We start from the raw sequence: 68,386 nt of genomic DNA on the forward strand, positions 1-68,386 counted from the left end.
TTTTCATACGGTTTGAAGTGTTCGTAAAAATGAAGTTTCGAATTATTAAAATTGTTATTTTAATAGGGACTCGTTTCCGAGTCCCTATTAAAATAACGAATTTTAAAAATTCGAAACTTCATTTTTACGAAGTTTCATTTTTTCAACCATATCATTTTTTCGGCTTATGCAAATCTCTTATAATTTTCAAATTTTAAAAAAAATTCAAGCATTTTATTTATCTTAAAAATATATTTTACAGCTAAGTTTTCTTCTTATATTGATGAACTAAGCTAATTTATTTGTTTTTAATGTAAATAAACAGTTTTATTGTAGAAAACATTGAAAACGTGTATGTATAAATGCATAGTAAATTCAACGTTTTTTTAAAGTTTGAAAATTATAAGAGATTTGCATGAAGAATTTTTCGAAAAAATGATACGGTTGAAAAAATGAAGTGTTCGTAAAAATGAAGTTTCGAATTATTAAAATTCGTTATTTTAATAGGGACTCGTTTCCACCACGACATTTATAGCAAGCAAAGTCTAAGGTTTTTAATCCCGGGATTATGCATACATCACTTGCGTAACTTGATTCCGACTTTATTGCCGTTTTAGCATCATGGCGACATTTGGCTGTTTGCCGATCAGATACGTTTGAATCTTCACTTTTGTTCGTGGCTAAGCTTATCCTTGTGTCCAATAAATTACGAAACATTTTTGCTTTCTAATACACAAGGATGGCTTTTTGGATTCTGATGGCTGATTGGAAATCATCCTACAAAAAATCGAAACTGACCTGCCCAAAGCTAAGCATTGTCAATACCATCAAAAATGTCTTGTTAATTCCAATTTGTTGGACATCGCTTAAAATAAATTTATTTGCCTTTTCTATTGGTATTTCCTACATATTCTCAATGCAGTCATATTTTATTACGTTTTTACTGCTTACTATCTCTTAAAACAGGTTTTATTGCCCGTACAAAATTTCTCTGAAATGTTCATAATGTTAAGTCCAATTAAGTGCCATCGAATATCAACTTTTAGTAGACATTTCATGAACATATGTAGCCGTGATGAGTCAGATATTACTAGTTTTAGCTGGTTTTTGGTTTTATTTCAACTTCTCGGAATCCCCCCGGCTTATGAACACAAAGTCATGTGATTTCGATCAATACAATTATTATGCCTGAGTAAAAATTTCATCGTGCGTTGATGAGGTCAATGAATATTTAGCGGATCATTTACATACATCTTTACAAGTACATAATAAGTAGTTACTGTCTATTTTGTAAAGCGCATTTGTCTTGATTGGTGTTCTGTGAATCGCAAGAAAGTGATGAATTCCACGCCTTAATACCGTCAACTCTAGATCTAGAAGGTGTTCCAAGAATGATTCCCGATTAAACAGCACAACGCAATTGCTCCATAACCGTTTTTAGGCTGTAGTGTGATGGTGCAGACGCTCCAAAGCCTCTTTGATGGCAAAGCGTGCTCATCGCACAGTGAGGACTATTTTGAACAGGTCGGCATCTTTTCGTCGTACTTTGAGATTCAACGTTAAGCGACTTGTTTGTGATGAACAGTGATGGACAACCTTTGTGTTGCGGCAAACTAGTGTGCCGTCAAGAATGTCAGGAAATAATTTGAACTGTATGCGATGTGCGGTTTCAGTCAAGGCTTACTGGTTTTCTACCTTGAAGTGCCGCTGAAAACAAAAGGTTGCCCACCACTGATGTAGAATGATAGATTATGAGGATGCATTTTGGGATTTTTCCTTCAAAGCACCATAACAAGTTGAAGAATTTTTTCCGAACACAGATGTATAGATCAATTAAATGGCATCCACAGCTAGATCAATCGACAGCTTTCGAATTTATCACGTGCAATATTCATTATCTCTATCATCAGTTAAAGAAAATCCCCGATAACTAAAAAGTCAGACTTGAAACTTTTACTTAATGAAGATCTGGTTTCTAGCTGCTTAATGATGCAGCTTTACTTAGAAACCCAAAACAAGTAGACTTTCAGTCTGATGATTCCTTCATTAAAATTTAGTACTATATAAATTCAATAGAAGTAATTAAGGGTTCTAACTTTTTTCCACGACTTTAATGACCTCTTATTATTTATGTCCCCTAAAAAATTGCCTAATAAGTATTAGATTTCGAGGAATATTTTTTTCACATGCCTTAATGATAAAAGGCTGTTCATTTTAAGTCACTTACAAATTACCGATTATTAACTAATTTATGTTTGCATAATACTATAATCAACGCTCAGAGATGCTTAACCCGATCAGAACATACTGAAATGTTATTACTAAGTTGATGCACCTCATCAGGATGCAGGATGCTTAGATCCAGAGCGACTGAGATCGATTCTAATTTCAAATGGAGTCGAGTTGAATTTTCCATACAAAATCCGAGTCGACTTCAGTGTGTGCTTAGACCTAAATGGCAGCCATTTGATGGCCACAACCAATATTTTGCTGACATTTCGTCACTTTAGAGCTGTTGTGGGTAATCTGTGTGCCGCGATACACCAGTGCCGCCAAAAATTATTGGTAATGCCATAGACCGTTTGCCGTGTGTGGTTTAGATCAAGACTTATTACCAAGGTGTGCAGCGAAAAATGATTTGAAGCAGAGTTGGCAGGACTTTGAAGTCCGGACTCCGAAAGTCCAAAAATTCTAGACTCCAAAAATCCAAAAATTCCGGACTCGATGGAGTCGATCTCCACTTTTTAAAGAGGCGCCTCCATTGGACTTCGGACTACAGTCGAAGCGCCTCCACATTGGGTTCCTACCAACTCTGCTTTAGAGTGTGCCCCTCGGAACGTAGCTTCATCGTTAAATTACTAGGAAAGAGATTTTTGCACGTGATTTGAGTTTTATAAGCAACGAACATCTTCGATTATTATAATTAAAGGTTAACCTGTTACTTCATAGAAATGTCATTGACTTAAGACAGTGGTGTGCAACCTGTTTGTTGCGGCACACTAGAGAATGCTTTATGCTGTGTATTGCGACACATTAGAGTATGTCGTATGTCATGTGCGGTCTCAGTCGAGGCTTCCCACCAAGATGTGTCGCGTAAAACAAAAGGTTGTCCACCCCTGACTTAACAAGTAAAGAAATGGACTGAATCTCGTCTGAACTGGCTAGAATGTTTTTGTTTTGTTATTCTGAACTTCAAAGGCACATCCATGAAGTATTGATATAAAAGATATCGATTACATGCTGTACATGTGTCCCCATGCGTCATTATCTAATAATTTGGTGATGACACATAAAAATACGGAAGTAAACATGACATTGATATTGAAATGCTTTTTCATTTCTATTTTGTCATGAATTCATTAAAGCATAACTTTTTCGTATTCATTGACGACTGTGCGGCGATGTTTTGAGTCACAGAGTCCACTGATATCGAAAATTTTCCACATCGGTTATCAAAAATATTTATTTTTTTTGAGTTTTTTTTGTTGTGCCTGCCTTAAAATAGAATTAAAAAAGGTTTATAGGATTGTTCTGCTATCAAGTTGATAGCGTGGTTCAGAATTAAAGGAAATTCCTGAACACCTCAATCGATAGAATTAAAAAGCCATTTACTGTATCGCTGTAAACATTTTTTTCAATTAAATTAATTCCGATAGTAAAGATTTAGTATAAATCATATGAATGAACAAAAAAGAAATACAATTTTTTGGGGATTTTGATTCAGTCACCTGGCAATCTCATGACACTGTTTTTAAGAATCAGTTAGAAGTGTTTTTAAAATTGGAAGAATTTGAGGAACTTAGACACATTATTTGAAGGAGAGGCTAGGATTCTTTCCAAAAAGGGGTTAGCGGGGTCAATCCAGGTCGTATTCAGCCAACCATCCAACTCATTATCCTTATAAATACGCCACAAGCTGGTTGGCTGAATGAGATGCAAGATCTTAACAACCAGACATCGTAGAGAACTCGAATTGCAATCATTAGTTCAGTACTATTGATTTACTGTCTAATCGATTGGGTGGATAGCTAAAAAGAATGGCTAAATGCCTTAATTAATGATTTCTGTGCTGTATCTACAAAATTTCTCAGAAATTTCCCCTTCGGTTTAAAGTTTGAAATTTTTTTGACCGTTAATTTTTAAATAAAATTTGACAGTTAATTTAAATTATTATTTTCAGTATTGTTAGATTTAAGGAATGTAAAATTATAGGAACAGGTATGTAAATAAGTCAAGGAATTCTCCGAAGTGCTCACCGATTGCAAAATTTCCATGATTTTTCCATACTGCAACCTAATAAGTATTTAACTATTAAGGATGCACTAAATCATTATTAATCAGTTCCGTAAACTTATTAGCATCTTAATGTCCATCAGCAGTTATGGAAAATTTTAAGCTCAATTTGCAAATAAGTCAGCAATCAATCCAGTTCATATTGTGTAATACATCCATCAAAAAAATATTAAAAGCTAATTTTCCCGTTCATATAATTAAATTGTAATTATTATGCTAAATTTTAATAATAATAAATTTAATATAGCTCATAAATATTCAATCGGCAGACTGAATTATTTATTTGTTTGATAGATTTACAATCAATTAATTCATCAGTTTAAGTTAGTTCTCACACGGTTAGCATTTCACGTGCTGGATTTTTATAGATTTTTATTTGGATTATTAGAATGTATTCAAAGGGAAAGTAAATGGAACAATTTGAAATTGAGTGGATTTTGGAAAGATAAAAAGGTTTGAAAATTAACGGTAAATAATTTTTTGAACATTAACGGTCAAAATTATCGGTCAATTAGAATTTGAAAATTAACTGTCATGAAAAATTCAAAATTTAACGGTCAAGAAGAATATGCAAATAACGGTCAAAAAATATTTGAAAATTACGGCCAAAATTTGAAATTTGAAAATTAACGGTCATTAGACTGAATATTGAGATAAATTTGAAATTTACAGTGAATAACGGCCAATAAATATTTGAAAATTAACGGTAATTAAATATTTGAAAATAACCTACAAAATTTATAAAATTGAAAATTAACGGCCATTAGACTGAATATTGATGCATTTTTGAAATTGACAGTGATTTATTAGACCTGATTTATTATACCAGTGACAAATACTCAAATGACCAGTAATTAGTGATGTAAATCTCAACTAATTCATAATTTTTCCAGAATAATCTACATTAAAATTCTCACCTGATTAGTCTGCAGTACATCCAATAAAACTGTAACAATCTCTACTGCAAAAAAATAAAGTTGTAAAATAATAAAAATTAATTTTATTGACAGTATTTTTATTAAGTCATTAAAATAACAGCACAATATATCCTTTGAAAAAAATCATTCAATTTAGTTCATATCTGTGTGTTTTTTAAAATTTTATTAAGCTTATTTTCACATTATAAAATTTCACTTTTTCTTTTTTTAATTTGGTCATTTTAACGCAAATTCATATCCAAAATTATTTCTAAAATTTGCGAGGACAGGGTGACAAAAATTCAATTTTTCATTAAGACAGGGTGACAAAAAATTGTAACTCATTTGCAAAGGACAGGGTGACAAAAAATATACAAATATTAGTTTTAAGAATTTCTAGATTCACGGGCAAGACTGGATGGAAATAAAGGTTACTAGTTTTATGGAAATATTCATTATCAACATTGTAGCATATTTTAGTGTATGTGTGTGTGTGTATCCCCAATCTATGAAGGATATTTAAAAAAACCTCTATTTAATCCTCAAGTGTCACATTTTTGAACAAATGACTCATCGATTCCTTATTGTGGATTCTACGTATGGCTTCCGATAATAAAATTGATATATCAACAGTTTTAATTTTGTGGCACTGCATTTTTTGAATTTCATGTGGAATCGTATTAGTGACGACAACTTCGTCAATTGGCGAGTCTTCAATTAAGCGTGGTGCATCGGAACTCAATAGACCGTGTGTAGCTAAGACGTAAATTTTATAAGCACCTCTTTCCTTTAAAACTTCAGCTGCCGATACGAATGATTGTACTTCATCGATTAAATCGTCTACAATTACAGCAATGCGTCCGCCAACGTCACCGACAACATCTGGATTGAGAGGATTAAGGTTTAAATACATCGTGGGATTTAAAATTAATCCTAGGATTTAAATTTCAATTCTTCAAATTGAAGCAAAATCCAAGGATTCAAAGTTGAATCCAGTAGTTCAACAATCTACATCAACTTACTTATCGGCGGCTTTTCCTTAGCAACCATACTCGGGAATCCAGACGATATATCACTCATTCTATTTTTTGGAACATTCGGCGGAGAATTACGTCCATCAATTTCATCAGTTTCAGCGTCTTTTTGTTCACCATGAATAACAGCAATGCCCAATCTCAAACGTTCAGCATATGATGTTGCCTTTTTAGCCGATCCAGGATTGCGTGCAACAATAACAGCATTTCTATAATCAGGAATTGACTCTTGAATGTATTGTAACAAAAATGGAGATGCACGCAAGTTATCAACGGGACAATCGAAGAAGCCTTGAATTTCCTTTTGATGTAAATCCATTGTAATCACCTGTAAACATGAACAGTCAAATAAGCAATAAGCTATGGATAAACAAAACGGTAATTTATAACGTACATGAGTCAGTCCTGCATTACACATCATTTTAGCAATCAATTTTGTGACAATAGATCCTCGCTTGCGCATCTTGCATTGTTTTGAGTATGGAAGATAAGGTAACACAGCAACAATCGATTTAGCACTGGATGTTTTGCTGAAATGAACATAAAATTGATATTTTAGCGCGAAAATAGAATTGAGCTATTAAGGATCATATTACCAAGCATATGCCATGATCAGCAATTCCATAACATTGTTGTTGCAGTCCCTATAATGACATGTGATGAGAATTAGTCAATATTACCCTATGACTGTAACTTACTTTGTTCCTGTTTGAATGATGTAGCAATCCTTTCCTCTCACCGAATCACCAATATCAACCATTGTCTCACGATTTGATTTATGGAATACCGAACATCCACCACTTTTGATGTTCAATCGACTAAATGGCAACGGATGAATAAATTTCAGGTTATTGATGTTGATTACAATATGTTTTTATGCTTCTTACCTGGCAATCAAATTAGCCAATTCTGGATGTGAGTTCCCATGAAGGAGAACCATATCCGATGTCGATACACAATCCATGTAGTGATTTGATAGCGACTTTACTGGATGAAATCTAAAAAGTCCAATGTTATTTTTTTGTGATTTTTTATCGATCAAACTTTTATGCTTTAAATTATGCTAGATATAGATTAAAATCGGACGAATTCACAAAAGCAATATTTTTTATGTGGGATATCTAGTGATCAAGCAAACAGTTAGTGCATTTAGTGTCTAGAATTGGAAGAAATAAGTTTATAAAGCAGATATAAACAAAAAAAAAATTAATGCAAAAAAACATTCAAAATGATTTTAAACTTTTTTGCCAATTGTCACATTAATTGAGTGCGTAGCTTATATACTTGAACATTATGTGATAGATTATGATGTCGTTGATGAGTTAATGCAACTTATAAACTGGCAAATATGGTAAAACTATTGTAATTTAATTAAATTATGACTTACTTGTTTCTATTTATCATTTCTGCTTTATCGATAGTGATGATTTTAGGATTGATGAAGGTATTGTGGGATGGATTTTTAGATTGTTACTTATTTTTGCTTAGATTGAAGCTTTAAATCGACTAAAATGCAATTTAATTGATAGACTTCTTTTATTTACACAAGTTTACGTAACTGGAATGAAATTACGTAACTGGAAATACGTATGGAAAAGTTTCAATTACGTTACGTAAGTCTTACGTAAAAATATTTTTTTGGATTTATTTTGTCGGTTATGAATTAATTAACTTAACTGTGATTTATGCAGTAAGTTTTGGGTAGCATTTTAATTATATCCTTGAATTTCAGCTGATAGTTTGACTTTATTGAAGATATAGCATAACGGTCCAAATGAATTTGAAATTATTCTGAACTTCAGTAACCGGAGAAAAATTTTTAAAAATAAATTTGAATAAATTTGAACTGTTATGAACAAAGTTTTTCTTTAATGATGATTTCGGTGATGAAGAAAATTTAATTTTGCTTATTTCAGGTCAAATACATGCCTGTTCATCTTAATAATGAAGCTGAAATGCAGGAAATTGTTGAAAAGTTTCAATGAAAACAGTGAGGATTCACCAAAATACTGACTTAGGTATCGAGAAGACTAATTTGTCAATCTTTAAGGAAAGGAACTGCATTCTGATAATGTAAGATCAGATCAGCAACACAAAACTCGATCGCCATAAGCTTTTTGTAGCAGTCAAGTAGCGGTCAATAAGCAACAATAAAGAATTTCCATCGTTCAGACTCAAAACAAATTGAAATGCTGTCTACACAGTAGTCATGCTGTTAACAAGTGGCTGTTCTTGTCAAGCACTCTTGGCTAAGTTCTAATTACACTGTCAATGCTTACCAAAGTCCGTCAAATAAACCACAATCAAGTCATGATCCAGAATGAACCAGAAAAATATTTCCCCATCTCCAAATGTACATCCAGAACAAAAAATCATAAATAAGACATTAAACATACCTCGAGGACAATTTTTTAGATTTTTTTGTTCATTGTTCCTTAATTTTTTATGCAAAGAATTAATTTTAAACATGAAAGTAAATAGCTGCTGGCAGTTCCATAATAAGAATACAGGGACAGAATAAAGACCATGATTGAGGTGTGGAAATTAAATGTCATTTTTTATTTCACGCTTCTTCCTTTATTGCTCTGTTTTTGACATTCCAATCTGTACTTCGCGATGTCCCTCATACTTTTTATTTCTTAAATTATTGCCATCAACATTCCTTTTGATAAAATATAAAAACTTTTATCTCATTATTACCCATTTCATTATGAATCATCTTGGTACTCGACACAGACATGGAATGTACCGGTGTACTTATTTTTCATCATCATTTGCAGAACAAGGAATGAAAATGAATATTTTGTGTGATTGAAGGGAGAGACGGAATTGTGAGGGTTGATGGCGAGAATTTTTACACTTCACAGGACGATAGGAGATGACAAAAAATGTGAGTAAGGAGATCTGAAGGATATAAGAGCATTTTTTTGATGACTTTTAAAATGTTAAAGGAAAGTTGGTTCAAAATAACGGAAAAATTTCAAATTTTTTACTGAAATGACGGAAAAGTTCAAATTTTGAACTCGAAAAAATAGAAAAAAATTCAAATTTTGAAAGAAAATAATGAAACAAAATTCAAATTTTGAACAAAATTAACGGAAAAAATTCAAATTTTGAACCAAAATAGCGGAAATAATTCAAATTTTGAACCAAAATGATGACAAAAAGTTGAAATTTTGAATCCAATTGACTAAGTACACTCAAATTTTGAACTTCAACTGTCAAAATTCAAATTTTAAACCAAAGTAACAGAAAAGCTTCAAATTTTGGGCAAATAAATGCACAAAAGGACAAAATGCAGTCAAAACCACCTCAACATTCAAGAACAATCCACAAAAAAAATTAAATAAGGAACAAAAAGGAGGACTAAAGTGCCATTTGTTTTTTTCTTTATCTCTCTTCTAAGGATTCATTTCTAATTAAACAAATTTTTTATCTAATTAAGATAATGATACAGAAAATGAGAATATGCACGCAAAACGGAAGAGAAGACCTGAAAAAAATTCAATTAGAGTCCCCCCGTTCGTGAAAATTAAGTAGGTGAAAAAAAAAAGTCAGGGTGGCTAATAATACGGGTTTCATCTCATTCTTATTCTCGCCTTTTGTTTTTATTTGCGTCTGCTTTTTTTCGTCACCAAAATGGAAAGAAATTAAGGATGCCCAGAGATTATGCTGATAAGTTTCCTTTTGTGTCTCTCTTTAATTCATTCTGAGTGATTTCCTTTAAATTGAATTTTAAGACATGAATTTAAGTGCTGTTAAAAAACAGGAATTTTGATTGATTTTTGATTAAATCAACAGATGGAAATGTGGACATGTTGGGGAATTGAAGTAGCAATGTAGATTTTTGAAAGCGGATTGTGTTATTGTGTCCATTTCAAGTCTTATTCCAGTTTGTCAGACACTTACAGCGTATTCAGGTCAATTCCAATCTTTTTTAATTACCTTACTTCACTGACCAAACAGATTTGTTGTGATTTATGGCCTCTCTTTGTTGAGAACTAAAACTGGCTCTATTAGTGGCTGTCACCTTTGCAAATTGCCAATACCAAAAGCTTCACTGTCTCGATCATCTGTCTTCTTTTAAGAATTATTTGACCGCACTGGTGCTCTTATTTCACCTACAAGATCAGACTAAATGACTTTATAAGTCGGAGCTTCACTAGGTCCCCGAGCAATGTGAAATTGCTCATCTGATTTATCCCTATCAAATTCCATTAAAAGCTATTTTAAGGTGAAATTAATGTTCTCAGGTTGAGGTTACATCTCACATTACCCAATTCCTAATTTTACATCCTAAGCTGATGTACCTAAGAAGCTGAAGGGTCTAAAATTCTGAAAAATCACAAGGTTGATGGTAAAATTTGAACCAAGGAGTCCAAAATATAATTAACACCATCTTTCATGACCCGAACCTTGTTAACTGAGCTATCAAGGACCTTTAGCTACTTAACTATCAATTCCTTTATTGACATTAAATGATCACACTTCCTTGTCCAAGCATTCCCAGCTCATCTACTTCCAAATTTTCATCACTTCCATCCTCAAAATATTTCGCTCATTTAATTCAATTTAACTTTATAAGAGAACCTGCCATGCACAGCAAACATTATTTGTTCACCTCTCATTTCCTCTTCGCTATTTTTTTCCCATTATCCTCAACACCCTCCTCACAGCCAATTTTCCTATTTACTTTCCATTCCACACACATTGTAAGTAAGATGAAGAAAAAAACAACGACGACGTCGACGATGATGATGATGTAATTAAATTAAATTACACAATGTGTTAACGGCACGAAAAATTAAGAAAATAAAATGTAAATAAATTGTTGTCATGTTCACCTCCATACTGTAAATATAAAGAACGTGAAGTGAATATTAGCGAATGAAAAGCATATGTGGAAGTGAAATTTAATTCCTTACGAATACGCGGTGGCAATGAAAATTCTTATAAGGATGTATAGGAACGAGTACAAAAAGGGTTGTGGAAGTAATTTGTGTGAAAATTAAATTTTAATTAGTTCCTCACATGATGAAGGGAAGGAAAAGAGTCAAATTGTGGCTTTTAAATGAGCCATTAATTAAGGCTGTAAGTGAGTCAATTTATTCAACGTCAACGTGATCACTTAAATTTGTATTATAATCATTTACGTGACAAAGATGCTGAAATAAATTTTTGTTTCTAAATTTCTCACCTTTTTCATCTTCTGGTACGGGATATTAAGGATAAAAGACGGCACACAAATTTCATCATAAAGTCAAATGAATTGTACGTGATATGAAAAAATGGATTTTTGGAAGGGATTTTTTTTTTCTCGTAGCTCATAAATTTCCAATTTCTATTCAAAATGTAATTTGATTGCAGACAATTTTTCTTCTTTTTTTGGAAATGATTTTTTTTATTAAGGAATGCAAGGAAGAGTCGGGTTGATTCTTTGGTATCGTGTTTTGATATAGGAACTGGGAAAGTTTGGGGAAATTATACTCTACTTTAGGGATTAGTGCTGGCGTTTTGTTGCGTTAGATATTGATGATGAATCTATAGGATGTTTGGTGTTGCATATCAAAAACATAAGAATTGTAGGAATTTATAGTGAAATGGTATGACTTAGATTTACCTAGATATGTCTATGCCTGAGTCCGGATCATCCGGCAGAAACCTGGAATCCACAGTATTTGCCAGATGATTCACTCCATTTTTGCCATGCCTTTGCCTGAGTGTGTCTTTTGTCTTTGTCTTAGGCAGCGGTTTACCTAAGCTAGTATTTTTGCCTATATGTAGGCGCGTATGCATGCCTATATGTAGACATTCTCTAAGCTAAGATGAAAGCTCTCATGATGCAGCTACACACCTTCCTAGACATCAATCTGGAATATCTAGAAAAGCATTCACTTCCTCACAACATAGCTCAAATGGGACTCGAACCCACGTCCGTTTAATTATTTGTCAAGTGTTCTTACCAACTGAGCTACAGGGGATGATTAGAGAATGTGACACAATGTTAATTTAAACCAAATCCTCTGTACAATACTCATTTCATAGCTCTTACCGTCATATTGTTCCAAATCACAAAATCCAACATTTAACTGCACTTAGCATCAAAATACGTCCCAAACCTCCATTATACCCTAAACATCTCTCAATCTTCCTCCCTCTTATCTCACGTGAAATTCCCCATCCTATCTCAGGTTATATACATACTTTTTATTTCCCAAAAAGGGTGCGATGATGCGATTCTGATCTGAATATGTAATTGCAACTGACCATCAAAAGTCTGCCTAAAAGATGCACACACGTAAAAATACAACAATTCACGTAACACAGAATGAAAAATGTTTCCAATTTACAAAGTTGAATTTTTATTTCCTCTCCTTTAAAAATGGGAAAATAAAATCACTGCAATATTGACTTCATAAATAATCACGGAGCAGTGAAAGTTTATTATGCATGGCTGCTACCGTCATGAGAAGAAAATAAATGTGAATGTAAATATCTGCTTTCAGCATAAATTAAAATTGTTTTTTTCTTCTTTTTTTGGCCTTAGCATTCCTTGTTTCTCCTGTTCATATTTCGCGTGTACATTATTGTGGAGGGAGGCGAGATACCACTGTGCAAAATGTTAAAGCAACACCTGATCCACCTACCTTTTTAACAACATTTCTTTTTTTTCTCGCATATTTTTATTCTGTTTCATGCATTTATGGTGTGTATTTGATAATAAATTTGAAATTACTTCTGTTTTGCCCTCAGTAAACTTTGTTTTCGATTCTCATTGTTACTTTTTTTACAACGTCATAAACATAAGTTGTGAATAAAAAATTGTATATTTATATTTTATTTACTTTAATATTTATTTTTTTGGGTGAATTACTGAATATTTTAGGATCGTGTAAGGTAAACAAGTCATTGATGCTGTTCTAAATTGGAATTTGATGAAGTTATTGAGTTGCAGGTGTTTTAAACAATATCAAAATCAAATTTAGTAAAAGCATTGTTATAGAATTTACCGGTAAATTGAAATTTGAAAATAATGATGCAAAAATTGATGCAAAGTTTTTCCACGTGTTTTTAAGTAAAATATTCACAATTTAGTGTAAATTTAAGAATTCTTGAAAAGTAAAGACTATTTAAAAGTGAAATTCATCTTAAATTAAAGTTTAGTCATGAAGTTTCATTGAAAACATCAAGTTGAAGCAAACAAAACAGTGTAAATTGTGAAAAACTGTAGAAAAAATTAAATATTTCAAAAAATTGAATATTTAATGTCAACAATAATAAAATAAACAAAATCTGGAAACCCACAAAGTTATCTGATACTCAAAACTCCCCTTAAAACAATCAACTCAAGAACCATCCAGAAAGTAACCCAAAAACACTTGCCAACCAGAAAAAATCCTGTTGAAAATAAAATCATTAAAAATTCATTAAACAAATTAAGTAATAAATTTTCATCGGAGGCTGCTAATATCCACACCGCTTCATGATAATTATGTGAAGTACTTTTCAATTTACCTTAATTGAATAAGGTTCGCATACAAAGTTTCTATTCATAAAACAGGAGCTGATGACCGTCTGTTTTTATGAAAATTACTTCAAATTTGCTCTCCCTCATATTAAAAAAAATGTTAAGGTACAGGGAGAGAATCATTTACAATGAAAACGACTGACTCATTTTCCTTCTATTCATTAAACAGCAACAAAAAAAAAGTGTCAGCGATAAATAAAGCCATAAAAAGTTATGACGCCATGGAAGAAGGGAAAAAAAAACTTGAATAAAAAGAGAGAATCTGACTTGCTACCTTGCTATTCAATTAAGCAGCAGAGAAATATCTCTGGCGTCACTTAAGTGTTTTGATAACAAAAAATTATTGAGGAGAATGAGGGTGAGTGAAGAAAAAAAATATAAATAACTATTCAGAAGGGAATGACTTTTAGAATTTCTGTGCTCATTGCTCACCGTAGATGGTTTGCAAAATTCTGTAAAGTCATTCACCAGAGCAATGTCTTCATTTTTTATTGTTTGAAAAATTGAATGATTTGTTATAATTTTAAAGTCTAAGTGTTTTCCTGTCATAAAAGCCAATTCTATTAAGGAACTCAGATCGTGGTCTGAATGGTCCTTGAGCGTAAGGTGGATTTCTGTTGGTTGAGAAGTGGAAGAATCCTCTCAATTGACTTGCAGAGTTTGTTGGTGAATTGAACCAAAATCCACCTCCACTTGCGCAATTTTCACGTTGAGCTTGTGCTTCAGTTTGACAACGAATTGAATGGAATCCATTTACATCAATTGATTCAACATAAAGTTCAACTGAACGGCTATGATCACATCCAGAGAACAAACATCCAGGTTGACCTGATCCACCATTAGGGAAGAAATCAGCATCGCAAATTGCAGCACCAATACCATCTCCGAGGAGGCCACCTCCTGTATGAAGGCACTCGACGTGTCTAAGAATTTGAAGGGAATTACAGTTAGTTGTTTACTGGATTGTCATGTTGTAGTCTTACCTTGCATCACCAGCATTAAGTCTCTCGTTTGGTCGGCTAAAATAGGAAAATCAGGTAAGTTCAACAATTTATATCATGAGACAATCTAAATTCCATACTTAACACTGAAGGAACGACCTATAAAAGATATAAATCACAATTAAATCGAGATTATTCATCACTAACTATTGCATCTTACCTGATGGGTCAAGTCCAATGATTGAATCGATTAAAGCATCAGTTCTTTTACCAGCAAGACCTACGTGACAGAAGAAACAATCCAATTAAGCCTGTTTAATGCTTACTAAAGCTAAGTTAATTAGTGAATATTTGTTTGTGGTAAGTCCAAAATATCAATCGGATTTTTTAGTAAGTCAATTATCAGAAACTCAATTAAATGATAAGGCACAGACTTAAAGAGGGGAAAGTTCCAAAAAACGACTTACCCGCAATGTGAGCTGTAATAAAAAAGATAAAATGCGGTTAAATAAATTAAGATTATTTGAAGACTTTAAAAATACGTTAGAACTTGTCTTCAAGTGGACATTTACTTGCCATCAACTCGTTTAAACGTATTTTTGTCATGGACCGTTACATACCTCCCATCGAGAAACCAATCATTTGAACTTGATCGAAATTAATGAAACCCATGGATCTCATCCAATTCAACTGTGATGAAACAATAATTGATACTGGTTCAGCGCGAGCTGCTGCAGTTCCGTGAGTCAAGGTGCTTGAGCCTTCAGACCAATCGACAAAGATGCTTTTTGGTGAAAATTAAGATTCGGTTAGTTAAGAAACTAAATGACATGCTAAAGATTAGGTTTAAAGCAGAGTTGGACCCAGTCTGAGGTAGGGATCACCGGTAGGATTGGTAAGGGGCAAGATCGGTGGATAGGTAAAGGGCAAGACTCGGCTTTTAACATAAAACTTACACATTAAAGTCATAATATCTCAAAAGTTCAGCTGCAGTTGCGGTTGAAATATCGGAACCTTCATAATCTCTCCATCCGTGAATCTAAATTATGAAAAAATCATAGTAAATTACTCCGGATATTAAGATTACACTTGTGCTTAACTTACAAGAATCCTTGTTGGCTTGGTTCGATCATATTCACTAGACAAAAGACTACTTTCACTGCGGAACATAATCCTTGTTGGATTGTTAATGTTTCTTCTTGTTTGAAGCATCAAATGGGTATCGCGATAGGCATCGAAAGCCATAGCTACGTGAATTAGGTTAAAGGTGAATATTGAGAGGTAAAAGTCGAATAATCAATAATTACCAGCCCCACAAAAAGCGAGCAAAACTACAATTATGGTCTTCATTCTGAAAAGGTTGAATCAAAACTGAAAAGGTGTAAAAGTAGCAAGTCCATTTTTATAGATCCTCTAAACTTTTGATAATGTATCGAGAATTATTGATAAGATTTGATAACAAATTCTTATTGTTTTGAACGGAAAATAAATAAAGAAGCTTCATTTGTGGCTTATCTTGGAGGTTATCATATCTAAAAAGGGTTTAATTGATGAGCTTCTTAAGTCGTTGTTAATAAAAATTCCTGTAATTACTTTGTAAGATATCAAATAGAAAGAACCGATTGCCCGAATAACACACATCGGTTAATCAATCCATAATCCAAGACCAAAACACAAAATATTATAAATTTGAGTCGATTTGAAACTTTTATTTGGTTCTAAATTCTGATATTAACAATTCATATTTTAAGGTTGGAATGGACCTTGTGCGAATGGTTCATTTCTGTTGGTAGCAAAGTGGAAAATACCACGAAGATTATTTGCAGCATTTGATGTGGATGCAAACCTATTTTAAATAATTATAAAAATCAGCACAAATAATTCAAATCAAATTAAACTTCAAATCTTACCAGAATCCACCACCTGATGCGCAATTTTCACGACTAGCTTGAGTTTCTGTTGTACATCTGATCGAATGGAATCCATTGTTGATGATTGATTCAACATAGTATGATACAGCACGAAGATGTGAGCATGTGTTGGTCAAACATCCTCTTTGTGATGAACCACCGTTGGGGAAGAAATCAGCGTCACAAATAGCAGCACCGATACCTGCACCAATAAGTCCACCATTTGTGTGTAAGCATTCTACGTATCTTGCATCATTTGCATCGATTCTTCCATCTGGGCGTCTGTAAATTAGGATTTTGAGATGAATTCAACTAGTATGATGTAATAGTAGTCTTACCTTTCACTGAACAAAGGACCTGCTGGGTCTAATCCACTGGAAAATTCAAAATTTAGTATATTATTCAATTTAATCAGTTGTGGCAATCTTACATGATTGTGTCCAATTGTCCTCCAGTATTTTTACCAATAAAACCTACACAAGTTGATTAAATTAATCAAATTTAATTAAATGTCAAGATTTTATGTCCAAAAATAATGAATCAAGGATTATTTTCGTTCACATTCCAATAATAAACATTGATTTACTCACCAGCAATGTGTGCACCTGTCAAAATAAAATATTATTATATAGCCAATTAAAAAATTAATTATAAAATGCGATAAGATTAGATAATAAACAGTACTAACCGAGCGAAAATCCTATGACGTGTATGCGATCAAAGTTGATAAGGTTGTTTTCTCTCATCCAGTTCAATTGTGAGGCGACAAAGAAGCCAACTGTCTCAACACGTCCTGCAGCACCTGGATAATTGATTGTTTGACTTCCTGCGGACCAGTCAACGAAAATGCTGGAAGGATTTAAGACTATTTTATAAAGTTCAATGAAATTTTGTCAAAAATACTCGAAAATGAGCTTTAAGGACTTCGAATATTCGAGAAGCTCAGCAAATTCGTAATTTCTTACAAATTTTTGCGATCTTTGTTCACTAAACCTTACTTACATATTGAAATCATAGTAATTCAACAATTCTTCAGAAGTTCCAACTGAAATGTCACTTGTATCATCTTCCCACCATCCGTGAACCTAAATCAATCCTTAATTAATATCCTCGCAATTTCAAACTTAATTTTAGCAAATTCTTACCAAAACTCTTGTTGGTTTTGATGCATCAAATGGACTGTTACGGATGCTATCGAAATTACGGAATGCAATCTGGTATGGATTTCCACGATTTCTTCTGGTACTCAACAATAGACGTACATCACGATAGGCATCAAATGATGGCTCAATTTCAGCAACTTCATTTGCTGGCTTTGCGAGAACTAAATATTTACAGGATAAGGAATATTAGTTCTACAATCAATCACAAATTAATATCTCAAGTACCGCAAGCAACAGCTAAGGCGAGGATGATAAAAATTTTCATTTTTATTTTTTTTTTTTTTCAAAAAATCAAAATCAACTAAGTTTTTGAAATTGAGCATTTCCTCTTTTATACCTTCTTATTATCAGCTTCAACTACAAAGCAATTCACGATAAGGTTCAGTTTGTTGTAATAGTTTACAAATACAATATAATTCAATTAGACATCATTTATGATTGATTTTTGAAGAAAAAAAAGTTTCGTTAAGTTGAGGAAATTACTTTTCTGGGTTGGATGTTAAGTAATGGAGCTAAAATCCTTAATATCCTTAACGGACATAACGTTTCGAATAGGATAGCAGGTATAAGACGTTGTTCAAATTCGGAAGTGGATATGCATTCGTCCCAGTCAAAAAATAAGAACTTGTAAGTTGTTCTTACTATGTATATTGTCTGTATATAATGATTGTTTATAATCATTGAGTTCAAACTTCAATAACCTGACTCAAAAACATCGCCCCACATTTATGCGAACAATCCAAAAAATTCGTAAAACATCAATAAACACACTTGAATTTAATCTTCAATATTCGACTCATAAATTATACGAATGCACAGAATTATGAGCTAATCAATTAATTTTGAAGATCCTACAGTAAGTACAAACTCACAATCTTATCTTCATGTCATTAAACAACAGAAATTTATTTGCATTGAATCGAAAAAATTATCTTACAAAAATTCATTTATGAATTTATGGTCTGAATGGACCTTGTGCGAATGGTGGATTACGGTTAGTTGAGAAATGGAAAATTCCACTAAGTCTATTGGCTGCATTATTTGGATCAGCAAACCATTGTCCGCCACCTGATGCACAATTTTCACGACTAGCTTGAGTTTCTGTTTGACATCTGATTGCGTGGAAGCCATTGTTGATGATTGCTTCAATATAGAATGAGACTGCGCGAAGATGGGCACATGTGTTGGTTAAGCATCCAGTTTGTGATGAGCCACCGTTGGGGAAGAAATCAGCTTGACAGATGTGAGCACCGAATCCAAGACCAAGAAGTCCACCGTTTGTATGTAAGCATTCTACGTATCTGGATGAAAGATTGGGATTGATTTATTTTGAGGATATTAAGGATGTGTAAAATATAAAGTACCTGGCATCACCAGCATCAATTCTTCCACCTGGATTTCTTTCGTTGAACAAAGGACCTGCTGGATCCAATCCACTAAAATTAATATTTTTATGATTATTTAAGGCTCAAAACATATTAATCCTATTCTTACATGACTGTGTCCAATTGGCTATTGGTGTTCTTTCCAATAAATCCTAAATTTCAAATAAACAATCAACTCATCTCCTATAACAACAAAACAAAGTCAACAACAAACTCACCAGCAATGTGTGCACCTATCAAAAAGATAATAAACATTGTAAATTGTTAATTAAAAAATTTCTTTTCAATTGCTTTAAGATTAGATAAGTCTAAAAATACATACCGAGTGAAAATCCAATGACGTGAATACGATCAAAGTTGATAAGATTGTTTTCTCTCATCCAGTTCAATTGAGAAGCGACAAAGAAGCCAACTGTTTCTGTACGGCCAGCAGCTGCAACGTAGTTGATTGTTTGACCACCTTCGGACCAGTCAACGAAGATGCTGGAGGAATAATTAGGAAAATTATATCAAATTATGAATTAAGGAGGGAATAATCTGTTTTAATTCTACTGTACATTCGGTCGTCGTCCCAAAGCGGAACATCGAAGATATTAGAGCACTAATTTGTCGCTTTGGGATGACTAAACGTAGAAATTACTCAAAAATACTCTCAAAGCACTTAAAAAGCTATTTTAGTCCATTTTATCAGCAAAATCACCAATTTTGAAGTAGAATGCCCCACTGAGTATGAATAGCAATTATTCGTGAGTTGAAATATCCATTATCAATTAAAGGATTGAATTCTTTAATTACGAACAAAATCTAGAGTTTCTATAAATCAGTGACAAGATTATCGTAGATCACATAGAACAAAACTCACATTTAAGCACGCACTTAAGGCTATTTCCATATTTTCTACACTATAATCACAATTTAAATCACTTACACATTGAAATCGTAGTAATTCAACAATTCCTCGGATGTTCCAACTGAAATATCACTTGTGTCATCTTCCCACCATCCGTGAACCTAAATTAATCCTTAATTAATTTTCTTACAATTTTAAACTTAATTTAAGCAAATTCTTACCAAAACTCTTGTTGGTTTTGATGCATCAAAAGGACTGTTACGGATGCTGTCGAAATTACGGAATGCAATTTGATATGGATTTCCACGATTTCTTCTGGTACTCAACAATAGACGAACATCACGGTAGGCATCGAATGATGGTTCGATTTCGGCGACTTCGTTGGCGGGTTTTGCGATAACTAAATTAAGATTGAAGATTTTAAATTAAAGTTGAGGAAATTAATTATAATTAATGACAAAATTAATTAAATTTTAAGTACCGCATGCAGCAGCAAGTGCAAGAATGATGAAGAGCTTCATTTTATTGAAAATCAACTAAACGTCCTGACCTCTGTGTTGCTGCTTTTATAGTTAATTGTTATCAATCAATAATCAAGAACTTTTCGGTGCAAATTTACGCATGTATTAATGAAGAGTTTTTCGATTGGTGAAAGATTTTTGGCTATCAGTTAATTATTCTACTTTATTGCTCACATGGATGTTTTACTGCTTAAATAATCTTATCAAGAACTTAAAGGGATCAGCGAATGTGATAAGAAGTCAAGTGTTCCTTCAGTCATAAAAGTCAAAGACAAAGCTCAGGTTAGTTGAACTTAGGATTCCACAGTTGAATATTATTTATACGTCCTTAATGGTTATAATTTGTTGCGCAGTAGTGTGGGAAAATTAAGACTGCTAAACAAGTCTGCGATATTTTACATATCGTGAAATATTTGAGTACGGACTTGATAAAAAACGCAATAAATACTTGTTGGGTACAAAAATATCAAAGTTTATTAAATGTGCTTTAATTAATTCAATTCTATGAACTTAAGTCTAAATATCCATAAAATACATATTCCTCATTCCTTTCCACGCCCAAAAGGCGCTTTACCATTCGTAATAACATGATAAATTCCCGTCAATTTCTTCTCTTGATTCTCTGTACCAACCATAAAAGCACCAGGTTCATCCTCACAATTTCCAAGCATTGCATTATCTTGTGAAAAGCAATGCTTTCCATAAAATGAATTTGGTGTCTTTATTGCTTCCATGAAGACTTGAAGGGCTCGACCATGTGAGCATCCGAAGTCATTTTGAAGCATATCAGAGCAGCCTGGTTGAGACATTCCTTTATTTACAAAAAAGTCTACTTGACAAATTGGTGCTCGAATTCCAAATGGAAATCCGGTGTGAATACATTCGACATATGATGCTGAATCAGGACTGATTCTTTCGTTTGGTATGTTGATGTCAAACATTGGACCTAATGGAATGTATGATGATTAAAGTGGGTGATTATTGCGATAATGGATTGGGTCTTACCTGCTGGATCTAAACCTAATTTTGGAAATTTAAAAAATGTATAAAATTGGACATTTTAATTGAATTTCAAAGGAAGTTTAATCGATGATCAGCATGCTTGTTCATTTGATGAACTGCACACGATTGGCTTAATTCAGAGCTCGAAGTCGACTCGGATTTTGCATGGAAAAGTCGAAAAGTCGTTCAAGCTCTGGCTTAAATTCGAGTCGACTTGAAGCTCTGGTTTAAATTTTATAATATTTCATACCATAAACTTTGTTCAATTTTCCATTTGTCACATAAAGATGAACTAGTCCACATATATGAGCACCTAAGCTGAATCCAATACAACAAGAATTCGATGGAGTTAATCCGTATTTTGTATTTATGAAATTAATAAATTCCCCAATTGTTTTAGATACATCATTAACTCTTGAACGTGCCACACGGTAGTCAACTGTCTTTGCTCCTTTGCCCCAATCCACAAAGAAGAGATTAATGTCCTTTTTCTCAAGGATTGCTCTATTTGAATGGGAAATTTTTAAAGATTCAATTCCAATCATTATTTGAACTTCCAGAAACTCTTACTTATCCAACATCAGATGAGTTGGTTTTCTACGATCCTCAGTAAATCCATGAACATGAAATATGATGGGCTTTGATGGATCAAATGCAGTTTTTTCTAAACCTTCCTTTTTCGCTAAAGTAACAGCTTCTTCATTACTGAACTCACGATTTTGGATTCTCAACAAAAAGTGAACGTCATTCTCAGACTCAAATTTTCTAGATAAAATTCCATTTGTGAAAAAAATTAAAATTAAAAAATTTTGAAATATTTTCATCATTTTTCTTTGACAGAAACTGATGAAATAGAACAAAATTGAAGCTTGCTGACCTATTTAGATCATTTTAAATGAGTGAAAATCATGATAAGTTGATGATTTAATCTGTGAACTTGTTACATTTGTCGAGTTAGACTAATTGCAATTTGTGTTCGTTTATTAACATTAAGTGTTATATAATTAAAATTTTATGGATGCAGATGTGTGCAAAAAGGTGTTTTTTAGTGAAATTTTAGAATTTTAGACATTTTATCATGTTTACATCGAGTCAAAAAGTAAGTAATTATCATAATATGGTAAATTGATCGCAATTGCAGTATAATTTCGTATAAAAACACACAAAACCAAGTAACAGTCTGCAAGAACCCTCAAAATGCATCTGAAACTAGTATTTAATAAAAGATATGGATTTAAATGCTTAATTTCTTTATTACACAACAAAATTCACAACTCTTGTTCCAACTCTAGTTCGTACTTCCCTCAATATTATCAATTATTTCTACATCCTTATTCAATGCCTCAGCATTAACCGTATTTATCTGATAAATTCCACTCGGCGATATTTCCTCCAACAAAATCTCAATCGGATCTAAAGAACATCCAGCAGCAAGTTCAGCAATATTATTACATGGTACAATGACGTAATTATTTTGACCAGACAGTAAACGCGTGAATGTTATCACTGATCTATAATGTGAACAATTAGCATCTGTAATTACAGTGCATTCGGGTTGAGTTTTGCCATTATTAAGGTAATAGTCAATGTCACCAATACGGGTAAACATTCCCAATTGACCTCCATTTGAGTGAAAAATTTCAACAAGTTGTGCATCACCTGCACTGATACGACCACCAGACATGTTTTCAATGAATAATGGACGTGATGGATCTAAGCCGATAATTCGATTGACTCTGCCTGAGATTGTACTTTTGCCTGCAAATCCGGCAATGTGTGCACCTGATAAATTGAGGAATAATTAAATGAAGTAAATAATATTTGAAAATTGCCATACCAAGGTCATATCCAACAATATGTAATGTACTATAATTAGGATTGAGGAATGTGATGAATCTTGAGACAGCAATGCCAAGTTTTCCAACTTTATAGCGAGCAAACTGATAATATGGAATTATATAGTTACTCCAATCAACAATGATAACGTTAAAGTCCCCTCGAGTTAGATAAGCATTCTTTAAGTCACGAGCAAACACTGATCTTCCATTTTGGTTTGAGCCGTGGATTACGATTCTGAAAATATTGAAAATGAAGATTTTGTGTCATAAACTCATAAAAACCAGAGTTTTGGAGAATCCCCAACAGTACATTCTGGTAAATCACTTGTTGTGCTAATAGACAACCCTCCAGACAATTATTAGGTACTTAAATGCTCGAACCCTGATGTAAAGCTGTGTTTGACATTAAATAACCTAATTTACAGCTATTACGTCAAAGTACTGCTTGAGATACTCAAAAATCTTTCATATTCATGACTTTTCGTTCCTTAAATCCAATAACTTGACCATCAGCAAGCTCAGCTACTTACCTCGTAGGTTTAGCATTATCGTAATTACTACTAGTAATTGAATACAAATTTCCATAAACCAGCTGCTGCCCCATGACCATATTTTGACGAGTATATACAGTATAAGTAATTCCACCTCCAAATATTCCCCAAAACAACGAATTCACAGAATTTAAATTAAGAAATAACAAAAATAATTCAATTTTCTTCATATTTTCCACAATACAATGTAGACTAAATGGATTTAAAATAAGTTATGATGCATAAAGCATTGCATCGCATTTATTTTATTCACATTGTTTCGTGTTGTTCAGCTATTGATAAACTTGAACTATATATTCTTCATTGGACGATGTTAAACTTATGATAAATAAATTTCATGATGCTTTGTCACATCATATGAGACAAACAGCTATAAAATGTAATTCAATGACATGTGATCGAAGAGATAAATGAATTTGTTTTGGTATTAAAAATATTGTATTTTATTAAAGTTTTTGTAGATTTATGCTATAACTTTACCGTCTGTTAAGACTTGTTGTATTCCAGTGTGTTCATTAAACCATTCTGAAGGAATCCATCCGCAACCCCTGGGAAGTATTGAAGAATTTTAGAAATAATTATGAATGGTGTCAATTTTACAGCAATGCGCTTGGTATTGTTAATTAGCAAGTGTTAGCCAGTGATAATATCAGCACAAGCCGTCATTTAAGGAAGGTCATGGATCAAAACTAATCTGTATGACTAGCGAAGTAAGCAAGTACGTCGGTAATTTGATGAATTTGGAAAATTTGATCAGAAAATGACACAAGTTCCTTCAAAATTGATTTCAAACTGCTCTCAGGAATCGTATTTAATTTCAACTATTCTGAAAACAGCCATCTACTGCCTCTTATATCACTCATCAACATCAAATACACTAAATATGTATTAATCATACTTTACCTTCCATCCAACTCCTCAAGCTTTTCGCAATTGAATGTTCTAAAGTTTCTTCCACGAATTTGGTCAACGTACAGTTTCCATGCTAGTTCATGTGAACATAAATCGGTTGAGCACTGATCATTTTGAGATTTTCCGTCATCTGAATCACAAAAGTTAATAAATAATGCTAAATTGAAAAGGAACTTCTATACTTACTGATATACTTGTCGTTATCCACAAGATGTTCCATCATTCCATACTTTCCGCCATTTGAGTGGTAAACCTAAATACAGGAACTTATTATTAGAATATATGTAAGCAAATAGCTGTTTATCTTACTTCAACATGTCTTGCATCTCCTTTAGCAAGTCGTGTGGTTGGATCATTGGGATCAAAGCCTTGTTTTGTTGGATCAAGTCCAGTAATTTTGTCGAGTTTATCGGTTTGTACGTTCTTTCCGGCAATGCCTGAAAAATTTAAATGCAGAGTTCCATTGATTAGGATTTTGAGTGGAATAGCCATCTTAATTACGTATAAAATTCGAACTCTAGTTCAGGCATAAAGCATTTAAACATTCTGCAAACCTACACTTGAAGTCGAGGAATTTCACAAAGATTCAAGTCGACTAAACATATTATAAATACTCAATTTTTAAACTCAAAAACATGAGTAAACTCCTTACAAACCTGCAATATGAGCGCCCATATCAAATCCAATAACATGAATATATCCTTCATCAAGCTTCAACCAGTCAATAAATTGTGCAATTGATTTTCCAATCGCAGGAGCGTTTTTAGCTGCAGTTTCATAACTTGCACCAGCGGCTGTTGACCAATCAACAACAACGACATTGTAGTCGTCATGAGCTAATAAAGCATTCTTGAGATCTCGATTGAAACTTGAACGACCGTTTTGACCGTAGCCGTGGATTATCATTCTGGAGATGGAAAGAAGATGGAAGAATATTAAAAGGATGTGTTTTGGTGGGCTGTGCTGAATATTTGATGCAATTTGATGAAATTAATAAACGAAATTGGGACGAATTGATGATATTTTCTAGGCTGGAAGCTATATCTTTAGACTCAAAAACCACAAAAGTAGTGGAGTGTCTTGAAATATCCTACAATTTTTGTGAAGCATCTTAATTATTGCAGGATTTAGTCAATTTGCTTAGGGATTTTATAGCATTTATCCTCAATAATGAACCTTAGGCCAGATTTGATGTCATAATCACAACTCTATCTTATTACTTCCAGTAACTTACTTATTCTTCTTAGCAGAGTTTAAATTACTCTTGCTAATTAATCCTTTATTTTTATAAACCAATGGCTGTCCATTAATTTTATTCTGTCTCGTATACAACTGATATGACACCACAGCATTAGCTACATGGCATATAAACAGAAGTAGCAATCCATAGCTCCAAGTCTTCATCCTGACAGCGATGATTTCTTGGACTAACTTTAAAATATTTTCACTAATTTCAATTCAAACTCAAACAAGGAAATGAGCATTTACAGGAAACTTTCTCGCCTAAAATACCTAAAAAATGTCATGATGATAAGAAAGTAAATGAACACAAAAAGGGCAGCAGATTCATGTTGTAAATAAATAATAGCAAAAAAAACCGTTTGTTCATTTTTATTCATTGTAAAACCAGGAAATATAAAAAAAAAAGTTAATAGAAAAAAGTTGTAACACGAATTAGCGAGACATAGCAAAAGTAAAGGCACAAAAATGATGATGATGATGAACATAGTTATGGCGATGAACTTTTATTATTGTCATTATTACTAGTAGTATTGTTGTTGTTGTTTTCATGATGATTAAAGTTATTCGGATAAATTTGACAGTCGGCAGGTATTGGAACTCCATCTTCAGCTGGTAAATAGTCTTTCCAACTTCGAAACAGATATCGAGTGAATTTTTTCAATTGTCTAAATTTACAGTATGTTGCACCCTCAGCCGACTCAAGTTGCTGGGTCTGAATGAGAAATCCTTTCTCCTTAAATGTCTTTTCCAATTTTGCACGTTGTGTTGTGCGATTTGATGACTTTTTCTTCCTACTTAGTCGCTCACTATCAGATTTGTCGATGTCTTGTGGTGGATAAAAGTTCGGATCGAAGATCTTCGGTGACTCGGCAAGTTCTTGATTTAAATTGAGTAGCTTTGCATTCAGGTCACTTGAAATTGGCGGTAAAAGTTCAATCGGAATTTTTTCACTTTCAGCATTAAGAAATGCATTTGTATGTGATGAGGATTGTAGGCTGCTCTGCATTAAATTCTCACGTGGAAAGAATTCATAACCTCGCATATTTTTATCTCCCGTACCTGAATAATATCGAAAATTTCCACCGGAATCAACTGAGAGGATTTTCTTTTCTTGTAGACTAGGCTTGGCACCGCCAGTGAATTTGAACTTACAAATGCTGACCTCATTTGTGGGACTTGTTGGATTTTCAGCTTGTACTGGAGGTATGAAGATTGCTGATCGTTTCCGTTTCTGACTTTGATTGCACGACTGAGCTTCTTTGTTTGAGTCTAGTGTCGTGTTTTTGAGCATCTCAGACAGCACCGGCGGACTATTAAGTCCTTCCTCACTTTTTATCTCGAAATCATGAACTTTCATGTCTATTGAACTCGGTGATAGATTTTGATCCCATAATGTTGATGATTCTTGATTCATCATTGATGATAGTGACGATGATGATGATGATGCTGATGAGTCAGGATTAAGTTTATTGCTATTCATCATTTTTTGATAATAAAATGCCATCGGATGGATAAAAAGTCCAGCATTTGGCCAGTAGACATAACCAGGACTGACAGGCGTTGACGTTGAACTTGATGAGGGTGGTGGCGGGGATTTTGTAGTCGGTAGATCACTTGATAGATCCAGTGGTGATATTAGTGACGGAATTGTCGATGAAAATTCTAAATCGATGCTGTTATTTTCACATGGGTCAATAATTGGCTTGAAGGCACTGGGCTGTGGCATTCGAAATTCATTGCTCTCATTATCGTCACTTATTAATATCGACGAGTCCTCCCTTTTTTCACGAATGCATAAATTAAGCGGTTCATGCTGTAAAGTTTTCTTTTCCTTAACAATTTTAACTACTGTTGACTTTTTTACAGCAACTGATGTGGCTGATTTCTTCTTAGTAGTCGTCGTTTCACTCGATTTCTTATCATTTGCCGATGTCGTAACTGATACAGATGAGTTAGTAGGATTACTTCCAGGAATAACTGTACCATAATTTTTATAAATCAAATGACAAATGTCAGCTTTCTTTGGTTTACGTCCTCGTCTCGGTTTCATATTTTCCAGCGTCATTTCACCCATATAAGGTAAATCTTTAAGACTTTGTGTCCTTGATGGTGTCGATGTCATCTCAATTGGAATTGTTCGTGTCTTTGGCACTGACTTTGTCTCTTTTGTTTGCATTTCTAAAACATTTTGTAACCAATTTATGATACTTTCATTATTTTTCTTTACATCCTCAGTTTTGGCTTTTTCGAATGGCACAGTAACAGGTGGTTTCGGCATTTGCGGCGTCGATATTTTTGTGTGTATCTTCTTCATCACATTTTGCGGTTGTTGTTGTTGTTGTTGTTGTGGATGATTTTGCTGTTGCTTTTGTCGTAAATTTTCATTCAGCTGTTGCTGTTGCTGTTGTGATTCATAATGATTTAAATATTCGGGCGGAAGTGCTTGATGATGAAATCGAAGTTTAAGAGGACCTTTTCGTCGTGTTCGTGTCGTTACTCTTTTCACGTGCGTTGTGATTTCTGTGCTTTCCATTTTTCTACTTTTTGTTGTATTATTCATATTATCGAATAATGTTGACGTTGTCTCGGTGCATGTAGAATCTCTCCGTAATAGCTCATTATCGACTTGATCACATCCGTTATTTACACTGGAGATCAAGGGATCGTCGGAGGTTCTTCTAAAATTTAATGAGATGAAATTTTGGATTAGATGAGATTTGTGATGGATTTAAATGCTTTAAGGCACTTATAGAAATTAAAGAGGTTCCGACAATGGCTCAAATTTTGGGATATTTTTGAAAATATGGTGGTTTTTTGGGATATTATCTTGGAAATACTCTTACTTTGCACGATAGGTTCTTAAGGCATACTAGAAAATGTGGCTAGGATATACCATTAGCTAACTTAAGATTGTGGCTAGATGTATGACTTGAACATACTTCAGAGTATAGTAAGAATGTCAGACTAGACTAAACTGAAGAATATGTTGTGGGTAGAGGTAGACAACCTTTTATTTTTTGCGACACACCTTGGTAAGCATAGCTTGGTAAGCCACGACTGAAATCGCACATTATAGATGATTCATGGCATTTCCATGGCACACAGTTTGCCCACAAGTTGCCCACCACTGATCTAGGACAATCTTAAATGTATAACAAGTCAAAACTAAGGGTATCATCAGAATATACCCAAAAAATCAACCCCAAGACTCTAAAACTCAACAAAAATTGACAAAAAATTTCATTCCTTACAAAAAATTAGTTCCATAGTTAAACGACCACTTGTTGATATCGGGTGAATCTTCTAGTTTTATTTTAGTCGTATTTTTATTGAATATTGATGATGTCGATGACTCTAGGTCAATTGAATCACGTGAATTAGATGCTGCCGTCTTTTCTGCATAACAATTATTAACATTTAAAAAACCAAAGTCTTCCTGCATCGTATTTCCAACTAGAAAAGGAGAAAATAAAAAGAAGATGAAACATGAAGTCGGAGAAGTAAAAAAAAAAAATAATATTTGGATATTTAATTTATAAAAATAGAAAAACCCGCTAAAATGTGTAAAAAAAACACGCAAAGAGAGCGGAATTGATTCTCTCGCGGAAAATTCAAATGATGTAACAAGCCACAACCACTGCACAGTCATTCATTCGAGCGCGACATGAGAAGATGGAGAGTTAAAGTCAAATTGACATTTTACCTGCAAATAGTTCTGGTAACATTATCCGTTCCCTATTTTAGAACGATTATTGTCAGTTCCTCGACCAAAAATTTCGCTATTTCGGGTCTATGTGTGTGGGGAAATTTTTTATAGCTGACACACTTTCTCACTTGTTGCGAATTTCAATCTTATTTATTTCCGCACTTTTTCTTCTCTTTTTTTTACTCTCTATTTTCCTTATTTTCTATTTTTTCATTCCTTTTATGGACATTTTCATTGTTATTGACTTTATTTATTTCCTTTTTATTACAAGCACGATCATTTCCGATCTCATCTCATTTACTATTCATTTAATTAATTAACTACTAATTTACAAATAATAATATTAATAAATATTTTGATAAGACACTTGATCGCTTAAATGCCTCTTTCACGTTCCCCTTCAAATACTAAACTAAGGAAAAATTGTGAAAATCATTTTTTTTTTTTCTTATTTTCATCAAGAAAAAAAAAGTCTGTGAGAGGAAATTTTTTTTTTTTTATTTTTCAGTAACACAGAATGAATTTGAGATGATTTTAGTTGCGATCGTGAGGTAGGCGCAGTTGATATGATTTTGAGGATGTGTCTGATAAGGACTAAGTTACTGATTTTCCTATATTATTTACTGACCGAAGATCAATTGGGATCTCTGTTAATGATTTACATAGGGAGGATTGTTTTGGATTTTAGAAGCCAAATGCTCAGTGTTTTATATAGTATACGCTTCTAGCTGAGCAAATAGTAAGCTCCTAGGAAGGACTATATTATAAAATTATTCTAAGCTAAATAGAATTAGAATCAGAATCAAACTAAGGTCTCGAATAAAATAGAATACAATATGGGGTTGGCTTAGAGCAAAATCGGCGCTACGATCGATGATTTGTAGTACAATTCTAAAGCCTGAACAGAACTCCTTGTGTGACAACTATGCACTAGTGTGTCACGGCATACAGTTTGTCCACTACTGGCCTATGTATTTGATGAAACGAACGAAGTCCTAATAGTGCTGTTTGCGTATGTCCTCAAGAATCACAAAGTTCTTATCAAAATATTTTACTCTAAACTAGGGACTAAGGGTTAAATTAAGGTCTAACAAAAAGTAGACAGCAAAGTAAAAAGCAACAGTGACAAAGTGATTATAATGTCAGCCAACCGACTTTGAAGTGCAAATCCGGGTTCGATTCCAGAGATAGTCTAGTAGGATTCTGGTGCTTTTTGACTAGCCCGATCGGCACAAATTGAAATGTTGCCACCACGGCGACGACTCGGTCGTATACTTAAAGCCAAGTGGCTGCCACTTGGTGAAAACAACCGAATTTGCCAAGTGGCAGCCACTTGGCTTTAAGTATACGACCGAGTCGTCGCCGTGGTGGCAACATTTCAATATGTGCCGATCGGGTAGTCATACCAATTCGATTTTTGTATTCGAGAAACTCAAATTGTGGCTAGGTTCTTAGCAATTAGTATATCCAGAATTAAGAATCAACCACTAGACCTATTTCTAATTCCCTACAAACTTACAAAAACAGACAAAATGTCCCATCCCAACGTATTCTCACAAAAAAAAACATTCCGTCAACGAAAAGAAAGAAACAAAATTTTTCTTAATAAGATTTTACACTCGCATGTATACATGTTTTATTGGCTAAAAATAACTAGGAAAGAAATCTTCATCGCCTTACACACAATTTCGCTTGAGATCTCTGACCATAGTAGCGAGTTTTTTAGCATTTTGTGGGCATGCCGGGGTTAAGTGAGTAAAGGAAAAAAAAAAAATAAGAATAATGAGCGAAGAGAGTTATTCGAAAGTAAAATGCGCGCGACTAATGCTTAATTTGATGAAGAAAAAGTAAATTCCTCGATCATCATCATCACGTTGCTTAATATTCGAAAAGGTTTTTCGGCTAGACGTTTTACGTGAGGTCAAATTTCGGTTGATTTTTTGAAAGGGGGTTGTTATTGTGGTGATTAAATGGGAATTTTTGGGGGAGTTTGGGAATTTTTGGAGTGAATTAAAAGGGGCTATTGAGTCTTGCTTGCATTCTGATACATTCTTTGGACATTTTGGGTTCCGAAATGGTAGGTTGGATAGGAAATGTAAATCTAATCATTATTATCCTGATTGCAGGACTGCAACCCTCTAGGTAGGGTTAGGATTGGCCTTCCTTTTAAATACATATTATAGCACAGGGGAACAAGCTTGTTATACCGCCCTAAGTTGAAATCAATAAGGAAAAAGGCATGCTGGTGTTCCAAAAGCAACATGGCGTAAGACGGTAATGAAGAAATGCCTGTTAGATGTCAAAACTGAGGTTGCGAGTCGGACCATGGCTTCAGTAAGTAAGTAAGCTAATTTTCAAGACAGGTGTCTCTAATGCCTCTACAAATTAGTTCCAAACGCCACAATTTTTATCACAATATTCAATCTAAATTTGCATCTCATTCTTTACTACAAAATTATTCCAAATGAGCTCTAACATTCAATTACTCGTCATACTTTATTGACATAGACATCCCATACATAGCTATCTCATTTTCAATCACGATCTTGTGTTTTTGGATTATCTTTTTAAAATTATTGCATTTTAAGCTGTCAATTTTTGTGCTGAATATGAAATTATCGGATTTAAAAATGCTATAATTTTCAACTTCTATGTTTATTATCTTTCATAGCCTTAGCAAAAATACAATGCAATTATTCCAACTTTGTAGCTACTAATGTAACCTGAAACCGTCCATATTGATCGAAAAAATAATCAACTTTTATGGCACATTTTCCCACACTAAAAAGTGCAAATTACAATAATTATTTAATAATCTCCGATTTCTTCACTATTTTTTTATGGAATCAAAACGTAAGTCAGTAGCATAAAACTGTGAAGGTGGTTGTAATAAATAATAATAAGACTTTCTTTAGGTTGTGAATGAAATAGTAGACATATCGGAATCAAAACAATCTTAATTGAATGATTATTAATGTGGGTTAATGATGGAGAGTTAGGTGAATGAAGAGTTGGGTAAGAGATAGTTATTTGGTGATTGGAAGTGAATTGAATGAGGAAAAAATGCAAGTTTATGAGGAAAATTGGAGATTTAAAGGACATTTTTGAATTTTAAATTCTATTCTAAAGTTGTTGAAGATGGAAAAATTTAGTCCTCAATGTTAATACTTTGCTGTGCATCTGAACTTGATCTGAAATATCTGACAGAAGTAGTTGTCCGAGAAAGAAATCTGTTAAATTGTGTTACTAGGCAGGGGTGTAGTCGGAAGATTTTTGAGGAAGAGCGATAAATAGGTTAGGTTGAAATTTGGTATAGAACTCAAAAATTTTGGAGAGTTTTGGGATTTTGTTTTGTAAAACCCTAACAAATTTAAGAATTTCTCCAGAAATGAATCCCATAGAGCCTAAATATGCCCCTGTTGCTTGCTGTTCTATTCAGTGATTATCTTTATAGGAACAAATCATTATCATTCATAAAACTATAAATACTATACCAAGGAGTCTTGAATTTTGATCTACTCATTGTCAAATATTCCCCTGGATATGCCCATCCCTCCCGACATTGACTCTAGTGAAAGTCTGATCCTTGTATTATGTAGAGATTCATCGTTGTTAAAGCATCGGTGTATTCAACGTTTGGAGGTATTAGGTTCAATGCTACCCAATTTTGGACAAAATTGTCTAATTTTCTATGGCTTTTAAGAACAAATATTCCAAAAAATCTCATGCTCTGCCACTGTGCTGGCTATAATACACAGCCGGAGAAAGTGCAATAACACCATTTTTACATTAGCTTATCTTTAATCAGTAGACTTCCCTTAAGTACAATTTATTTCAAAAATTGCGATCAATTCATGCATCTGCATGAGCATTTCGAGGTACTTGTAAACACATCAAGTGGTCCAATTTTATATTCTCAAATAAAAAACATTTTTCTTTCATGATAGCGCAAAAATGAGATGCTCGACGTTATGCCAATATATGTAGATGATGAGTAAAAGTGGCATCTAAAAATACGAGGAAAAAAAAAAGAAAAAACAAGAAACAAACTCGTAATTTATGAAGAAAATTACTCTAAAGATGAAAATTGTGTGTACATGAATGAAAGAAAAGCAAAAGTAAAGGAATCACATTTCCTTAACTACACAAAAATCATGATGATCGTGTCTCACTCTCGTGAGAAAATTTTCAATAAAATTTTTTCTTTGTTTTTCTCATGGAAAATTGCCAAATATGTTCAACGTCGAGAGCGCCGGAACTATAAATACGTTAAATGAAAATTTTCCACCATAAATGGTAAAAAGTTGCTGCTTGCTCAAATTTTTTTTTCATTCCCAGTTCAAATCGACAGGTCTGAAAGTTCTTTTTATAGACATTATGTGAGTGTGGCATGTTTCACTCTAAATTTAAAAGCATGTTTGAATTATTGCAGCTGCTTAAGTTGTCGTTTTGGTGATATTTCGAGGAGTTTTGAAATATCAGTCATAATTCGTAAAAAAATGTTGATTACTTTGTGGCTTGTGTCTGTTGAATTGTGTGATTTAAAAGCTTTATGACTGGTTTTGAGTTGAAGTGCAATAAAATTGCATTCAATAAATGTTGTTGCTATAAATTATGGATATGGGGGTCGTACTGTGATGATAGAGCAAGCCTAAATGGACGGAGTTTAATTAGACAATTTATGTGTCTAGTCACTAAAGACTCTAGTCCCAGGAACAAAGCGAGATAATACCCTGTCCTTCCTTTTCTTTGTATAATCTGGAAATTGAGGTTAGTAAGAATCGAAATGGAAATAGGCACAAAAAAAGTATAGTTAAAGTATGTGTAAATCTGATTGTGATCCGTGCTTTGTCTGACTTGGTGCGGGATTCAAATCCAATTTCCATTTACCAGTACCAGATTTGGTTTGAGTCTGGCACTGTACCAAAATTAAACAGACCTGATGCCGGATTTCGTATTTATTAGCAGTCATGGGCTATCCGGCCTTGCTAAGCCACTAAGAATGAGATCATCTAAATGATCTAATGTCCGAATCTACTTCTACTGCTGGATTTACACGTCTTGCCTTAAACATTGCATAACAAAACAGTAAAAACGTCCAATTAACTCCCAGAAAACTGATTGACGTAATTTTCAAGCATTCTCCAATCTCCATCCAAGATATTTTAATCTACACAATAAATAATGACCCTCTTGAGTCCCATAGACCACACAATGTGCAAATCTACAGAGAAAGAGCGATTTTTTAGCCTCTTAATAAGGAAGTTTCACATACATTTCCTCATTAGATATCACTCATCACTGTGAGATGATTACATAGATTTTTATTACTTTAAAGTGCACATAAAAATGTTCATTTTTTGCATCTCCGACAGTCAGTCCCACAACAAAGTCCATCTGACTGTATAAGAAACATTTCATCGCATATGGGAATCAAATTACTTCTGTCTTATAAGAAACATGAAAAACACATGTGAATGTTGAAGAATCTGTACGCATACAATTACAGACCATCCACAGACATGCGCAATATAAAGCAGGGCCAGAAAATGAACAGAACTTATTCATTCACAATCGTACACAAATGATTCCAATCTCTGCATTTTATGTTATCAACAAATGGATGGATGTGGATGTATTAGTGACATCTTCTATTCCTACATGAATTTACATCCACAAATAGACTTTTTGTTTATTCTCAATCAATTTTTTTTGTATTCTACAATGTTCCATAGTCACGTATATATTTGATTCAGATTCGGGCTCGATTTTTAATTCCTTTTTGAATAATTTTTAGTCTTGTGTCATCTTTGACAGACTTTAAATAATCTAAGTGAGATAATTAGGCCGTTTACAATCAAGTAAAGTCAATGTTTTAGTTATAAAAGTGAAATTTTTAGTCATGAAATCAATTGTCGGCAATTGTACATTGTGGTACACCTTTCTGTACCTTTTGAATCATTGTGAGAGTATTAGTGGTGATGGTGAGTTAATTAATGCATATTTGTGCAATATTTTGATGCTTTTATAAGTGCTGAAGTGTCTGGAATTGATGAAACAAGATCCGGTCAGCTACGTCAGCATTTATGCATTTCCCTAAATCATTTTAAATTACATCAATTGAATGTATGGAAATTTCGCGAAATTCCAGTCAGATAAGCATGATTCTCGGCTTTTTGTTATCACCAATCGAAAGCCTTACACGCATTGACACTAAAAATTGTTGTTTTTTGAGTCATTTCTTATCAATCTCTCGACAAAATAAGAAGTGCCGCACGATTTAATTTTTTTCTGCTTCCTCAAAGTAATCTTTTAGTTCTGTTTGGAACAATTATGAGTAATGGAATGGATGAGAGAGAGAGAGGAAGTTGAGAGATGCTGATGCTGCTTTAGTCACGCAGTTGAATTTTTATAATTAGACATTTTGATTCCACATGCAGGCATTATGATGCAGTTTATGTATACAGCATAAATGAAGCTCATGAAAGACATTAAATTTTAATTATTTTTTTTTGCAGAAACTCCGCTGATTTTTACAGTCGCATCTGAAGCAAAGGATGGATATCAAAGATTTTTACGATCAGCCGAGCAATATGACTTAGATGTAAGTTCAATAACACTAGTGTGACTTGATAATTGTACTAATTAAGGTTTAATATAGGTCATTACATTAGGAATGGGAAAACCATGGCGTGGCGGTGACATGAATTTTCGTGGCGGTGGATATAAAGTTAATTTGCTGAAGGAAGCACTTTTGCCATATAAGAACGATGAGAATCGTATTATAATGTTTACAGACAGGTAATTGCAAGTTGTTTATTTAACAACTCTATATTAAAAATTAAATTTGAGTTTGTGTGTGCTTTTGTGAGAACTTGGGATGATTTTGTCAGAATTTTTGAGGGCAAATTTGAAGTGTCCTTGAAATTTTAGTTGTAATCAACATCATTATTTCATTCAAAAAGGTGTCAATCAAACGGCAATTTTCGAATTATCAAATTTTATAGTTTTTCAAGCATGAAATTTTTAACTGTTTTGTTGACAATGATATTTGGATCAGTTTTGTCTATATTATATGCAATTACTGATTGCTGTAGATTTTTCTAGACTCAGGGGTCGTATCCAGGGATTGTGGGACAATACTTCTCTTATTGAACAAGATTATTTGGTTTTTTTGAATTTTTCAAGCCAAAAAGTCCTAAAAATCTCTAAATTTTTCAAAATTTCTCATGGACCCTTCCTCAGTAAGTGAACGACTCCTTATTTTCTTTTTTAATGATATGTTCCTCATGATCTGTCCTATTTTAAAGAAATAATAATCAGATAGTCTAGGTAACGTTCATAAATTACGTGACGGTACCTAATTATTGTCCGAATGTACAAAAATAAGTTACAACTAGTTGATGGCATGTTAATGACCAGTTGATGACTTATGTGTCCGCTCTATATGTGTATCTAACGGATTATTGTCCACTTTGGTTGCAATTAGGGTTTTCAATTCCGGGAATGATTTATATGCAACTCGACTGACTCTACTTTCATGGATTCTGAGCTACAACCCTGATACAGTCAGTTCTTTCTTCAAAGAAGTGGCTCTTATCCCACTATGTAGAGAACTGACCCACCCTCGTTGAACAATTGCTAGTCGTGAATGACCTTAGCATAGCTCTCAATCTCAATGATCTGAATTGCTAATGGTTTTTGCTAATGGGAGGCATAAGGAGAGGGAGAGGTTATAATTTGTTATGAATTGCAAGATTTGGTTCAAGTTTTTGCTACAGAAATCCGGTTAGGGAAAGAGAGTCTAAAATCGCTATTTTAAGCGTTACATAATTTCCAAACGTTCCCCAAACCCATTCATAAATTTCATTCAGTCCACAACACTCATGTCATGAAACAACAATTCATTCAAATAATAAAAATTAGCAAATAAGTGATCAACCTCGCATAAATTTGAGTCAATAATTTCTCTGAAATTGAGAGACATTTTTTCTAAGGAATTGGCTCAATCTTCAATATTAAAATTGAATATATAGCAAAAAAAAATTGAACCTCTCAGACATCTCTTATGGAATGTATTTGACAACCACTAATAGTCAATGAGGTAATATTTGATGAAATGGAATTGTGTAAAAATGATGGCACAATTGCGACAATCAGCAATGCAAATTCAGATTTATTGAATTAACATTTCATTTAAATTGACATATAAATGCAATAATAGGAGTCAATACATTATATGGTGCTATAATTCATCAATAATCCCAATAACAATTTTTTTATATTTTTTGATGAATCCAAAAAGAAGAAAAAAAAAATTCATTTTATAGTCAACAATGTGGGCTGCAGTACGACTGTACCGCTTCACAGTTCTCAGTAAAGAGCGAAATAAACTCGCAATGAAGGCGTAGGTGCCTGAAAAAAAAAAGTTTCAATGCGACTTTACTAAACTCTCTCTCAAGCTTAAAAGTCGCTTTAGGTTAGCCGCGTGAAATTAAAGTGCGATATTTGTTATGATCATAATTAAATTATATTAAATTAAACTTGCTTACCATTTAACATGAGTTGGAATGAATATTGTTGAATGCTGAAATCAGATTTGAAGATGATTGTATCGATTGACACATTTATGATCATTTCTTGTAGTTCTATTTTATTATAATATGTATGAGTTTATAGTTATCACTAATTAAGTCTTATTTACACATTAGTTCCGTTTCTCAATTCACAATAATATCAACAACTATCTAGTTCCAATAATGTATGTCACTTATTTGGTACCAAAAAAAAAAATAATAATCATAACCATTTAACAAAATTATAGCAAATTCCACTTTAATGGCTGATCCATATCACAGAAAATTGACAAAAAAAATTATATAAATATATAACAATAATAAAGATGCACCACAGCACAGATCACAAGAAAACGCACCAAATAGCAATCAATTTATGCAAGCGCGCGATAAATTGAAGTATAAGTCTCCGTGCGAGCAAATGAAATTGAATCGCGATGAGGGAAAAAAAAAAGTAAAGTTTAAGCGATGAAAAATGCTGTTTTTCGTCCTACGCTAGTTAGTCTCTTTGCTCTTTGCTTGGTTTTGTCTCATTTCATTCATATATAGTAGAAAAATAAATACTGAACTGTGGGGATCGTTGTATTTAAGTGATGTCGTTGATTTGAAACTTTAAATGACCGATAACCCTTTAACTTGATAGAACGAAGCTAATAAAACAAACCAGAGCTCTCTACAATGTCTAGTTTTTGAGATCTCGCGTTCCAGCCGACCGAACAGACGAACGAACGAACGAACGAACAAAGTGTCTTATTAAGCTACCTTTTTGAAAAAAATTTCAAAAATGCGCTAAAAAAAAAATTATATAAATATATAACAATAATAAAGATGCACCACAGCACAGATCACAAGAAAACGCACCAAATAGCAATCAATTTATGCAAGCGCGCGATAAATTGAAGTATAAGTCTCCGTGCGAGCAAATGAAATTGAATCGCGATGAGGGAAAAAAAAAAGTAAAGTTTAAGCGATGAAAAATGCTGTTTTTCGTCCTACGCTAGTTAGTCTCTTTGCTCTTTGCTTGGTTTTGTCTCATTTCATTCATATATAGTAGAAAAATAAATACTGAACTGTGGGGATCGGTTGTAAGTGATGTCATATTGTTTTGGGAATTTTATGGACTATGGTTGCTTTACACTTAGTATTTTGAAGCTATGCGACAATTCGTAGTCTAAAACTAAAAGTCACTAAATTGTCTGAAGTTGTTTGACATTAAGTTGTCTGAAGTCACGCGATACTAAGTAGTATTGAGTTGTGTGACATTGAGTAGCCTTTAGATGTACAACACTAAGTAGCCTAAAGCTGTGTGAAACAAAATAGTCTAAAGCTATGTGAAACTAAGTAGTCTGAAGCTATCCAACACTTAGTAGCCTGGAGTCATGTGACACTAAGTAGTCTAAGTAATGTGCAGTTGTGTGACACTAAGTAGTCTCAAGTTGTGCGACACTAAGTTGTGTAAAGCTGTGTGAAATTAAGTAGTTTAAAGCCATGCGACTCTAAGTGGCCTAACTAGTAAGTAGTCTGAAGTCATGCAACTCTTAGTAGTCTAAAGCTGTGAGACACTAAGTTGTTTCGAGCTGTGCAACACTTAGTAGTGTATAGCTATGTGAACATTAAGTAATCTGAAGCTGTGCAGTACAAATTAGTCTGAAGCCATGGTACACTTACTAGTCTGAAGCTGTGCGACGATAAGTAATTTAGAGTTAACTACGACACTAATTAGCCTGAAGCCTTGCAACAATTAATTGTATAAAGCTGTGCGACTACTTAGTTGCATGAAGCTATACTACACTAAGTAGTCTGAAACTGGACGGCTTTAATTAGTATGAATATACTCGACACTTAGTAGTTTGAAGCTGTGCTATACTAAGTAGTCTTAAGCTGTGTGACACTAAGTAGTATGAAGCTTGCGACATTTCGTATCTGAAGCTATGCGACGCTTAGTAGTCTGAGGCTGTGCGACACAAAGTACTCTGAATAATCTTATGTTGTGCAACACTTGGTAGTCTGGAGCTCGCGATTCTCAGTTGCATCATGTCTTCCCAGACGTCACTTACGATCAGCCCAACAAAGAGAAAAAATATATAACTTTTTATATTTTTTTTTTATTTTATAAATCCAGCTCATAAAAATTGTTTTGTGTGAATTTATTTTTTGCTTTGCTTTGTCGCATTTTGTCTATATTTGAAACAAAAAAGTATAATATAATCATCTTCTGTATGGCTCGACTCTCTGCTGGGTTTGGTTGATTGTTTTTGATTCTTTTTTCTCTCCCCGGTCTATTCTTCTTATGGACGTTTTTTTTCTTCTCATAGATAATTCATGGCATGACAATTTTTGTGCCTAATAAAAAATTAAACAAATATGTTGATGATTACTTTTTTGGCTATTTCTGGTGTTTCATATTTGGATAAATTGGATTTTAATTTGAATGAGTTGTGAGTTTATTGAGGATGGATGGTGACTTCTTGTTGTAACGGATTTCTTGAACTTGAATTTAGTTTTGGTGATTTTTTGATTTGTTTGTGGCTGATTGGTCGCTGTATGCTTAATTGGTGGCTTATGGGGTACTTATGGGGACGGTCTAAGGTGTGGCTTAGAGCATAATTCTAATTAAAGTCTAGAAGGCAGCATAGAATACAGTACAAGCAGTTTATGACCTAATATACCAATTTTTTGGTCCCTAACTCGAAAGAATCCCAAGAAACTGTTCAAAATATTAAAATTCCATCCAATTTCCAATCCCCAGCTACGATGTCATCTTCCTATCACCATGGGTCGACATCCTCGAAAAGTTCCAAAACTTCAAAGCCAAAGTCGTCTTTGGTGCTGAGAATTTCTGTTGGCCAGATGCTGACCTTAAGACAAAATATCCAGAAGTTGACGGTGATGTTCAAAAGTATCTCAATTCAGGCTTGTTTATGGGATATGCCGCAAATATTTGGAAGATCCTCGACTCAGCTAAGATCAATGACAAAGATGATGATCAACTTTTCTACACGAATGCATTTTTGGACAAGAAATTGAGAGATGAGAATCAAATAAAATTAGACCATAAGTCAGTGCTGTTTCAAAATTTAAATGGCAATGTCGGTAAGTCGTTAACAACCTGACTAATTCCATTTATGAATTTTTCAACCTCTTTTTTATATTTTTCTTCGTCCAATTTCCAGGCGATGTTTCCGTAACGATCAACAAAGAAGGTGAAACAAAATTGCTCAATAAGAAATATGGAACTAATCCGTCAGTTGTTCATGGAAATGGACCGAGTAAATTAATTTTAAATAATTTTGGAAATTATATTGCTGGTGCATACGTTGATGGTGAATGTGTAACATGTCTTGAGAATCACATACCAGAAAATGAAAGGCAGTCATTTGATGTCCTTATTGCCTTATTTGTTGAATTTCCAACACCATTTTTGGAAGAATTTTTCGATAAAATCCTTGAACACAATTATCCAAAAGAGAAGATTCACATTTTCGTCCATAACCGAGTCGAATATCATTCAGAATTAGTTGACAAGTTCCTCGAACATGCCAGCAATGAGAAATATGCATCAGTAAAAGGATTAAACTACAAGGATGGAATTAGTGAAGCAACAGCACGTGAACTTGCTGTAAATCGATGCCTAACAAAGAAATGCGATTATCTATTCGTCGTCGATTCCGATGTTCATCTCGATAATCTCGATACATTGATTGAACTAATCATGTTCAACAGAACAATTTTGGCACCAATTATAACAAGAATTGGTGGCGTTTGGAGTAATTTCTGGGGTGCATTAAGCGAAAAAGGTTTTTATGCACGATCAAGTGATTACATGTCGATAGTCAATAACGAGATTCGTGGCATCTGGAATGTTCCTTTCATCTCGTCATGCTACTTAATTAAGTCGAAAATTTTAAATCAACTTTCATACACAAAGGCTGATGTTGATGCTGATATGGCATTTGCTGAGCATTTAAGAAGCCAAGATATTTTCATGTTTGCATCTAATTTGAACGAATATGGACACTTGATTAATCCAGACACATTTGATATTAAAAAGACACGACCAGAATTTTATGAACTTTTTTCAAATAAATTCGACTGGGAGAAGCGATTCATCCATGATGAATATTGGAATCAATTGCTAGAAGAGACAGTTCCAAAGCAACCATGTCCAGATGTCTTCTGGTTCCCAATTGGTAAGGACATATTTGCCGACAGCATGGTTGACATTATGGAAGCATTTGGTAAATGGAGTGACGGTACAAATTCGGATACAAGATTACAGGGTGGCTACGAAGCCGTTCCAACACGCGATATTCACATGAATCAAGTTGGCTTGGAAGCATTGTGGCTTAAATTCTTACAATTATATATCCGGCCATTACAAGAGAAAGTTTTCCTTGGATACTTCCATGATCCACCACGTTCATTGATGAATTTCGTTGTAAGATATCGACCTGATGAACAACCTTTCTTGCGACCACATCATGACTCGTCGACATATACAATTAATATTGCATTGAATCGCGCTGGAATTGATTATGAAGGCGGTGGAGTCAATTTCTTGAGGTAGGTCATGTGAACTTTTATTTCATGCTGATTTTAACAATTTTTTTTGCATTTCTTCATGACAGATACAATTGTTCAATACTCAATCCTGAAAAGGGATGGCTGTTTATGCATCCTGGACGTTTGACACATTTCCATGAAGGTCTTCGTGTAACCAAAGGTACACGTTATATAATGGTCTCATTTATTGATCCATAAAGATTCAAACTTGCCATATCGTACACAAAATAAAAACTAATAAATTTTAAAGATGATACTTAGACATGATAATAAGATTGATTAGTGATAAATCATGTAAAATGCCAAAGTAAAAAAGTTTTTAATTTTCCTAAACATATCAGTTGATATGAATGAATGAACAGAAGTGCATTTTTCAAGGTTTCGGAATGAATTTTTAACAATTTTTTTGAACTTGTTCAGCAACACGGAATTCCGATTTTTTTTTTGACAAAAATTTAACCAAACCTTGACATTTTACTACAAAATCTCCACTAACATTGATGATCAAATCAAATTCCTATTTTAATTTTTTAATTTTTATTTCAAACTCACATATAGGACAATAGGTTGTGTCGTCATTGTCATTAATTTTAAAACTTTTATTATATTAATTAAAAAGCTAAAGAATATCAATAAAGATTGATTTATTTTCAAGATAAATTTATGCAAAAATAAAAAATTTAATTTGTTTTATTATTTAATGCAGGCTTTTCAGTATTTGCTAGCTGATTTTGCAATTAAAAGATTGATTTGATAGCTAAAGCCCGAGCACCAAACTGCAGTAAATTTAGATGGCTGAGAAAAGGGGTCAAAAACAACGCTTTCTAGGGGTTATCCAATCTCGGAATCAAAATGTACTGAATCCCGAGATTGATCCCAGGTTACGTGATATTCAGTCCTGGAATTGAGAACCTCCGCCTTCACCTGTCAGACATAAAATTCGAATCGACAGAATTTCATACGTAGTTGACCCGGCTAAAGTCGAATTTTTTGTACAATATCTAATTTGAGTCAAGAATAGCTAGTGTCTATTATAATTCGAGTAACACAATTGTAGACGAGCTCGAAGTCGACACACTAGACGTTGACTTGAGTGGACTTCGACTTGACTCGAATTCGTCCTTTCAATGAATTTGTGCCATTCATGATATAATAGTCACAAGCACACTGTTTTCAAATCTTGACGAAGTCTTTTCATTTGTGTCACTCGGGGTTGTTCTCCTCGAGAACAGTAGGGTGCTTTGGTTAGGAATGCTTTAGCGCAAATCAATGATTGTTGCTGTTCATGTGATATTTATATTGACTAAGTCTACTTTTGCAGAGTCGATTCAGAGTTTCAAATGAAGAAATTTAAGTCGAATCAAGTCGATTACAAATATTTGAATCAATTTTAGTTAAATTAATTTAATTTCAAGATGTGATATAAAGGAAGAGATTTATGATAACTGAATTTACAGTATTTATTAGATGCTCCTTTAGTGTATGCCACCCGAATTAAGACTTTCAAATGAAAAAGTATTTAGTCGTTGAAATAAACTATATGTTCACTACCTTTATGACTTTCAGATTTCAATTATATTTAATTATTATTTATATTTCAATCATTATTGCTGTATATTTAAATATAATTATTTTTTTTCACATTATTTCTTTATTATTAAGCTTAATTCAGTAATTAAGTAGTAGTTAGGAAGCTTAATAGTATTTCAGAAGCTTACCTTAATCGACAATTACCATACTCAACTAAATAAGTGTGTTCGGGAGTGCACTCAATCAATATAATTGAGCATGCTCAATTTTGTGAGCATACTCATGAGTCCTTTGGGTTACTACATCAAAAACATCATCCGTGGCATCATCATAACTAGTGAATCACCCACCACACCAATATCTCCCATCAAAAATCCCCTAAAATTAAAGCTACATATCAACCAACTCATTTAATATTTATCACACAATATTTTTCGTCATTTCTGCGAACATTTTTCTTCTCAATGAATGAAACAAAAACGAGCCCAATGACTTTACTCAACGTAAAACAATAAGAAGAAATAGTTTTTCATTATCTTATCTTAATGTCAATTGATACATGCATCAGAAACACAGAAATAATAATAAAAATGCTCCGCAATGGACATCAAACAGTTGAATCAATTTCATAGCGACAAAAGGAAGTAAAAGATGAAATTGGTCGGTTTAATTTTGCTGGTTGTGTCACAAGGTAAGGAAATTGATGACTTGGAAGTTTTTGGTGATTTACAAATTTTGACAAATTTCAGCACTTCTAGCCGAGTCGGTTGAGTATGAAGGGAAATTTTTCTGGAATTTGTTCTCGTTCCGGCCTGAACGAGATGTCAAGTTTTATCTTTTCACGCGTAGAAATGCTTATAGTGGACAGGAAGTGATGTTGGGTGATATGAATTCAGTTGTTCGTAGCAATTTCAATCCTAAGAATCCAACCAAGTAAGTTTTGGAATGTTAGATTGACCTGTCTCTAGTTTGGGGTCAGATTCGGTGTTAACAAGCCTTAGACCAGCCTAGCAAGGCTGGAACTGAATTTTTCATCCTTATGCTTTCGTTGTGTGTCTTTCGGGATAAGAGTCATTCACTAGAGATGCTATTGATGTACTCTACGCCATATCCGGAAGGTACACAATGTGAAAATCGTGAAAATGTGTCCTTTGACTGCCATAACTCTAATATGGCTCTTTAGAGGCTGTTCTCTTATTGCATATTCATTGCTTCTCTTATTTCCTTCAGATTCCTCATCCACGGATGGCAAGGCGACTACGAAACAACTTTTAACGAAAAAGTGTCAACTGAATTTCTCATAAAAGATGACATTAACATATTCCGTGTCGATTGGAGTGTTGCAGCTCAGACAATTAATTATATGCTTGCAGCACGTCGAGTTCCAGGTGTAGGAAAAGTTCTTGGAGAGTTTATTGACTTCCTTAATGCTAATAATGCACTCGATTTGAATACTGTGACAATTATTGGATTTTCATTGGGTGCTCATGTTGCTGGATTTGGTGGGAAGAATGTCCAACGTGGATTGGTTCGTGAAATAATTGGATTAGATCCAGCTGGTCCATTATTCAATTCTAAAGATGCAGACGGTAGATTGGATTATTCTGATGCTTCATATGTTGAAGTTATCCATACCAACATGGGAATGACAGGAATGAGTAAGTTGATCGGTCACACAGACTTTATTGCCAATGGTGGAACACATCAGCCAGGCTGTTTGACCGATTCATGTTCACATCATCGTGCCCCACAATTTTATATCGAATCAATCAATATGAATCCATTCTGGGCAAGACGATGTGATTCACATGCAAATATAAATCGAGGAGGTTGCAAAGGTGAACTCATCCTCATGGGAAACCTTGATAATGCTGGAAAGAATCTAACTGGAATCTTTCATTTTAATACAAATCGCAATTCACCCTTTTCTCAAAGTATACCAGAAATATGAGATCAATCAGAATGAAATTGATATGTTCAGGTTGAATAAAATATATGAAAATAAATGAAGAAAAAGTTTTTAAGTGACCAAAAAAATAAGGAAAGGTTTGATTCCATTTTCTTCTGTGGAAATCATACCGTTGATATTTTATGGAAAGGTTTATTATAGTCAATATAAAGGGTGACTCCTTTGGGACATCATTTTATTATTCTGAATATGATTTCAATATTTTTTTCTTATGGTGAATTTTAAGATTGGATCTGTTAAGGGTTTAGGAGGGAGGAATGGCTTGAAGAAAATTTAATAAGAAATGAGAATTGGTATTAAAGCTTAAAGTCTGTGAGTGAATTTGAATATAAGGTATAGTTAAAGTTTAGAACAGGAGTAAGCAACCTGTGTGCCGAGACATAATAGGATGCAGCCAAAAACTATGGGAATGCTATGAACTGTAAGTCATGTGCGCTTTCGGTCGAGGCTTCTCGTCAATTTGTGTCGCAAAAATAAGAGGTTGCCCATCACTGATTTAGAAGATTAAAATGTCTGAGAATGTGTATGAAAGCTCAAATTTAGGAACGAGGCTGTTGATAAGCTGGTTTTAAGCAATCTCTAGGCTTGAAGGATTGGAAATACTAAAGTTTGATTTCAAAATTGTCCTTTTTCCAGTACACACCTGTGTTGGGCATCCATAGTATCTCCTTATGCTGTTAAATGCATCGCTGGCAATCGGACTATGATACTCATGATGGTAGTCGCATAACCAGGTTAGGTGTGATGAGACTCACCCAAATAGACAACAAGCACGCTCATATGGTTCATTGATGGCATCATGTTTCCATCTGTTAGGGTAATAATCATTTCTGTTATTGTTACAACTGACCACTTGCCAAGCTAGCATGAACAATGACGTTGAGCATCGTTTGATCGATACAAATCAGATCAAAGCATGACACCTGTTTAAAATAATTCCTTCAACGAAAAGTCCAGTAACGTCCTTGATACGTTGTGTTCATCAGTATAAATTACTGGATAATATCCTCTGCCTAAATTATCCTTTGTAATCTTCTATACTGATAATTGAACTGTATTAACAGTTTTAGGGGATTTCATACATTATTAGTATTCATGCTATACTCTCAACCCAGACCATAACATCGACTATGCTTGCTCTTTCCTCTGTAGGACTCAATTTCATAACATTCTATTCAAATTTCAGGTCTTATGACAATATTTTGATTTTATGTTCCTTTAAATTCCATTCAACATGAACTTGAACTTGACAGAACCTCCAAAAAATCTAAATAGCCCAAAAATTAATTCTAACGAAATTTGAGAAGCATTCATCCTCACTTAACGTATCTACGTCAAATCCATCTTCTTTATATGAAAAGAAGACTTTCTGATTTATTCTTTTTCAAGGTTTCATCTCCTGACGCATCAAATTCCAAAAACAATCTATCGAAGCCTTAAAACTCAAGTGCCAAAAGTGATTTACTTCTTCACCTCCCACTGAAATTTATCAACATAAACATACATACTGTGAGATAACAATCAACAATGTTTGGAAGGCTTTACAATGAAAGGCATAGTTGGAGACATTTTGCTATTCTTATCACGAAGTCATCATGTTTAGGACATTCATAAAGTACAAGAGGTAAGGCATCGAGTGTTTACCTTGCAGCATATAACAAAAAATATCACAAATAATCCTCCATGATTCACCTAGATTAAGATTTATGATTTTATGTGTGTGCATTGTGTGGAAAAAAGAAGAATAATAGACATGATAGACCGAAAGGCATTTTTTTTGCTGTACGATTCATGGCGTAAATAAAAACAGACAGAATTTTCATTTCTCAACATGCTATCCTCTTATGCTGTATACAATACACAATATGTGTGATAAATAAAATGGCAAAAAGTGAGAAAAAAATAAGCTAAGGAGGAATAAAAATCCTAACAAGAGAGAAACACCCTTCTGAAAACCGGTGTGTATTCTACGTCCGACTGCCTGGAGCCGAATAATCATTTATATTATTTTCTATTATTACTTCTCTCCTTAGCTTTATATACACACATATTTGCAATTTGATGATACACGTAGGATGAAGCATTTAATGTTATTTTCATAAATGTCGACTCGTTCCTTACCTTTTTTGATGTTTGTTGGTTGTGTTGAATGCTGAATATTGACTTGAAGATGATAATTGAGATGGAAAAAATGTGAATGAATATGATTTTATGAATAAATTTGAAGATGTTTTGAATAAATTTGAGGATTTTTTGATTAGAAATGAGTCATGGGATGTTTGGATTGCTGATGGGATTGATAGAAGGTTTGGAAAATAATTTGGCAATTTAAGTATGTTGTAAATTTCAGATTTAATCAATGGTTTGTTGCAAATTTTGGATTTGTCTTGAATTCTACCTGATTTGCCTAACGATAAGTGAGATTTAGAAGAGCTGGCCAGGAGGACATCAATCGAGAAGTACAATATGGCTGGATAAGTTACACACTTCGAAAACGGATTAGTGTTGTAGCTGGGGATGAGACACAAGCTTAATATACTGCTTTTGGTAGGAATCTACAAGGGAAAAGGCGTCCAGGTGCGACTAAGACCAAGTAAGTGAGACTTAGATAATTTTGGATTCAATTTGAGCTTAAATTCTATCGTGGAGTCAAAATGCTCGGTGTTACGTACAGTAAGCAATGTTAACACTACCCTTGTTGTATATTATTGAAGTTTCGATACAAACTTACACTAAAGTAATCCTCAAGCTTCATATTAGGCTATCACTAAGGCTAAAGCACCCTATAGTAAATCATAATTAGAATGTTTCGAGACAAAACAGTTTATTTGTCACTCCGGAAGCCACACGACGTCGAAATGGTCAAAAATCTAGCTCTAAATCAGTGTGTCTCTTGCCCCTGTCTAAGATTGATGATAATATCAGCTTCAAGACAAAGTTAAGTCAGTCTGGGACTGGATTTTTGGCCATTTCTTCACCATATGCTTTCCGGATACATTATTGACTATGATTTGTCTAAAAATATATCAAGTCGAAGACTAGACTATGAACTATGTAAGAGCCAAGTCCATACTTAGCTACAATCCCTTAATTCATAGAGTTGACAACAAATTTTCCAACTTCCAGTCAATAACATCAAATTCCCTGAACCAAACTAATCAATCAATAGTTTCTTCCAATAGTTCATCAAAAACTTCCACAATAAATCAATGATAAAGCACAAATAATTGCAGTGCTTAGAAATAATTAGCAAAAAAGTCATTCAACGTAATCAAGACAAGATTAATTAAAATTCTGTTTGCTTTCTACTTTTCCATTCCTCTCCCCATCCCTGACTATGTCTTATTTACTTCTGTCTTTCTTATTATAAGGTATGATTGGGGCTTCCTTACTGTCAATTCTTATTCCATCATCTTATCAGTGATCTTGATGCAAATAACAAATAAACAGGCACTCGTGTAACATAATTATCTTGAAAAAAAAGGCACATGGAAGTTTTCATCGTACTTTTTTTTGTGTTTTGTCTCATTTTGCCTGCTTCAATATTTTTGATAAAACCTTTTCGGATTAAGAAGAGCAAAAAAAGTAAACAAATTTGATGATTTTTTTGGAGGGATGTGGAAGGGGATTTAAAGGAGCAGTTTGTCTGTAGTTGATGACTCAATTAGATGATTTGAACAAGATAGGGATGGAAGATGGTGTGAAAATTCTTAAGTAGCGAAGCTAGGATACGGGATGACTAGGTCATGCAAAGAATCAAGTTGCCTAGGTCATACCTATACCGTTTAGGAATCTCAGCCTGTTATAATGATTCAATCTAATCTATACTTAGCTATATGTATACTAAGCTGCTATGTACCCTAACGGGAAAAGAGAACGCTTTTAGATACCACAGTGGTATTTTTGTACCATCAAAGCATGCTCTTTGACTGTTATGTGTAGAACTAGAACCTTAAAGCTTCATTTTACAATAGATTATTGTTGTATAATACTTAACAATCGCGTACAGCATTGAGGCTGCTTATAGAGACAGTACCTAGGCTGGTGTTCATGACTGACATGGATTAGCTGAAGCTAGCAATATAGCTTATCTTCTGAAGATTACAATTGATCTGTAAAGCCATCGAAGTAAGTAAGCTAGTTCTAATTCTGACTATAAAGCTTCAAATGACATCAGTGAGATCTCAACTAGATTCTATCAAATCCAAGATAGTTCTGAATATACAGACTATAAGAATAAGCGTCTAGTTCCACCTCCAGCAAACTTCATATCCTTCCCCAACTTATCTATTTCCTTCCCAGAATTATTTTAGCAAATTAAGATTGCTTGATAACAAAACAAATGAAAGAAAATTAGTTACCTTAAAAAATTGAAAACAAAAACCTAGCATCAAGACTAAGTAGCACAATCCTTCCCTCGTACATAGACACGTAATTCCAACAGACAAAAGACATAAACTTCACCCCCTTTTCTGATAATCCGATTATTTTTTCCCGTGATTTTTCACCAATTTTTCTTTTTTAGTCGTCTGTTTATTGTTTATTCTTTCTTTAATTACTTACGCTTCTGTGCTGAATTTTTTTTTTTTTTGTGCTGACATAAGACGCTTTTATTGCGATCTTCTTTTTGCCTTCATTTAATTGGATTTGTGAGAAATTTTTATGCTGAATTTTTTTGTTTAATTCTATTGCTATTAAGGGAAGGTTGGAAGCAAGTTGCGAGCAGGGTTGGATTATTAGTGATTAGAACTTAGTTAACATTTCAATCTCAATTCTGAATAGCATAAGTCGGTTAATAAACCGGCAATAGACTAGATTGACTCTGGCTTTGTACCGGATTCAGTGTACATTAATCCGGTTCTATGTATGCCAGAGTCATGGCAGCCTGTAGTCAGATTTTTGACTTGTTAACTGATTTGTGCTGTTCGAGAAGTCGAAATAGTGAGTGCAATATGAATATTTCCAGTTTTTAGTCGATCAATTAAAGGTCGACAGGGATAATTTCAATTATTGTAGTTATTTTAGACATAATGATGGTCTTTTTCTGATTATATCTACCTTGATCCCAAATCTGATTTAACAAAGTCAAATTACCATCCAGAAAGACACACGATGTAAAAATGGCTGAAAACCTCATTCCACTCAAGCATAACTCTGTCCGAAGGCCAGATTCGATGAAATCCGGAGTCCAGCCAGAGTCAAGTCAGTCTTACTTTCTTACTTCGCTGGCCGTCAGCAGTGATCCATAAACTAGCATTATCGCTAGATGCTGTTTGCCCTTTGCCACACCTTCGAGAGACCAGTTAAGTCAGCCTGTGATAGGATTTTCAGCCATTTCTCCCGTCTGAATTCCCGACATAAACAACTCCCAAACTCCAACTCTGACTATGAGAAAAATCTCACAATAAAGTAGAATGAGACCAAAAAAAAAGCGAAACTATCACGCGATGAAGAGGAAGTTGATTTTAAGTACCATTGAAAATTGCAAAACTTTTTAACATTAACCGAGAATCAGGATGAAAAAATCTCTGTGCTGTAAAATATTTTTCTGTTTACGAATGCCGAAAATAGTTTTGTTGTTGTTGTCGTTGACTATATATATGTTTTGAATAAAGAGAGATATCGAACGCATAAATATACATTCACAAACCCTCAACCATACTCACCTATCTACTAAGCGCCACAATTGAGTCGTGACATCGTAAACAATCCATAAATAATTTAAGCAATATCAATAAATTTTTAAGCAGTCAATAAATATCTATAGTTGACATGATTTCATATTGGAACTGCTTTTGGAAGAATATAACGAGAGATGGTTTAAACGTAAAACGTATTTAAAGCAATTTTTATTAAAATTTATTGTCAATGTGATTTTTTTTTTTATGGCACACCGTGAACTTCTGCCATTTGTGACTTTAATTTTGGGTGTACAATAGATAAATATTGATGGAAAATGGCATGGAAAACCTCGAAGTGTTTCTTTTTTGTTATGTGGAAGTGGAGGAAAATTGAGGAATTGGATGGCAGTGGTGTATGATAGGTTGAACCTCCTCTCGCTCAATTTGGATGCTCATTAGAGGCAAGACTAGAGCTAGAAGTTGACTTGAGTTGACTTTTCGATACAAAATCCGAGTCTCCTTCAATTTCTTAGTAAGACTTAGATTGACAGAGTAGAGTATAATTTAGGATATCGAGCCTTCGGTAGGCTCATCTGTCAGTGAAAAGACTATTATGGCCGAGTGGCTAAACAACAGACTGGAAATCTGTAGCCTTCTCATTAATGATGACGTAGGCTCGATTCCTACAAAACCCCAAACTCTCAATCATTACATTGTGTTAAGGTATCCAACTACAGGATAAGAATTTAATGCTCTGAATCCCGAGATTGATTCAAGGATTGCATGCAACTTGAAACAACCTTCACCGCTGCTCTGGATCATCTTAATGATTTGAACAGAACATCAAGTGTACCGCAGCACACAAGTTGCCCACCACTGATATAAGGACTATATGATCAAGACTGAACAACAGAGTTTCGTTGAGTTGACTCAGATTTTGTATCATAAAAACAGCTCAAGTCGACTCGATTCCATCTGAAATTCAAAAGGATTTATGGGTTTAAAAAACCTACTTAAAGTGTTGCCGATATTACGAGGAATCACACAATGCTTGAGACGTTAAACATTTGCGTTACACATCCTTAAACTGCCTCATTCTAAGAACAACAGTTTCTAATCCAAACCTACTTGTAATGCTATCTCATTGACCATAAATGACTCATATCCTATTCGACAAGAGTATAAACTTCATTCATGTATAGCCGGGTATAGCCTTGAACCGGTTAACTCAATTATTGATTCTCTGATCTTTATCCACATGTCCAACAACCCAATTTTTCCATAAATTACGTCCAACGCAATTGATTCCTCAATATCTGTAGTTACTAACCACTCAAAGCTCATTCCACACCATTCAAACCCACATTCTCATCAAACAAACTTCATTTCCACATTTAAATACCGGATGGATATTCCTGCATAATTACAAGTACGGTATAGATGGGGAACATGATTAACGGTAATTAAAAAACTTTTTCCTCTGAATTAATTTTTTTTTATCGCATCATTTGAGTTATCTGTATGAGCTGTAACTGTGCTGCATAAATGGTCGAAAAATAAAAAAAAAGGAATTTCCATTTGAAATGAGCTTGTCGTCAGTCGCATACTTTTTTATTTTGCAGGATAATGTTTCTGAAACTCTAAAATCCGGAATGAAAATTATTATTCAGATCTTTTTGACCTGCTCATTGTAATTAACCAACTGTTACTGTAAAGTTCTGTGAAGAACAAATTTCGTTTAATTAAAAATATTTTAATCTGATGATTCACGTCTTCATTTACCTCATTTTTTTTTATAGGAAAGTTAAACATTTGCACAACTTCCGTTTATTTTACATCATTTCCGTTAGATTCTAGGAAGTTAAAACTGAATTAATTAGGAATGTGAAGTTAAAATTTGAGTTTATAATGCAAAAATGTTTGCTTAATTTGGTTTGTTTGAGTTTTGTAGAGAATTTTTGAGATGAAATTGTGTATGTAAAGGTTGAATATGGCTTGAGGATGTGATGATGTTATTTTGATGAATTTTTAGTGATTTTTGTTGGAAATTTTTTGCTATTTTTTTTTGAAATATTTTGTATTCTTATTCATATTAGGAAGGGCAATCTTTAAATACCCGAGCTACACAAATGAAGATGACTCCGCCACGGAGGTTTTAAGGATCTGCAAAGGATTAGAAATGGTAGAAGTAATCTAAAGACAGATCCAGCTTTCGACAAACTGAATGATAAAGATCTGAGGAAGACAATAGAACTTGAATTGGATGCAGCAATTCACAAAAGTTCTCAAAAAATATAGCCGGTTTTATACGTTCTATCCGCACATGAAACCACATACGCCAAGCCAAGGAATTAAGTAAGTAATAAATGAAGTTTCCCGGAAACTTCTTCTTTTCTGTCGATCATGATGTTAAGTGTATTTATTGCAGAATTTTTAAAATTTAATAACATTTATCAAAACAGAATCTCATTTAAAGTTTAGTAAATAAGATTTTAGAATTCCATATAAATTTGCTTCGTATCACTAATCAGTAAGTAATTCACCAACAAAAGTTTCATTAAAAATGACATCAAAAATTACAAATTTCTTCAAAGTCAAACCAAAATCATCAAAAATTGGGGAAGACGAATCAATACCACCAAAAATTCGTGAATGTCAAGTGATTTTGAAGGATATTAAGCATCAACTTGGTAATAATCAGCTAAAATTATTTGAAGATATTTCATTAAACGAAAGGAATAGCTGCAAAATAGAAAAGAGTATTTGCAAGTTTTGTGGAAAATTATCATCTTCGAAAGAAAATTTATTGAGGCATATGAGGACTCTTCATCCAACTGAATTTGATCTCTTTACCTGTGAAATATGCAATCAAAGGTTTGTCAAAAAACAATCTTTGGAAGTTCACATGAAGAAGAAACATCCTGATGGACAAATTGATCAATTTGAGTGTGATTTTGATGGAAAGATTTTTAAAACAAAAAAAGAACTTCGCAGTCACATGGCCTGTCATCTTTCATTGGTTGAATGTCAAATTTGTCATAAAATGCTAAAATTTAGGTACATTGATTCTCATATGACAAATTTCCATGCTACTGGGAATAACTTCAATTGCAAATTTTGTGAAAAACAATTTAAATCCAAATATTATTTAAGTTTACACGAAAAAACTCATAACAAGCAATTTAAATGTGAAATATGCAACAAAATGTTTTCATTCAACTCACATCTTGACGATCATAAGAAAACTGTTCATGAAAATCCAGGAAGTTTCGAATGTGAAATTTGTGGGAAGAAATTCAATGAAAAATCCACTCTAAAAACTCATCAAAAAACACACAATAAAAATCGTCCGAAATCATTTCAGTGTCAAAGATGTAATTATGCAACTGATAATAAAAATCGTTTCAAAGTACATCAAAAGTCTCATGAACGTCAAGACAAAAAGTTTGCAGCGATGAAAAATCCATTAAAATGTAAAAAATGTCCAAAATTTTACAAAAATAATCTTACTTTAAGTAAACACATGTGGAGTGTCCATCAAAAAGAATTATTTCAATGCGATTTATGTGCGAAATTCATTAAAATCAAGGCAAACTTAATTAATCATATTGATAACCACATCCGTAGGATTAACAACATTTCAAAAGTTAATAAGTAAAACTAAAAAGCAAAGAATAATAAAAGTCTTTTGATTTTTTAAAAAATTAAGAAGAAAGTTGAAAAACTGAAAAAAAAGCTTAGAGAATATAACTCTTAATAATGTATAAATAGTAAATGCTTTATTTAATATTTAAAGAAAAACTTTCTGATTTTTTTTTTTTAAATAATTGTCCAAGAACTAAAGGATGATGCAATTGATTTCATATTGCATTAAGATGACTTTTTACTTCGAGATGGCTGTCAAATGGAGCCTATGTATTTTTACTTTGTTTTCTTAGAAAATGCAAAAAAATTTGCTTTCTAATTTAAACAAATTCAATAGCATGACTTATCGCCAACATTAAAATTAGTAATAAAAGAAAGATCTACACAAAGATTAAAAAAGTTTATAAAATATGAAGAAAATCTCATTTAAAGTTTATTAAATCATAAGTATAAAATACCTTTACATTTCTTTTAAACTCCACTCATCTTCAGTAACTCATCAAAAAAAGTTCGTCTAAAAAATGTCATCAAAAATTACAAATTTTTTCAAGGTCAAACCAAAAGTAGACAAAATTGACGAAGAAGTTTCAAAATCACCAAAAATTCGAGAATGTCAAGTTGTTATAAAGGATATTAAGCATCAATTTGGTAACAATGAGCTCAAATTATTTAAAAAAATTTCATTAAATGAAAGGAAGAGCAGTAAAAAAGGAAAGCATATTTGCAAGTTTTGTGGAAAAGAATTTTCTTGTGATCCAGCTTTAAACAGACACATGAAGTATGCACATACCACAGAGTTTGACCTTTTTAACTGTGAAATATGCAATTTAAAGTTTTTCCGGAGTAATATTTTAAAAAAACACATGAAGAAGAAACATCCTGATGGGCAAATTGAACAGTTTGAGTGCGATTATGATGGAAAGATTTTTAAAACAAAAAAAGAACTTTATAATCACATGGGATGTCATCTTTCATTGGTTGAATGTCAAATTTGTCATAAAATGCTAAAATATTTTTGCATGAAAACGCATATGAGAGATTTTCATGCTACTGATAAAAAATTCAATTGCAAAATTTGTAACAAACAATTTAAATCTAAAAATTCTTTAAATATTCATAAAAAAATTCATAACAAGCAATTTAAATGTGAAATATGCAGCAAATTATTTTCATTAATGTGTTATCTTAACAATCATAAGAGAAATTTTCATGAAAGTCCAGGAAGCTTCGAATGTGAAATTTGTGGGAAGAAATTCAATGAAAAATCTATTCTAAATAATCATCAAAAATCCCACAATCGTCTGAAATCACTGCAATGTCAACGATGTGATTTTGCAACTGATAATAAGAATTCTTTAAAAAAACATCAAAATGTTCACGAACGTCAAGATGCAAAATTTGCATTGATAAAAAATCCACTAAAATGTGAAAAATGTCCAAAATTTTGTAAAGATAAAACATCTTTGTCCAAGCATATGAGATTTGTCCATCCTAAAGAATTATTTCAATGCGATTTATGTGCAAAATTCATTAAAAGTAAAAGGGATTTAGTCAAACACATCAATATTCATGTTCGTAAGGCTACAGGTAATCAACAAAAGGCTGCGTAAAATTAATGAAAAAATAAATTTTTCTATCAACGCAAAAATCAACCAGCATAAGAAGAATTATCATGAAAATCCTAGAGGTTACGAATGTAAAATTTTTGAGAAGAAATTAATGAAAAATGGGTTTTAAATAATCATCGTAAAATTCACATCAAAACTCATCAAATAACAATTAACAGCAATAACAATTATTAAGCACTATTTGAATTTTAGTAAAGTAGGAAAATTATGAATAATAAAAAAATTATAAGACTTCAAATCAAACTAAAATTTTTAATTTATACAAAAATTGTTAAATTTCAGCTATTCCTGAATTCACCATACAAAAACCTGAAAATTCTGATTTTTTACAATCATATCAATGAACTGCAACATTTTCACATATTTTGTTGAACATTTAAATTAAGCAGTTTGGTATTAAATCAAATTAAATTCAATTTAACATTTTTTACTATATTTAAAGATTTCTCTGCAGGAAATAGCGTTAAATCTTTGAAAATTAATTCGATCGAGTTTGAATGAATTATTAATCTTTGATTTGAATTTCTAAACTTTCTGACTTAAAAAATTTAAAAGCCAATGTATTTTTAGTACCTAAAAACTTGTACTTGTAAAATCTCATTTAAAGTTTATTAAATTACTAGTATAAAATACCTATACATTCCTTTTTGACGTCACTTATCATCAGTAACTCATCAAACTAAGTTCGTCTAAAAATGACATCAAAAATTACAAATTTCTTCAAAGTCAAACCAAAATCATCAAAAGTTGAAAAAGATGAAACAATATCACCGAAAATCCGAGAATGTCAAGTTATTCTAAAAGATATTAAGCATCAATTTGTTAACAATGAGCTGGAGTTATTTAAAGAAATTTCATCATACGAAAGGAAAAGCTGCAAAAAGGACAATTATATTTGTAAGTTTTGTGGAAAGAAATTGTCTTCGGAAAGAAATTTGAATCAGCACATGAAGAATATTCATCCAGATGGACAAATTGATCAATTTGAGTGCGATTTTGATGGAAAGATTTTCAAAAAAAAAAGTGAACTTTACATTCACATGGGCTGTCATCGTGCATTGGTTGAATGTCAAATTTGCCATAAAATGCTAAAATATCTTGCCATGAATTCTCATTTAAGAAACTTTCATGCAACTGATAAAAAATTCCAATGTAAAATTTGTGATAAACGATTTAAATCCAAAAAATATTTATGGATGCACGAAAAAACTCATAACAAGCAATTTAAATGTGAAATATGCAACAAAATGTTTTCATTCAACTCACATCTTGACGATCATAAGAAGAAATATCATAACAATCCAGGAAGTTTCGAATGTGAAATTTGTGGGAGAAAATTCAATCAAAAGTATCATTTGCAAGGACATCAAAAGATTCACCAAAAAAATCGTCCGAAATCATTTCAATGTCAAAGATGTGATTATGCGACCGATAATATGTTTCGTTTTAAAAACCATCAAAAGTCTCACGAACGTCAAGACAAGAAGTTTGCAGCAATGAAAAATCCACTAAAATGTGAAAAATGTCCAAAATTCTGTAAAGATAAAAATGCTTTAAACATGCATATGAGACATGTCCATCCAAAAGAATTATTTCAATGCGATTTGTGTGCAAAATTTCTTAAGGAAAAATCTACTCTTATACATCATATCAATACTCACATTTCTGGTAGATATGAAGGTGTGAAGAATTAATAATTTAATTTAAGTCATTTGACCTTCTGTCTATCATTCCGCTCTAAGCTCCATCCTTTTTTTCATAAACATCAAATTTCCTTGCAAAACTTTTTATTTTTTATCGAAATTTGTGAAATTTTTGAGATTTATTTGTTATTATATAAATCTAAATAGAAGCCCGACTAATCGTTAAATTAAGATCTTTTCACCATGCTTGGTGGTGGATTATTCTAGTAAGTAAATAATTTAACAAAATTTAATAAAATGCATGAAATAAAATATAAAGTTCTAAAATTCATTCAGATTTACTCGATCTTTCATTAACTATTTCGCCGATATAGTCCTAGATGTCTTCCACGTACCTATTGACTGCCAGTAAAGTGCTCAGATCAGTAAGGCAATCAAAAATAGTGGTTTAATTCCCATTTTGGACGAATTATTGAATCAACTCCTTTTTTCAGCAGTTTTATAAACTTGATTGTTACAATAATCACGACTGTCCCAATTGTGGCCGACAACCCATGGTCGCTGAATAATTAAGCCACCAAGAACAAAATAACTGTACTGCAAATCCACTTTGACTCACTAAATAAGTGTTTAGTCGCAAAACACCAATGAAGGAAGCTGAAATTTCGTGAAAAGAAGCTGTTGACAGAGACAATTTTGCATTTGGCATTGGAAAATTAGCAAGCGAAAGCCAACAAAAGGGCCAGTTTCAAACGACATCTGAGGGAGGTAATGTGGCACAATTGATCTGTACGGCCAGCGAAGTAAAGTAACTCCGAACATTTTGAAAACGAGGTTTACTTGACATTATGTTTTTTTTTTCCAACTCTGCACAGCTATATGGCCCAGTACACCTTTACAATGTTTTTAGCCACAATTTGTTTGTCGCGGATACACATTCCGAGTTGATATGACCTGAAACATCGAAAAAGAACCAAAATTTGACAAGATTTTTCCTAGGATCGAACCCGGGTCGTTAGGGTTGGGAGGTCGACACTCTAGCTACTCCACCACAGTTGCTATTTCGCTGTTCACACGAAGCTTAGCACAAAGGTGTAAAAAAGGTTTGGATAACTCGGAACTATATTTATGAAGTAATATTACTCATAACTTCCAAATCCACTCGTTATAAACATGAATCCCCATATCCACAAGCTCCCACAGCTCCCTCATCTGTTCTCATTGAGAAAAAAAAATTACTAAAAACAATTACAACTTGTTTATTTCCATTTCCCATTAGAGACAGGATGAAGGTGTGAGGACGACAAAAAAAAAGGAGTAACAAGTGCAAACATACCTTTCCGTACGTCGACAGTATTTAAAGCATCCTGAGAGTAAGGTTTATGTTTTATATTAATTAGGATTAATGTAAATATTTGTAGCTGAATTAATTTTTTGTTGTTGTTATTTTTAAAAGCATTTTTTTTTTCGTTCCTTTATCCTTCCTCCCCATTCCGTGCATGTATTATTATTATGTTTACTACTGCTACTCCTGCTGAACTGGCTGACTGAAAAAATAAAGTTGAAGATTTTACGATTTAATTTTTTTTTTTATTCTCATTCCAAAAAAATAAGGAATTGCTGTTGCTGTTGTTGCTACCGGGGTGATGTAAATTTATGACTACCGATAATAATGTTATGTAAAGTAAAGTGAAACATCAAAAAAATTTAAATTTATTAAATGCGCGCGGGGAAAGACTGTGTAAAATGGTGCAAAAGATGATTTAATTTGAATAAATTTTTGATGGTCATGACAGTAACGTAAATCCTCTCCCCCCATTCGGTACCATCATTTTACACGTTTATCGTTGGTCCTCAAGAGGAAAATTTATGGATTTACAGGAAAGAAATTTTTCAACACAAATCACTTTACTAATCTCTTCTTCTTATTTATGTTGTTTATGCGATTTATCATTTCACCTCCGTAGCAGAAGTAGAAGCATAAGCTCATCATAATTAATCTGATTTAAGGCAGTGTTTTGTGGGGAAATTTAATAAAATTTATTTGAATATTGTTTTGGATGTCGATTTTGGGGATTGGTATGGATGATGTGATTCTATTAAGTAATGTTCCGTTATTGGTAGATTTTTAGCGTTTTGGATAGTGCTAACTAGTAAATTAGTATATTACCTTTGACGTCTGAGCTCAAAAAAGGGACAAATCAACGAAGAATTTCAATTTTTTAAGATATTTTCTGACTTCTTACTTACTTACTTACTGGAACCGTGCTCCGACTTGGAGCCTAGGTTGCTACAAAAGGCCTTCCATCTGACTCTGTTGCTGGCTGTATCACAAAGCTTGTACAAATTTTCAGTTTTGACATCTAACTGGCATTCCTTGGCATTTTCTGACTTCGAAGCTTGAGAATAATGCTAGTAAGAAGAACGTGTTTTGTGGTTTTAAACTCAACTTGCAATAGAGTACAGTGACGTAAACATCTCCAAGTCTTATCTAAGAATTATTAAGGTTGAATAATTCACTTTTGCACTGAACGAAGAAGTCAAGAGAGTTCCTTACAGTAATAAGGCAGAAATATCCCGTACTTATACATAACCAGTTTACTGCCACTCCTGTATAATATTAACAGTTTAAAGTGAGATCCCAATCATTTGCATACTCTGCACATTGCAAGGACACTACATCACTTTGTGCTGATTCTAGAGTTTGACAAAGAACTGCGGGCTTGTATTTACTCTATTTTAGATACTCAGGCTTGAAGCTTTTGGTTGGACCTTATAGTTAGTTCAAAACTGAAGGCCTGTATTTCTTGCCTTGGTCGAACTATAGTTGATTCTAGTCAGGAACGGATTGGACAATATTCTTCAATTATCTGAGGGTTACAGAAACTGAAATACTCTTGGAACCTCCAAAATGTTTGAATTGAATTCAACTAAACCTGAAGAAAATGTCAATCATATCTCATTTTGAGCCACTCACGATTCGGTTCATTCAATTAATGAGTTACAGACGTAATGTTCTCTAGTGCCGCTAAACTACTTTAAATTGAAACTGAAATTATTCATTAACATTAGTCAAATATTTACTAATCGTGCTCTAAATTCCAAAACAGCATCATGCTTACATAAGATTCTCTAAATACAAGAATATCACGCATAATCACTAACAGCTCAATAAAGTATATTGCCATTTATTTAATTTATTAGTTCCCTCACACATCCAACAAAATCACGTCATTAATTATTCAATCAAAATATTTTTTTAAGGAAAATTCTTTCACTTAAAATAAGAACAAATTTTATGCTTAGTCATGGAATTAATAAGACATTTTAATCAAGCAAAACTATGTAGGTAGGAATAAAAATGAGGGTAGATGGGAGAGGATTAAAGTTTCGTAAGAAAATTGATTAAGGCACCACGGCGTCAACGTCTTTAATTTCAATTAATCATTCAATAAAAAAATCCTCTGCTGCTTTATATTCCATAAATGATGAGGTGAGGGGATGAAAATTTTTTGAAAAATTTTTCAATATTCTTTCTAGGGAAATCTGTAACTGTAGATGAATGAAGTAGTTAATTAATGATTATTTTTCCACTACCTTACAACCTGATATATAAGATGGCAATATTGTTGTTGTTGGATGATACCTAAATGTTCTTATTGTGACGTGTTTTTTTTTCCTATTTTCTCAGTTCCTTATGTATATGTCGCAAACATTTAGTGACGTTGAAATAGCTGAGAGTGATTAATGATGTTGAGGTTTTGCAATCTAAGATGTTTTGAGGGGGGTAAAAAATCTGGATAGAAGGAATGTATATATCACATAGAAAAATCAATATAATTGCCTAGATTAGACTCATAAGTAAGAAATTCCTTCCATAAATGCAGAGAAGAATAAAAATAAATAAATAAATACCGGAAAGTTGCATACTTCCATAAGTCGTATGTTTTTCACGGACATTTAGCATATTTCACATATAATTTAAATAGTTTGCTGCTTTTTTTTTTGGAAAGCACATTCACATGCCGGAAAAATAGTTGTGTATCAATGCTCTCTACATGAATGGAAAAAAAATACCTCATACAGATATGTAGGAAGAGGAAAATGTGAAATAACTTTTTGGGAATGCAAGTTAGCGCAGTTTTGTTTGTTTGATGCAATTTTGGATTTTTTATGAATTTTTTTAATGAACAATATTTCTGAGTTGGCAAAAATACATTAGAACTAGTCATTAACTGGACATTAAGTGATTCCATTTATAACGTATGTTTGTCCCTTCGGGAATAACCAGCATTTTTTGGATTTTCTCACATTAATCCTCCACGATTATGTTCTATTGATCAATTTGGCAATTGTCCAGTCATTCGGCTTAGACACAGATCAAGTTCGACAGAAGGATTGGTGTTTGACCTAGTAGGTTTCATTTATCACATTTTAAGGAAGATGAAGCAGACATAGTCAGTCAGGAATTGGTTTGAAAATCGAATATAAAAGTCTATTCAACCCCTTAAAGTTCGTTCACTTGTTATGAACTAATCATCATTAATAAGAATAGATAGATCCAGCTTAAGACGCCATCTGGCCATCTGAGGGAGGCTGTGGATCACAATCGATCTGTACAGAAAGTGAAGTAAGTAATCAGCAAAAATTTAGATCGGAACTTGGAAACTTCTCAAATGGACCATAATACCCTTTGAAACAGTAGTTTTGAGACCTATTAGCAGACGACACAGTTAAAAAACTCGAAAATGGCTCACGACTCTTCGCTTAATCAACAATTAATAGCATTTCTGTTTGTATTGCTCAATTCATCTAGGACAGTCAACCAATTCTAACCGTCAATAAGCATATTAATCTAGTTGAGCGTTTTTATGAGTATACTCAGTGGATATAATTGAGTATGCTCAATTTTGTGAGCATATCAACAGAATGTTTTATGTAAAACCGCGCTAAAAACAGCAGCAGTCGCTTTAATAAAAAAAAATGCATTCTCCACAAGCTCTATATGATCGAAGAAAAATATGTTTTGAATAAATTCTATAGTTATTTGACCATTATATTGTATGGTGCACACACAAAATAAAAAAAAATATTTTTTGTGCTTAAAAAAGCAGCAAAATGAAAAAAGAGATGAGCATGAGTAAAAAAAAAAGATGTTTTATGGTCAACAGAAGGAAGGAGATGAAATTTTTATTTTATGAGATCTGCATGAGGAAGCAAATATGCTGCTGCTTCTTATTATTATCCACAAAATTCATATTATGCATTGGCACGGTAGCCATAAGAATCCATTATTTTTTGAATTCCTTGACGATAACTTAAAGTAGATCGAACTCGTTCCTCACATTCTCACCTAAATAGCACATGACATTATGCAAATTAAATCCCCTTTTTTTGCATATATACACAATATAAAGTGAAAGGAATCTCCTCACCCTCATGATACATCCTCATAAAATAACCATTTAAAGACTGAATTGTTTTTGAGTATAACATGCGCAACCGGTTAGTGCTGATGATGCAGAAAGTGAAAATAAAACAATTTCCATATTCAAATTTATGGTTTTTCTTGATTCTTCTTTGTTGAGTTCTGTTTGGTGAGTTCTTTATTCTTCTTCGATGATTCATTTGGCTTTTGAAACTTTATTTTTAGTAAGGATTTACTCTAACAGGCATAAATACTACTTTTAGGTATTCGTCTTCTTGTACCATTAGAGCATACTCTTTGCCAGTTAGAGCCGGTCAAGAAGCGCAGAGCTGCATTTTGAGTGTTTTAGATGCACAGGTTTGAAGATTTCGAATAAAAATTATTATTTGTGCAAATATACAGACCTGAATATTGTCAAAATCTTTAATAAAGTTGAAAAAGTTTCTGAATTTATTGATAAATCTCAGCCGATTATGAGTTTAAAAATATTTGAAGATTTCTATTTTAACAACATTCATCATCAGTAAATCAAAAAAGGAAGTTTGTTAAAAAATGACTCGAAAAATTACAAATTTTTTCAAAATTAAACCAAAAATAGACAAAATTGACGAAGAAGTGTTAAGTGTATCAAAAATCCGAGAATGTCAAGTGATTCTAAAGGATATTAAGCATCAATTTGGTAACAATGAGCTGAGATTATTTGAAGAAATTTCAATAAACGAAAGAAATAGCAGCAAATTAGAAAAGAATAATTGCAAGTTTTGTGGGAAGAAATTCAGCTCAGAAGGAAATTTAAAGCATCACATGAAAAATATTCATCCGACTGAATTTGATCTTTTTAACTGTAAAATATGCAATCGAAGATTTTTCAAAAAACAATCTTTGGAAGTTCACATGAAGAAGAAACATCCAGATGGACAAATTGAAAAGTTTGAATGCGATTTTGATGGAAAGATTTTTAAAACAAAAAGTAAACTTTATATGCACATGGGCTGTCATCTTTCATTGGTTGAATGTCAAATTTGTCATAAAATGCTAAAATATCCTAGCATGAATTCTCATTTAAGAAACTTCCATACATCTGAGAAAAAATTTCAATGTAAAATTTGTGACAAACAATTTAAATCTAAAAATTCTTTAAACACTCATAAAAAAATTCATAACAAGCAATTTAAATGTGAAATATGCAGCAAATTATTTCAATTAATGTGTTATCTTAACAAGCATAAGAGAAATTTTCATGAAAATCCAGGAAGCTTCGAATGTGAAATTTGTGGGAAGAAATTCAATGAAAAATCTATTCTAAATAATCATCAAAAATCCCACAATCGTCTGAAATCACTGCAATGTCAACGATGCGATTATGCAACTGATTTTCAACATAGTTTCAAGGAGCATCAAAATGTTCATGAACGTCAAGACAAAAAGTTTGCATTGATGAAAAATCCACTAAAATGTGGACAATGTCCAAAATTTTGCAAAAATAGAAGAGCTTTAAACAACCATACTTTTGTTGTCCATCGAAAAGCACCATTTCAATGTGATTTATGTGCCAAGTTCTTTAAAATTAAGTCACACTTAATTAAACATATAGATTACCACATCCGTAGGATTAACAACATTTCAAAAATTAATCAGTAAAACTAAAAAAGGAAAGAATTATAAAAGTATTTTGATTTTATAAAAAATTTAGATGAAATTTTCTTTTTTGTGCTGTTAAGGAACTAGAAACTTTCAAATTTTGAGAATATTACATTGAATTGAAAATACTTTTACTAATCTTTTGAGAATTATTGTGAATATAAAAAAATCAAGTGAAAAACAAAATAATTGTCCAAGAACTAAAGGAATCAATTGATTTCATATTGCATTAAGATGACTTTTTACTTCGAGATAGCTGTCAAATGGAGCTATCAAATGGTATTTTTACTTTGTTTTCTTGGAAAATGCAAAAAACTTTGCTTTCTAATCTAAACAAATTCAATACAATTCCATAAGATTATAAAATTTTGTAACATGATTAACTGTAAATTGCTGAAAATGACCAAAAAAATTATAATACATATTGCTTAATATTAAAATGACTTGAATATTTCTAAATTCATTCTAAAAATCGAATTGCCAACATTAAAATTAGTAATAAAAGAAAGATCTACACAAAGATTAAAAAAGTTTATAAAATATGAAGAAAATCTCATTTAAAGTTTATTAAATAATAAGTATAAAATACCTTTACATTTCTTTTTAATGTCACTTATCATCAATAATTTAGAAAAGAAAGTTTTGTTTAAAAAAAATGTCACGAAAAATTACAAATTTTTTCAAAGTCAAACCGAAATCGTCAAAAGTTGAAGAAGACGTTTCAAGCACACCGAAAACCCGAGAATTTCAAGTGATTTTAAAGGATATTAAGCATCAATTTGGTAACAATGAGCTGAGATTATTTGAAGAAATTTCATTAAACGATAGGAAAAACTGCAAAAAAGGAAAGAATATTTGCAAATTTTGTGGAAAATCATTAGCTTCGGTAAAATATTTGAAGGGACACTTGAAGAAGAAACATCCAGACGGACAAATTGATCAATTTGAGTGCGATTTTGATGGAAAGATTTTTAAAAACAAGAGACTTCTTAATATTCACATGGGATGTCATCTTTCATTGGTTAAATGTCAAATTTGCCATAAAATGCTAAAATATTTTTGCATGAGAGCGCATTTAAAAAACTTCCATGCAACTGGAAAAAACTTCATATGCAAAATTTGTGACAAACAATTTAAATCTAAAAATTATTTAAATATTCACGAAAAAATTCATGACAAGAAATTTGAGTGTGAAATATGCAACAAGATGTATCCAACCAACAAACAACTCATCAAGCATAAGAAGGAATATCATCAAAATCCCGGAAGCTTCGAATGTGAAATTTGTGGGAAGAAATTCAATGAAAAATCAGGTCTATATAATCATCAAAAATCCCACAATCGTCTGAAATCATTTCAATGTCAACGATGTGATTATGCAACTAATATTAAATATAATTTCAAGAAACATCAAAATGTTCACGAACGTCAAGACAAAAAGTTTGCAGCTATGAAAAATCCACTAAAATGTGAAAAGTGTCCAAGTTTTTACAAGAATGAAATGGCTTTATCCATGCATATGAGAAATGTTCATCCGAAAGAATTACTACAATGCGATTTGTGTGCCAAATTTATTAAAAACAAGAATGGCTTAATTATACATATGAATAATCATATTCGTAAAGCTGTTATAATTAATTAAATCTATTTTCAAAAATTAATGATTTAAAGTACAAAGATCTGATAGAGAAATAAACATTTTATAATAACTTTATGAATTTTCAATACTGCTTTATTTATTCCAGTTCATACCCGTCTGTCAACAAGTATAAATCAAGTATCCAATGGTTTTGTTAAATGTCATTCAAATCTCCATTTCTCCGTTCTAGTTATGAAGCTCGGTTCTTCTGTTGGATGCAGTTATAAGGAATTTACACATAATGTGTCTTCACTGCTGGGAAAACAAGGATATAGTATTTGGATGAAGTTCCTTACGAAATCATGCGCACACGAGTTGTAACTAAGTGCATTGCAAGGTTCATCAGGTCTTACTCGTGTGTTTGCAATGTTCAGAGCTTGCAAGTGGTTCAAATCCCACTATAAACTGTAGGTTTAAAGGGTGTGTACAACAGATATAAATCACAGTTCCTCCATCTCATAAAGCTGAGCTCTTCAATCATTATTTCAAGATTTGATACTAAATTCGGCAGACATGTTTGAGGTAATTCCACATTGGCACATAAAAGTGAGTGAGCACGTTCAAGGCAGGTGAGAATGGATGGGGACTCTTGTTTATCCAACAGCTCACCATTATTTATTGGATCCAATAAAGTCACAAATTCCTCAATTGTGTTTCCATAATTTGTCAATTAAGATCTTGTGCCAGATGCAGGCTAACGAATGGCAGTATCTAACTAATGGCAAGTTAAT

The 68,386-nt window shown here is 32.9% G+C and overlaps 11 protein-coding genes and 1 long non-coding RNA gene across 15 annotated transcripts; 5 read left to right on the top strand and 7 right to left on the bottom strand.

The window, feature by feature from the left end:
• Nucleotides 1–5,270: 5,270 nt before the first annotated feature.
• On the bottom strand, nucleotides 5,271–7,747 carry LOC139091598 (phosphoribosyl pyrophosphate synthase-associated protein 2). Of its 2 annotated transcripts, none has more exons than XM_070641744.1 (7): nucleotides 7,611–7,747; nucleotides 7,111–7,379; nucleotides 6,922–7,041; nucleotides 6,820–6,867; nucleotides 6,618–6,753; nucleotides 6,212–6,551; nucleotides 5,271–6,071 (listed from the first exon to the last, which is right to left on the bottom strand). In XM_070641744.1, the coding sequence occupies exons 2-7, from the start codon at nucleotides 7,185–7,187 to the stop codon at nucleotides 5,725–5,727; spliced, it is 1,068 nt and encodes a 355-aa protein (XP_070497845.1). In that variant the 5' UTR covers nucleotides 7,188–7,379; nucleotides 7,611–7,747; the 3' UTR covers nucleotides 5,271–5,724. The 2 variants fall into 2 exon arrangements, with proteins under 2 accessions (XP_070497845.1, XP_070497843.1); XM_070641742.1 differs by having other exon boundaries at nucleotides 7,111–7,221; nucleotides 7,611–7,716.
• Nucleotides 7,748–14,133: 6,386 nt separating this feature from the next.
• Nucleotides 14,134–16,080, bottom strand: LOC139091602 (lipase member H-A-like). Its single transcript, XM_070641748.1, has 9 exons — nucleotides 16,000–16,080; nucleotides 15,797–15,939; nucleotides 15,649–15,731; nucleotides 15,313–15,476; nucleotides 15,160–15,171; nucleotides 14,913–14,972; nucleotides 14,833–14,851; nucleotides 14,735–14,770; nucleotides 14,134–14,674 (listed from the first exon to the last, which is right to left on the bottom strand). The coding sequence occupies exons 1-9, from the start codon at nucleotides 16,040–16,042 to the stop codon at nucleotides 14,275–14,277; spliced, it is 960 nt and encodes a 319-aa protein (XP_070497849.1). The 5' UTR covers nucleotides 16,043–16,080; the 3' UTR covers nucleotides 14,134–14,274.
• A 293-nt stretch (nucleotides 16,081–16,373) lies between these two features.
• Nucleotides 16,374–18,103, bottom strand: LOC139091605 (pancreatic triacylglycerol lipase-like). The gene is made up of 9 exons (XM_070641752.1): nucleotides 17,991–18,103; nucleotides 17,748–17,926; nucleotides 17,605–17,687; nucleotides 17,291–17,451; nucleotides 17,193–17,207; nucleotides 17,033–17,075; nucleotides 16,941–16,976; nucleotides 16,603–16,884; nucleotides 16,374–16,538 (listed from the first exon to the last, which is right to left on the bottom strand). Exons 1-9 carry the CDS (start codon nucleotides 18,028–18,030, stop codon nucleotides 16,439–16,441), a joined length of 939 nt encoding a protein of 312 aa, XP_070497853.1. The 5' UTR covers nucleotides 18,031–18,103; the 3' UTR covers nucleotides 16,374–16,438.
• Nucleotides 18,104–18,641: 538 nt separating this feature from the next.
• LOC139091604 (pancreatic triacylglycerol lipase-like) lies at nucleotides 18,642–20,563 on the bottom strand. The gene is made up of 8 exons (XM_070641750.1): nucleotides 20,482–20,563; nucleotides 20,222–20,400; nucleotides 20,079–20,161; nucleotides 19,473–19,633; nucleotides 19,369–19,383; nucleotides 19,260–19,302; nucleotides 19,130–19,201; nucleotides 18,642–19,066 (listed from the first exon to the last, which is right to left on the bottom strand). Exons 1-8 carry the CDS (start codon nucleotides 20,519–20,521, stop codon nucleotides 18,721–18,723), a joined length of 939 nt encoding a protein of 312 aa, XP_070497851.1. The 5' UTR covers nucleotides 20,522–20,563; the 3' UTR covers nucleotides 18,642–18,720.
• Nucleotides 20,564–21,063: 500 nt separating this feature from the next.
• LOC139091639 (phospholipase A1-like) lies at nucleotides 21,064–22,350 on the bottom strand. The gene is made up of 4 exons (XM_070641787.1): nucleotides 22,094–22,350; nucleotides 21,774–22,027; nucleotides 21,527–21,541; nucleotides 21,064–21,467 (listed from the first exon to the last, which is right to left on the bottom strand). The coding sequence occupies exons 1-4, from the start codon at nucleotides 22,348–22,350 to the stop codon at nucleotides 21,064–21,066; spliced, it is 930 nt and encodes a 309-aa protein (XP_070497888.1).
• Nucleotides 22,351–22,811: 461 nt separating this feature from the next.
• On the bottom strand, nucleotides 22,812–25,860 carry LOC139091640 (phospholipase A1 member A-like). Its single transcript, XM_070641788.1, has 7 exons — nucleotides 25,481–25,860; nucleotides 25,134–25,261; nucleotides 25,011–25,077; nucleotides 24,816–24,954; nucleotides 23,892–24,104; nucleotides 23,361–23,608; nucleotides 22,812–23,305 (listed from the first exon to the last, which is right to left on the bottom strand). Exons 1-7 carry the CDS (start codon nucleotides 25,728–25,730, stop codon nucleotides 22,812–22,814), a joined length of 1,539 nt encoding a protein of 512 aa, XP_070497889.1. The 5' UTR covers nucleotides 25,731–25,860.
• A 529-nt stretch (nucleotides 25,861–26,389) lies between these two features.
• LOC139091588 (probable protein phosphatase DDB_G0282105) lies at nucleotides 26,390–38,835 on the bottom strand. Of its 2 annotated transcripts, none has more exons than XM_070641732.1 (3): nucleotides 38,325–38,835; nucleotides 29,318–29,519; nucleotides 26,390–28,744 (listed from the first exon to the last, which is right to left on the bottom strand). In XM_070641732.1, the coding sequence occupies exons 1-3, from the start codon at nucleotides 38,407–38,409 to the stop codon at nucleotides 26,554–26,556; spliced, it is 2,478 nt and encodes an 825-aa protein (XP_070497833.1). In that variant the 5' UTR covers nucleotides 38,410–38,835; the 3' UTR covers nucleotides 26,390–26,553. The 2 variants fall into 2 exon arrangements, with proteins under 2 accessions (XP_070497833.1, XP_070497834.1); XM_070641733.1 differs by lacking the exon at nucleotides 38,325–38,835 and adding an exon at nucleotides 29,770–30,186.
• Plod (procollagen lysyl hydroxylase) lies at nucleotides 35,487–43,515 on the top strand. The gene is made up of 6 exons (XM_070641734.1): nucleotides 35,487–35,756; nucleotides 36,291–36,376; nucleotides 36,434–36,573; nucleotides 41,098–41,441; nucleotides 41,522–42,911; nucleotides 42,977–43,515. The coding sequence occupies exons 1-6, from the start codon at nucleotides 35,675–35,677 to the stop codon at nucleotides 43,107–43,109; spliced, it is 2,175 nt and encodes a 724-aa protein (XP_070497835.1). The 5' UTR covers nucleotides 35,487–35,674; the 3' UTR covers nucleotides 43,110–43,515.
• A 1,527-nt stretch (nucleotides 43,516–45,042) lies between these two features.
• LOC139091603 (lipase member H-like) lies at nucleotides 45,043–46,457 on the top strand. The gene is made up of 3 exons (XM_070641749.1): nucleotides 45,043–45,132; nucleotides 45,191–45,374; nucleotides 45,672–46,457. The coding sequence occupies exons 1-3, from the start codon at nucleotides 45,093–45,095 to the stop codon at nucleotides 46,390–46,392; spliced, it is 945 nt and encodes a 314-aa protein (XP_070497850.1). The 5' UTR covers nucleotides 45,043–45,092; the 3' UTR covers nucleotides 46,393–46,457.
• Nucleotides 46,458–46,966: 509 nt separating this feature from the next.
• LOC139091611 (uncharacterized) lies at nucleotides 46,967–54,253 on the top strand. Of its 2 annotated transcripts, XR_011544526.1 has the most exons (4): nucleotides 46,967–47,227; nucleotides 47,800–48,034; nucleotides 48,761–49,003; nucleotides 54,128–54,253. It is a non-coding gene; the product is annotated as an uncharacterized lncRNA (long non-coding RNA). The 2 variants fall into 2 exon arrangements; XR_011544527.1 differs by lacking the exon at nucleotides 46,967–47,227 and having other exon boundaries at nucleotides 47,545–48,034.
• Nucleotides 54,254–54,594: 341 nt separating this feature from the next.
• Nucleotides 54,595–58,998, top strand: LOC139091641 (zinc finger protein 43-like). Its single transcript, XM_070641789.1, has 3 exons — nucleotides 54,595–54,905; nucleotides 55,185–55,687; nucleotides 58,031–58,998. The coding sequence occupies exons 1-3, from the start codon at nucleotides 54,595–54,597 to the stop codon at nucleotides 58,996–58,998; spliced, it is 1,782 nt and encodes a 593-aa protein (XP_070497890.1).
• A 5,929-nt stretch (nucleotides 58,999–64,927) lies between these two features.
• Nucleotides 64,928–67,658, top strand: LOC139091642 (oocyte zinc finger protein XlCOF26-like). The gene is made up of 2 exons (XM_070641790.1): nucleotides 64,928–65,345; nucleotides 67,330–67,658. The coding sequence occupies exons 1-2, from the start codon at nucleotides 64,928–64,930 to the stop codon at nucleotides 67,656–67,658; spliced, it is 747 nt and encodes a 248-aa protein (XP_070497891.1).
• Nucleotides 67,659–68,386: the final 728 nt, after the last annotated feature.

This window comes from Chironomus tepperi, unplaced genomic scaffold (genome assembly GCF_022539635.2).
Source record: "Chironomus tepperi strain 1889 unplaced genomic scaffold, CSIRO-AGI_Ctep_v1 contig_257, whole genome shotgun sequence".
NCBI lineage: Eukaryota > Metazoa > Arthropoda > Insecta > Diptera > Chironomidae > Chironomus > Chironomus tepperi.

Excerpts from the sequence above, each read along its gene's own strand:
- Plod (XM_070641734.1), top strand. The coding sequence starts at position 35,675 with ATGAAATCAATTGTCGGCAATTGTACATTGTGGTACACCTTTCTGTAC. Across the intron at positions 41,442-41,521 it reads AAATTTAAATGGCAATGTCG|GCGATGTTTCCGTAACGATC; the intron begins GTAAGTCGTTAA and ends TCCAATTTCCAG. Across the intron at positions 42,912-42,976 it reads GGTGGAGTCAATTTCTTGAG|ATACAATTGTTCAATACTCA; the intron begins GTAGGTCATGTG and ends TCTTCATGACAG.
- LOC139091602 (XM_070641748.1), bottom strand. The coding sequence starts at position 16,042 with ATGAAGACCATAATTGTAGTTTTGCTCGCTTTTTGTGGGGCTG. Across the intron at positions 15,732-15,796 it reads CCAAGCCAACAAGGATTCTT|ATTCACGGATGGAGAGATTA; the intron begins GTAAGTTAAGCA and ends TTCATAATTTAG. Across the intron at positions 14,675-14,734 it reads CTTAATGCTGGTGATGCAAG|ACACGTCGAGTGCCTTCATA; the intron begins GTAAGACTACAA and ends TCAAATTCTTAG.
- LOC139091598 (XM_070641742.1), bottom strand. Across the intron at positions 6,754-6,819 it reads CTGATCATGGCATATGCTTG|CAAAACATCCAGTGCTAAAT; the intron begins GTAATATGATCC and ends TGTTCATTTCAG. Across the intron at positions 6,552-6,617 it reads GTAATGCAGGACTGACTCAT|GTGATTACAATGGATTTACA; the intron begins GTACGTTATAAA and ends TCATGTTTACAG.
- LOC139091603 (XM_070641749.1), top strand. The coding sequence starts at position 45,093 with ATGAAATTGGTCGGTTTAATTTTGCTGGTTGTGTCACAAG. Across the intron at positions 45,133-45,190 it reads TTTGCTGGTTGTGTCACAAG|CACTTCTAGCCGAGTCGGTT; the intron begins GTAAGGAAATTG and ends GACAAATTTCAG. Across the intron at positions 45,375-45,671 it reads AATCCTAAGAATCCAACCAA|ATTCCTCATCCACGGATGGC; the intron begins GTAAGTTTTGGA and ends TATTTCCTTCAG.
- LOC139091642 (XM_070641790.1), top strand. The coding sequence starts at position 64,928 with ATGACTCGAAAAATTACAAATTTTTTCAAAATTAAACCAAAAATAGAC. Across the intron at positions 65,346-67,329 it reads AAAGATTTTTAAAACAAAAA|GTCTATATAATCATCAAAAA; the intron begins GTAAACTTTATA and ends ATGAAAAATCAG.
- LOC139091588 (XM_070641732.1), bottom strand. The coding sequence starts at position 38,409 with ATGATCATAAATGTGTCAATCGATACAATCATCTTCAAATCTGATTTC. Across the intron at positions 29,520-38,324 it reads ATTCCAACTCATGTTAAATG|TTGGAAATACGATGCAGGAA; the intron begins GTAAGCAAGTTT and ends CTCCTTTTCTAG. Across the intron at positions 28,745-29,317 it reads AACTATGGAACTAATTTTTT|AAGAACCTCCGACGATCCCT; the intron begins GTAAGGAATGAA and ends ATTAAATTTTAG.
- LOC139091604 (XM_070641750.1), bottom strand. The coding sequence starts at position 20,521 with ATGAAGCTCTTCATCATTCTTGCACTTGCTGCTGCATGCG. Across the intron at positions 19,202-19,259 it reads AGCCAATTGGACACAGTCAT|TGGATTGGATCCAGCAGGTC; the intron begins GTAAGAATAGGA and ends TATTAATTTTAG. Across the intron at positions 19,067-19,129 it reads ATTGATGCTGGTGATGCCAG|ATACGTAGAATGCTTACATA; the intron begins GTACTTTATATT and ends TCTTTCATCCAG.
- LOC139091640 (XM_070641788.1), bottom strand. The coding sequence starts at position 25,730 with ATGATAATCCACGGCTACGGTCAAAACGGTCGTTCAAGTTTCAATCGA. Across the intron at positions 23,609-23,891 it reads GATAATGCTAAACCTACGAG|CAATATTTTCAGAATCGTAA; the intron begins GTAAGTAGCTGA and ends AATCTTCATTTT. Across the intron at positions 23,306-23,360 it reads TATTGTTGGATATGACCTTG|GTGCACACATTGCCGGATTT; the intron begins GTATGGCAATTT and ends TCAATTTATCAG.
- LOC139091639 (XM_070641787.1), bottom strand. The coding sequence starts at position 22,350 with ATGATGAAAATATTTCAAAATTTTTTAATTTTAATTTTTTTCACAAAT. Across the intron at positions 22,028-22,093 it reads ACTCATCTGATGTTGGATAA|AGCAATCCTTGAGAAAAAGG; the intron begins GTAAGAGTTTCT and ends CCATTCAAATAG.
- LOC139091641 (XM_070641789.1), top strand. The coding sequence starts at position 54,595 with ATGACATCAAAAATTACAAATTTCTTCAAAGTCAAACCAAAATCATCA. Across the intron at positions 54,906-55,184 it reads TGTGAAATATGCAATCAAAG|TTTACACGAAAAAACTCATA; the intron begins GTTTGTCAAAAA and ends ATATTATTTAAG. Across the intron at positions 55,688-58,030 it reads CATTTCAAAAGTTAATAAGT|TCAAACCAAAATCATCAAAA; the intron begins AAAACTAAAAAG and ends ATTTCTTCAAAG.
- LOC139091605 (XM_070641752.1), bottom strand. The coding sequence starts at position 18,030 with ATGAAAATTTTTATCATCCTCGCCTTAGCTGTTGCTTGCG. Across the intron at positions 17,927-17,990 it reads CGCCTTAGCTGTTGCTTGCG|TTCTCGCAAAGCCAGCAAAT; the intron begins GTACTTGAGATA and ends GTAAATATTTAG. Across the intron at positions 17,688-17,747 it reads CAAAACCAACAAGAGTTTTG|GTTCACGGATGGTGGGAAGA; the intron begins GTAAGAATTTGC and ends GGATTGATTTAG.